This window comes from Narcine bancroftii, chromosome 2 (genome assembly GCF_036971445.1).
Source record: "Narcine bancroftii isolate sNarBan1 chromosome 2, sNarBan1.hap1, whole genome shotgun sequence".
In the NCBI taxonomy this organism is placed as follows: Eukaryota; Metazoa; Chordata; class Chondrichthyes; order Torpediniformes; family Narcinidae; genus Narcine; species Narcine bancroftii.
This window is the reverse complement of record NC_091470.1, coordinates 190,073,386-190,143,718: the sequence shown is the minus strand read 5'-3', so window position 1 is coordinate 190,143,718 and position 70,333 is coordinate 190,073,386. Positions and strand designations below refer to the sequence as shown.

Here is a 70,333-nt window from a genome sequence, read left to right as displayed (position 1 = left end):
TGGAACTGCAATGACGCTCGTGCCTGCCCATACAGATGGCAGCACTGCAGTAAATGCAACTGTCGGCGTCATAGAGCTGGAAGACAGAAAAAACCTGATAAGTTCTCTTCACCCTCAAAGGTGAGACCTATTACAGTATGATAGTACAGATCTATCACCAATGTACATAGTGTATATAGTTACTGTATCTAGACTGTGTTTACAGCGATTGGCTGAGAGCTAAGCCACGCCTATTGTCTGGGCCTTAAAGGGTTGTGTCCCTAGCCAGGTCGGATCATTCCGGACTGGTCGGTCACCTGTGAAGAGCTCCTGTCTTTTGCTAATAAAAGCCTTGGTTTGGATCAACAAGTCTTTGATTCTTTCGACGAGCTCTACACACAGTGACTTTCAAGGTGGCATATGCCAAATACTGGAAACTGTGAAAGTGCATCCCAGTGAGGCTGCAAATTGATACAGGGTCTGACATTACCCTCTAATATCAAAGAAAACATAGAAAAAGGATTGGTCAGCCAGAGGTGACTCCAACCGAAAACATGGCATGGGATGCTTCTGGGATGATCGAGGAGTTGCTAGGTTCAGTTGACTGTTCCATCAGCTTAAACAGCGCAGAGGAAATAGGTCATGTTACCTGGTAAAATGTCCTAACCTCGATCTCATGAGTCTCGATTGAATCGAAAGGTTGAATCTCCTGGACCAGGCACTCAATGCTATTTGCCACGTTGCAAGTGGCTCACACCCCAACAGCAGCAAAAACCCCTCAAGAGTTGCTGGTACTGTTAAAGCAACACCATGCAATGGTATTTTCTGAAGGCCTCGCCTGGTGCACTAAAACGAAGACAAAATTCTGTCTTCTGCCAAATGTGAAACTGACTTTCAAGCCAAAATGACATGTCCCATACGCAGCCCTACAAGATGTGGAACATGAACTGGAATGGCTGTAACACGAAGGAGTAATTGAACAAGTCAACTACTCATCATGGGCTGCATCTATCGTGGTGGTGAAGAAATTGAATGGATCCATACGCTTGTGGGTTGATTTTTCAATTGGTCTGAATGCAGCATTGGACGACCATCAAGACCCACTGCCATTGCCAGATGACCTTTTCACAAAGCTGAATGGTGACCTTTCACAAAGCTGAATGGTGGCAAATGCTTTGCGAAGATCAACTTAGCAGAGGCTTAGCTACAGGTGGAGGATGATGCTAAATCCAGAGAATTGCTGACCATCAACACGCACTGTGGACTGTTCAGATACACCCGTCTACCATTCGGAGTGAAGACTGCTCCAGATATCTTTCAACAGGTCAGAGACACAATGCCAAATGGTCTTCCGGGAGTTGCAGTGTACCTGGTCATGGGAGCACGCACTCAAGAATTGTTTGATCATCTTGATTACGTTCTGTCCCACATCAGAGACTATGGTTTTCGAATGTGTCCAGAAAAATGCATATTTTTCATGGTCAGTGAATTACCTGGGTTTCAGCATTGACGATCCACAAAACACGGATGCTATCAGGCCCATGCCTGCATCCACAGATGTGAATATGCTACATTCATTCTCAGAGCTTATTAGTCATTATAGTTCATTTCTGCTGGAGATGCTTAAACTCCATGAACCACTCAACAAGCTTCTTACACAGGGTAGCAAATGGAAATGGACTTCAAAATGTCGAGTCGTTCAATCGAGTTAAGTCGATGCTAAATTTTAACCTTCTTTTGATGCCCTACGATCCAATCTTGGAGATTGTTGTAGCTTCAGGCGCATCACAGTCTGGAGTGGGTGAAGTCATTTCACACATATTCCCAGATGGGAATCTAAAGGCCGTAACACATGCAGCATGCTCTCTAACGCTGCAGAGCGTAACTATGGACAAATTGAAAAGGAAACTCCAGAAATTGTTTTTGCAGTGAAGAAATTCCATAAAATGCTCCATGGACACCAATTCACTCTTCTGACAGATCTCAAGCTGGTCCTAGCAGTATTTGGTTGAATTCCAATTTACATGGCAAACCGACTGCAAAGATAGGCAACCATGCTACTTGGTTATGTCTTTATCATAGTACAGAATTTATCACCAATGTGTATATGTACAGATTGTAATGTAGGATGACTGTGATTGGCTGAGAGCGTAGCCATGCCTACTGGCAGGTCTTAAAGGGTTGTTCATAGCCAGACCAGGTCACTCTGGACTGGTTGACCTATTGTGATATGATCCTATTTTATTTAATAAAAGCCTTGGTTTAGATCAACAAGTCTTTGGTTCTTTCGATGCGCCCTACAATCTTCAAAATCCAAAACTTGCTGACCACAAGTCTCGGACAAGCTGGTGCACTGTCATGCCTCAGTAGCGAGCGGGAAACAGAGCCGGAAGATATTCTTGTCACGGAACTCTCGGTAGAGGCGGAGGGAGGTCAACCAGGTATTCAGAGGTGTTATTAATTCACTGCCAGTCGCAGCAGAAAGAGTCAGGCAAGCAATGAGCGAAGACGACCTCCTAGAGATCATGTGTTATCATCGTTCAAGGTGGCCAAAAACTTGTCCACAAATGGAAGTCCAGTCATTCTTTAAACACTAATGGCCGTCTTTTGTTTGCAGAAAGGTCCCAAAGCTCTGCCATCAACAATCCTCAAAGAGTTTCACGGGACATTCTGGAATGAATCAAGGAAAAACACTTGCACTGTGTATATTGACCTCTGATAGATGACCAGATAGACCAGCTGAGAAATTCCCTACTAAGATGAATCTACATTCCTGACCTCAACCAAGCGAGCCACAGAATTGTCTGCATATTGACTACGCAGGACCAGTTAATGGGGAGTACCACCTAAGTGGACACATATTTCAAATGGCTGGAGATCATCAAAGTGACCTGACCAACTGCCTCAGCTACAATCATGGAACTCAAGTCTATATTCAATCGCTTTGGTTCTCCTGTAACATTGGTTTCAGAAAATTGGACACAATTCACCGCAGCCAGCTTCGATTTTTTTTTTTGCAAGTTATATGGCACACACATGAATGTTTTGTGGATATGTTCAAACGAGCTCTGAACAAGGCCAAGGGGGAGGGTCCAACGGATGTGATCCTGCTGCCATTCTTGTTAAATCACAGGATCATTCCAATCCTACAAACTCCAGGCGGCACTTCGCCTGCTGAAGACCTCTTTAGTGGGAAAATACAAGCACCATACGGAATCTGGATGGAGAAATAACGAGTCAGAACAACAGTCCAATCACCAGCATGGATCCAAAGAAAGCACGTTTCACGATGGTCAACGTGTGTTGGTGCGGAAATACAGAGATAAGTCAGATGTATGGCAGCTGGGGAGAATCCAAAGAAAAATTGGAGATGTTCTGTACTATGTACAAGTTGGACTAGACAGATAGACCAGACATGCCAACATGTTGCCACCAAAAGAATGCAACCTCACTGAAACAACACCTGCGCAACTCAGCCTGGCTGAGAACTTCAGAAACCATTGAACCACCAATCACACCCATCACACGGAAATGAGCCTATACCCTCTACACATCTGGGAACCCAAGAGGAAGTCTCAAGGAGTTTGGGGACCAGTGAAGCCCTTCCAAGTGGATCCTAGACTCCATATGAGTAAACCAGCTCCAAGTGGTGGGGTTGTGCTGGGACACCCTAAACAGAGTGACCCACTGTCACCAAGAATGGGTGTTACTGGTTCTTGGGATGAACCATCAATCAGTAATCCAGTCACATGTGTGTGAGATGGCTTGCAAGAATTCTCTTGGGACCAAGGGCATTGTAAATACTATAAATAGTTATCTAATTGTAAATAAAATGGTTCATACTTTGGTATGAACCATTCATACAACACTGGTGTTGGTCGTTTCTCTCCAGGTCTAATGAGGTGGAAGCTTGTATTCCACAAAAGGTGGACACAGCACAAACATTCAGCACATTTACCTGGGAGAACCCTTCCTACTTTCAGCCTCCAAAGCAGGTCTCCTCGACTCTCTCTCAGGCAAAGGGATGCATCAACTTTCATACACGTGAGTAAATGGGTTGAACTAAAAGATTACATCATTATTCTACATTTAAGGTAAGTAGCACCCATTATTGCCCCCCTTCCCTATATCAAGGTTGAATAATAGATTGTTTCAGAACATTGAGTTACAATTACTCCACATTCAGCAAAAACACACATCCCTTATCCGAACTGCCTGCATTCCAAAGCCATCCTGCTGGTGCCTCCTGAAGGTTATACCAGTCTGTAACATATCCATGGTGCACCCTTAAGCTTCCAAGTCATAACAATTACAGCACAGAAACAGGTCAGTTCGGCCCTTCTAGTCCATGCCAAACACATTCTCCCACCTAGTCCCAATGACCCGCACCCAACCCATAATCTTCCATACCCCTCTTGTTCATATATTTTTCCTTAAATATTAAAATCGAGCCCGCATCTACCACTTTGGCCAGCAGCTCATTCCACACTCCCACCACCCTCTGAGTGAAGAAATTCCCCCTCATGTTTCCCCTAAACTTTTCCCCCTTCAATCTTAATCCACGTCCTCTTGTTTGAATCTCCTCCACTCTCAATGGAAAAAGCTTGTCCACATTTACTCTGTCTGTCCCCCTCATAATTTTAAATACCTCTATCAAATCACCCCTCAGTCTTCTACATTCCAGGGAGTAAAGTCCTAGCCTGCTTAACTTTTCCCAGTAGTTCCAACCCTGAAACCCAGGCAACATTCTTGTAACTCTTCTCTGCACTCTCTCTATAATTCAGCGTCCAAATTTGGCCCTATACAACTTCAACATGACATCCCAACTCCTGTACTCAATACTCTTTTTTTTTTCGAAACTTTATTTATTAATTTTAACATATGAAGAAAGTAAGTAATTCACGTACAGAAAAAATACAAAATAAAGTAATACAAGTACAAAGTAATTGTACTCAATACTCTGATTTATGAAGGTCAACATACCAAAAGCTTCCTTCACCACCCTATCTGCACGTGACTCCACTTTCAGGGAATTATGTACCAGTATTCTTAAATCCCTTTGTCCTACTGCACTCCTGAATTGTCTGCCATTTAACATATATGACCTGTGTTGATTATTCCTACCAAAATGTAGCACCTCACACTTCTCAGCATTAAACTCCATCTGCCATCTTTCAACCCACTCTTCTAACCGGCCTATATCCCACTGCAAGCTTTGAAAGCCTTCCTCACTGTCCACAACACAACACGGCTTTATCGAGCCGTTAAAAGCCTGTGCAGAGCTGATGTCAGTTCACAGGGCAGTTGGACGCCATGAGAGCGCTCTATCTCTGCTCCATTCTCCCCGTGGGACCGCACAAGTGGCAGCTCTGCCTTTACCGCGACTCCGGTAATAAATACAGTGAATAAGGATTGACAACTCTGGGTTTGGCTGGTGAATTAACCTCCACATCACTGCACCTTAGATGAAACTGAAACCACCAGGAATTGTCCTTTATTTGTTTTCGAATGGGCACGAGTTCTATCTCTATATTTCTGGAAAGGTTCTATTTGTGTGATAGTACACCCAAGAATGAAATGGAAAGAATATTTGGCAGACCCCACCGTGGGGTGGGGGCTGGGACCGTCGGCAGAATCTCCTCTCCCACAGGTAGCACCGCTTGCTTTGGGATCAACTTTGCTGGTTGCTCCTGGCACAGCAGAGTTAACAGCCCAATGTGTTCAGTCAGACCTGTGAGGTTCAGAGTCGGGTATTCGTTCTGACCATGTGTGGTGTTGACAAAGTGCGTGTTTCTACTGGGGACACCTTGTATTTTACGACTACCCAAATTGTTTCTACTGAGCGATAAATACGCGGTGATGCTGGGCGATGCGAGGTGATGCGGGGCAGTGCGAGGTGATGCGGGGCGATGCGAGGTGACCAGGAAGTCGCGTATTTTAAGGTCGCTCGCAATGCCTTATGATTTAATTGGTATACATAATTAGCAGATTTACAAACGTTTGTGTTGGATGGGCAGGACAAGATCATGATGCCCAAGTCCTGAGGAATTCCAGTCTTTTTCAACGTGGTGAAGCGAACACACTTTTCCCACCTGTAAGTCTGGTGATTTTTAAGATATCACATGTTTTCATATTTAGTCACTGTGGTAATGTCCGTAATATCAAGTCTTTAAACTTTACCCAGCTTTGTTGCTCCTGCTGGTTTCTGGTACACCGCAAATTCGTCACTCACTGTGTTTCCACTGAGAAATCGTGCCTCACATCACCGCACATCGACCACCTCAAAAGATGGACAACGGAGCACCTCGCATCACCGCGCATCGGCCACTACCAGATGTGTTTCCACTGTGGCAAAATTCGAGGTGTTACCCCGCGGATCACCGTGCATCACTGCGATTTTCACCGCTCAGTAGAAACACCCCCAAAGGTATCGGATTCGGTGGTTTCACAGAAAGATGAATCTGGATACAGAGGGCTGCGATTACACGTAGCTCTTATTAATAGGATATAATGTGATTTTTCTTGTGATTGACAGGTGATGTAATTAGTGGCTGGATCCCAACCTTGATTGACATGTGATGTAATTAGTGGCCAGAGCCCCACCTTGATTGATACATGATGTAATTAGTGGCCGGAATTCAACCTTGATTGACAGGTGATGTAATTTGTGGTCAGAGCTCCACCTTGATTGATACATGATGTAATTAGTGGACGGAATCCAACCTTGATTGACAGGTGATGTATTAGTGGCTGGAGCCCAACCTTGATTGACAGGTGATGTGACTTCCAAATAAGTTCTGGACAGACAGGGAGGCCACATTTCCTCCACACACAACATTCCACCTCTCGGAAGCCACATCCCTCTGGAATTACTATGATGTCAATCTTTATGTACATGCAAGAACTAAAAAAAAACCAAAGAACAAAAAGACATGTTCTAAAAAAAGTTTAATTGTTACTAATACCCAAGTGCCTTCCAAATGCTGGGGAAGACACATAATCAAATTGAATGACAACATCCCACCAGCCCTCATGACCAAACTGGGTCGCTGTGTTAATGATGGAGCAGGGTGCTGTGGAACCTGCTCCCCAGTGTCAGAGGGGAGGGTAGAAAAGGAATTTGTTTGGTCACCAACTCACACGGCCTGGTTTCTCTGGCTTGGCTGGCAAATGTGAGCACTCTTACTGCTAACATCTACAAGCAGGCAGTGCAAAGTCATCCATCAGGTGGCAGGGTCCTCCCTTGGTTTGCGCATCCTTCACCTTGGCCTCATGCTTGGGTGCTCCCAATACACAAGAGCCCAAGTGCCTGTCAACGTGGTATCCTGTGGTGAAGTGGGGGGATGGACTGGCAGGCATTTATCCAGGATGTGCTCAGAATGCCCCATTTTTCAGGGCTCTTGCTTGACACCAGGATGCCGTTCTTGCTTGCATTCTCTTTAAACGGCTGCCACAAATGCTGGTGTTGGATCCCTGTAACGATAGCCAGGAGGAGTCGGGACGAAAAGTTCAGATTCAGATTTCAGATTTACATACAAACCTGAGATTCCGTTCTCCTGCAGGCATGCTGTGGAGAAAGACATTTTCATTGATGTTTGGACTGGCCAGTCCAAACCGACCTGACCTTCCCTAACCCCTTCCTTGGCTCCTCCCCGGATTTCCTAATAAAGGCTGGCAGCCAACCTGCCCCCTCTTGCTCCTGTGCCTGGAACCTGGCCAAGTCATGTATCAGTAATGCTCAGGCTTTTGGTAATTAAAACCGTTTAATCCCTCCATTATGTCGATGTGATTATTGTGCACACCACAATTTAATTACCAAATCAAAAGCCATGGAAACTCGGCAAACAGGACAAGGCAGCAGCAATCGGGAAGATGCCCGGTCACCCAGCCCAAAGACGGAGGAGTCAAACCAACCAGTAGAGGACGCACCCCTGGGGCCTGCATCAACTCTGCAGCGGGTAATGGGAGAAGTTTGCCGGCCGACCACGCTCATGATTGAACCCATGGAGCCCAACGTAGTGGTTCCCTTTGAGAGGGGGCTGCACGGGACGCAGATGTTCATGCGCGACCACAACCTCAGGGATGCTGAAGAGAAGTACGATCTCCTGTTTGCATCTGTGGGCGATTGGGCACTTAGAATAATTAGAGATGGCTGAACGTATGATGAGGTGATAGCCCTGCTGCAGAAGCAGTATGGGACCCCGACGAACCCAATGTACACGAGGTACAAATTAATAACCCCACGTCAAGCCCCGGGGACCCCTTCGCACAGTTTGTGCAGGCGATGAGAGATCTAGTTAAAGCCTGCAGGTGTCCCGTGGTGAGTGCCTCTGAGTATACCGATGGGCTGATGTGGAACAGACTGCTGACAAACATGCTATCGACCCAGGTCAGAAAGACTTCTGGAATAAAGGTAACTGCACATTGCAAGAATTACTGGATTTGGGGGAGGTGATGGGGACTGCGGTGCAAAGCTGTGGGGCTTACACATCCTGCGTCCTCATGGGGAACGAGGGTGCTGCCATGTTGGGATATGGAACTGACGGCAGTGGCAGCCAGGGCCGGGAAGTACGTTTTCTGTGGGGTGGCCAGGCACCCCCGGATGTCCTGCCTGGCCAGGAACACTGTGTGCTCAAATTGCAAAAAGAAAGGGCACTATGCGAAGGTGTGCCGGGGAAGCCCACTACCAGCAGAGCCACGTGTGATCCGGGGGACCAGTCGCCATCTTGGGAGCTGTCATCAAGACGATGATCGCTAACGTCACTTCTGGCTTTGGATCAGCAATCACCAACTTCATCTCCGGTCCCAGCCATGTGCAAGTACTGGGGGCAGCCATGTTCTGAGGCACCGAGTCCAACATATTAAGGACAGGAATAGTACAATGGTGACTCTGAATTGGAACTAATCCTGGCCTCCATGACACTGGATCAGAACAGGCCTCACCAGTTGGCGCGATGGATGATGAACATTCAGGTAAACAGTCGCATCACGGATTGTTTGTTTGACACAGGGTGCACCAAAAGTTTTATCCACCCTAACTTAATAAAGCGCTGTGCACTGAAGATGTCTCCGAAAAAGTGCCGAATATCCCTGGCATCTAAAGCCCAGTCCGCAGAGACGTGTGGGGACTGTCGGGTAGAATTAAAGGTGGGGGTGTGAATGAGAGAGAGAGGGAGGGAGGGCACTACAGGCTTGTGTGTGATGGGTCTGGGTGCATCTCTTCGCTCTTCCCCTCTCTCCACACGGGTGGCACGGTTAACGTAGTGGTTAGCGCCACACCTTTAGGACCGTGTTTAAAATCCCATGCTATCTGTAAAGAGTTTGCTCGTGTGGGTTTTCCCCATGGGCTCTAGATTCCTCCCACTGTTTGAAATGTATGGGGATGTAGGTTAATTGGGTGTAAATTGGGCAGCATGGACTCGTGGGCCGAAGTGGCCTGTTACTGCGCAGTATGTCTGAATTTATTACATTTATTATTTATTCCCTCTCACCTCCCACTCTTGCATTCTCCCTCACTCGTCTCCCACTCTCCTCCTTTCATTTCCCCACATTTCCCTCCCTCCCTACAGCATGTGTGTGGGTATGTGTGAGAGTGAGAGATTGTATGTGTGTAAGAGAGAGAGAGATTGCATGTGTGTGAGAGATTGTGCATGTGTGGGTGTGAGAGAGATTGTGTGTGAGTGTGTGTGTGAGAGAGACAGATTGCATGTGTGTGAGATTGTGTGTGTGGGTGTGAGAGAGATTGGATGTGAGTGAGAGAGATTTTGTTCATGTGTGTGTCAGAGAGATTGTATGTGAGTGAGATATTGTATGTGAGTGAGAGATTTGTTTGTGTATGTGAGAGATTGGATGCGAGTGAGAGATTTTGTTTGTAAGTGAGTGAGAGATTTTGTTCGTATGTGAGTGAGAGATTTTGTTTGTATGTGAGAGAGAGATTTGTTTGTGTGTGAGAGAGAGATTGAATATGAGTGAGAGATTTTGTTTATGTGTGAGAGAGAGATTTTACATGAGAGATTTTGTTTGTGAGATAAATTTTGTGTGTGAGAGAGATTATATGTCAATGAGAGATTTTGTTTGTATGTGAGAGATTTTGTTTGTGTGTGAGAGATTCTTTTTGTGTGAGAAAGAGATTGTAAGTGAGTGAGATTTTTTTTGTGTGTGAGATTTTGTTTGTGTGAGTGAGAGATTTTGTTTGTGTGTGAGTGAGAGATTTAGTTTGTTATTGAGTGAGAGATTTTGTTTGTGCATGAGAGATATTGTTTGTGTGTGTGAGAGTTTGTTTATGTGTGAGTGAGAAATTTAGTTTGTGTGCAAGAAAGATTTTGTTTGTGTGAGTGAGCGATTGTATGTGAGTGAGATTTTGTTTGTGTGTAGAAAGAGATTGTGGCGAGGCTAGTCCACCACTCATTTTGGATCTCCCGGAGTTTGCGCTGAAGATGGCTGCATGCGCGACGGAAGGCTTGTTTCTTCTCTGGACAGGACGGCTTTGTAAGGTGAGCCTGGTGGGCAGCTCGCTTCTTTGCCAGCAGCTCCTGGATTTCCTGGCTGTTTTCGTCAAACCAGTCCTTGTTTTTCCAGGAGGAGAAGCCCAGTACCTCTTCAGTGGATTGCAGTATGGTAGTCTTCAACTGATCCCAGAGGGTTTCAGGGGACGGGTCCGTGAGGCGGGTTGCAACGTCGAGCTTTGCTTTGAGGTTTGCCTGGAAGTTTCCTCTCGCTTCATCTGACTGCAGGTTTCCAACATTGAACCTCTTTCTGGGGGCTTTTTTTGTTCCTGGGCTTTGGCTTGAAGTGAAGGTTGAGCTTGCAGCGAACCAGCCGGTGGTCAGTGTGGCATTCCGCGCTAGGCATGACCCTGGTGTGGAGCACATCTTGTTTGTCACTTTCTCGCACCAGGATGTAGTCCAGGAGGTGCCAGTGCTTGGATCGGGGATGCATCCAGGTGGTCTTAAGGCTGTCCCTCTGCTGAAAAAGGGTGTTTGTAATGACAAGTCGCTGTTCTGCGCAGAGCTCCAACAGGAGGCGCCCATTGTCGTTGCACTTGCCGACGCCATGCTTGCCCAGGATTCCTGGCCAGGTTTCTGAGTCTTTGCCGACACGAGCGTTGAAGTCGCCCAGGATGACAACCTTGTCGGCTGTAGGGGTACGTTGGATGAGGTTGCGCAGGTCGGTGTAGAACTTGTTCTTTTCTGCTGGTTCCGCCTGGAGGGTTGGAGCATAGACACTGATGAGGGTGATGTGACGAACACAGCTCAGCGCGGACATTGGCGACTTCAGGGGTTTCTATGAGGCTCTAAAGGCTGTGTACGGCCCCTCACCCCAAGTCCAAAGCCCGCTGCGCAGCTCAGACGGCAAAGTCCTCCTCAGCGACAAGATCTCCATCCTCAACCGATGGTCAGAACACTTCCAATCTCTTTTCAGTGCCAACCGCTCAGTCCAAGATTCCGCCCTGCTCCAGCTCCCTCAACAGCCCCTAAGGCTAGAGCTGGATGAGGTTCCCACCCTGGATGAGACATATAAGGCAATCGAACAACTGAAAAGTGGCAAAGCAGCAGGTATGGATGGAATCCCCCCAGAAGTCTGGAAGGCTGGCGGCAAAACTCTGCATGCCAAACTGCATGAGTTTTTCAAGCTTTGTTGGGACCAAGGTAAACTGCCTCAGGATCTTCGTGATGCCACCATCATCACCCTGTACAAAAACAAAGGCGAGAAATCAGACTGCTCAAACTACAGGGGAATCACGTTGCTCTCCATCGCAGGCAAAATCTTCGCTAGGATTCTACTAAATAGAATAATACCTAGTGTCGCCGAGAATATTCTCCCAGAATCACAGTGCGGCTTTCGCGCAAACAGAGGAACCACTGACATGGTCTTTGCCCTCAGACAGCTCCAAGAAAAGTGCAGAGAACAAAACAAAGGACTCTACATCACCTTTGTTGACCTCACCAAAGCCTTCGACACCGTGAGCAGGAAAGGGCTTTGGCAAATACTAGAGCGCATCGGATGTCCCCCAAAGTTCCTCAACATGATTATCCAACTGCACGAAAACCAACAAGGTCGGGTCAGATACAGCAATGAGCTCTCCGAACCCTTCTCCATTAACAATGGCGTGAAGCAAGGCTGTGTTCTCGCACCAGCCCTCTTTTCAATCTTCTTCAGCATGATGCTGAACCAAGCCATGAAAGACCCCAACAATGAAGACGCTGTTTACATCCGGTACCGCACGGATGGCAGTCTCTTCAATCTGAGGCACCTGCAAGCTCACACCAAGACACAAGAGAAACTTGTCCGTGAACTACTCTTTGCAGATGATGCCGCTTTAGTTGCCCATTCAGAGCCAGCTCTTCAGCGCTTGACGTCCTGCTTTGCGGAAACTGCCAAAATGTTTGGCCTGGAAGTCAGCCTGAAGAAAACTGAGGTCCTCCATCAGCCAGCTCCCCACCATGACTACCAGCCCCCCCACATCTCCATCGGGCACACAAAACTCAAAACGGTCAACCAGTTTACCTATCTCGGCTGCACCATTTCATCAGATGCAAGGATCGACAATGAGATAGACAACAGACTCGCCAAGGCAAATAGCGCCTTTGGAAGACTACACAAAAGAGTCTGGAAAAACAACCAACTGAAAAACCTCACAAAGATAAGCGTATACAGAGCCGTTGTCATACCCACACTCCTGTTCGGCTCCGAATCATGGGTCCTCTACCGGCACCACCTACGGCTCCTAGAACGCTTCCACCAGCGTTGTCTCCGCTCCATCCTCAACATCCATTGGAGCGCTTACACCCCTAACGTCGAAGTACTCGAGATGGCAGAGGTCGACAGCATCGAGTCCACGCTGCTGAAGATCCAGCTGCGCTGGATGGGTCACGTCTCCAGAATGGAGGACCATCGCCTTCCCAAGATCGTGTTATATGGCGAGCTCTCCACTGGCCACCGTGACAGAGGTGCACCAAAGAAAAGGTACAAGGACTGCCTAAAGAAATCTCTTGGTGCCTGCCACATTGACCACCGCCAGTGGGCTGATATCGCCTCAAACCGTGCATCTTGGCGCCTCACAGTTTGGCGGGCAGCAACCTCCTTTGAAGAAGACCGCAGAGCCCACCTCACTGACAAAAGGCAACGGAGGAAAAACCCAACACCCAACCCCAACCAACCAATTTTCCCTTGCAACCGCTGCAATCGTGTCTGCCTGTCCCGCATCGGACTTGTCAGCCACAAACGAGCCTGCAGCTGACGTGGACTTTTTACCCCCTCCATAAATCTTCGTCCGCGAAGCCAAGCCAAAGGAAAAAAAAAGAGATTGTAAGTGAATGAGAGTTTTTTTTGTGTGTGAGTGAGAGATATTGTTTGTGTGTGTATGAGAGATTTTGTGTGTGTGAGAGATTTTGTGAGTGAGAAATTTTGATTATACGTGTGAGTAATTTTGTTTGTGTGTTGGTGAGAGATTGTATGTGAGAGAGAGATTTTGTTTTTGTCAGAGAAATTTTGTGTGTGAGAGAGATTTTATGTGAGTGAGAGATTTTGTTTATATGAGAGAGATTTTGTTTGTGTGAGTGAGAGATTTAGTTTGTGTGCAAGAAAGATTTTGTTGGTGTGAGTGAGAAATTTTGTTTGTGTGAGTGATACATTGTATGTGAGAGATTTTATTTGTGTTGGAGATTTTACATGAGGGAGAGATTTTGTTTGTGTGCGAGTGAGATATTTTGTTTGCTGTGTGAGAGAAATTTTGTGTGTGAGAGAGATTATATGTGAGTGAGAGATTTTGTTTGTATGTGAGAGATTTTGTTGGTGTCCGTGAGAGACTGTATGTGAATGAGATTTTGTTTGTGTGTAGAAAGAGATTGTAAGTGAATGAGAGATTTTGTATGTATGTGAGTGATTTATTTTGTTTGTGTGAGTGAGAGATTGTATGTGAGTGAGAGATTTCATTTGTGTGAGTGAGAGATTTTGTTTGTGTGTGTGAGAGAATTTTATGTGAATGAAAGATTTTGTTTCTGTGTGTGAGAGATAGTATGTGAGTGAGAAATTTTGTTTGTGTGAGAAATACATTGTATGTGAGAGATTTTGTTTGTGTTGGAGATTTTACATGAGTGAGAGATTTTATTTGTGTGCGAGAGAGATATTTTGTTTGTTGTGTGAGAGAAATTTTGTGTATCGGAGATTATATGTGAGTGAGAGATTTTGTATGTGAGAGATTTTGTTGGTGTGAGTGAGAGATTTAGTTTGCGTGAAAGAGAGATTTAGTTTGTGTGAGTGAGAGATTGTATCCGAGTGAGATTTTGTTTGTGTGTAGAAAGAGATTGTAAGTGAATGAGAGATTTTGTTTGTGTGTGAGTGAGAGATTTAGTTTGTGTACAAGAAAGATTTTGTTTGTGTGAGTGAGAGATTGTATGTGAGTGAGAGATTTCATTTGTGTGTATGAGAGATTTTGTTTGTGTGTGAGATTTTGTTAGTTAGAAATTTTGTTTATGCGTGTGAGAGAATTTGTTTGAGTGTTAGTCAGAGATGGTATGTGAGTGAAAGATTTTGTTTGTGTGTGAGAGAAATTTTGTGTGTGAGAGAGATAACATGTGAGTGAGAGATTTTGCTTGTGTGTGAGAGATTTTATGTGAGTGAGAAATTTTGTTTGTGTGAGTGATACATTGTATGTGAGAGATTTTGTTTGTGTTGGAGATTTTACATGAGGGAGAGATATTGTTTGTGTGAGTGAGAGATTGTACATGAGTGAGTAATTTTGTTTGTGTGAGTGATACATTGTATGTGCGAGATTTTGTTGGTGTTGGAGATTTTACATGAGGGAGAGATTTTGTTTGTGTGTGTGAGATTGTACATGAGTGGGAAATTTTGTCTGTGTGAGTGATACATTGTATGTGAGAGATTTTGTTGGTGTTGGAGATTTTACATGAGGGAGAGATTTTGTTTGTGTGTGTGAGAGATTGTACATGAGTGAGAGATTTTGTTTGTGTGCGAGTGAGAGATTTTGTTTGTGTGCGAGAGAAATTTTATGTGTGAGAGAGATTATACATGAGTGAGAGATTTTGTTTGTATGTGAGAGATTTTGTTGGTGTCAGAGAGAGATTGTATGTGAGTGAGATTTTGTTTGTGTGTAGAAAGATATTGTAAATGAATGAGGGATTTTGTATGTGTGTGAGTGAGAGATTTAGTTTGTTATTGAGTGAGAGATTTTGTTTGTGCATGAGAGATTTTTTGTGTGTGTGAGAGATATTGTTTGGGTGTGTGAGCGATTTTGTTTATGTATGAGTAAGAGATTGTATGTGAATGAGAGATTTTATTTGTGTGTTAGTGAGAGATTTTGTTTGTGTGTGTGAGAGAGAGACTGTATGTTTTCGTTTGTGTAAGGGGGTAGAAATCGCTTGGGGATATTTATGTGAGTGAGGGAGCTAGTATTTGGGTGTGTGTGCATGTGTGGGTGTGTTCTGTTTTTTCTCCCCCCCCCCCCCCATTCTATCTTCCCTCTCTCTCCCATGCTTTTTCTTCATCTGTCACTGACCCGTCTCATGCCCCTTCCTCTGTAACTCTATCTCCTCTCCTTTCTCTCGCCGTCCTTCGGCTCCTCCCTCTCTTAAAATTTAGACCTACAGCACGGTAACAGGCTCTTCCAGCCCACCGAACGGCGCCGCCAAATTACACCGAATTAACCTCAATCCCCCGGTGCGTTTTGAAGGGTGGGACGAAACCCGGATCAACTCACGCAGAGAACGTACACACTCCTGACAGAGAGCGAGCGATCCCTCTCTCCCTCTTTCACCATCTCCCTTTCTCTCACTCCGCCGCTCTCTCCCTATAACTTCTCTCCCCCCCCTGCTACCTCTTTTTTTTAAATCTCTCCCTCCCTCCCTCTCTAACCCCGCCTCCTTTCGCCTCTCCCCTCTCATCGTCTCTCGTTATTTCTCGTCGGAGATCCAGACTGGTAATTTACCGTTAACACCTCAGCACACCCGAGTTCCCAGTTCACACTTTTTACTCAGCTCAAGTTTGGTCCTTCTTCGAGCTGGCGGTGAGTATTTGTATCGTCGTCCCCCTTTATCTACAGATGGACCATTAATCTCCAAGTGAGTGAAAAATGGACTGCCTAATTGCTGAGTGTGTTTTTTTTCTGTCCATATTAATTGCACTTTTTAAAAATCTCTCTCTCCCTGTCTCTCAGCCCTCTCTGCTGCCTTCCCTGTTCCCCTCTCTCACACTTTCCCCTCCTTTCACTCTGCGTTCATCCAACTCCCTCATCTCTCTCTCTCTCCACTGCTCCAGTTTGAGACGGGTTCCAAAATGAACCAAAGACGGATCATGACTGATTCCTATGTGTGGTGACTAAACCCCAACATCTTATGAAACAGGTACCACATTGAATGGCCCTTTACTTGGACAGGAGGAGATGGCAGAAGCTCCTGACAGACGGAGCCGGATTCGAACTCCACCTTTCAAGTTTCTCGCAAAAAGCACTCACCAAAAAATAGTTTTGAAGTAATAATGAATGCGCCACCTCCAAACTTTCATCCAGTGCAAAATATCGAACCCCCATCCTTGGATCAGTTGCACATTTTAATTCCCTGCGCAAAATATTAACGGCTCAGTTCCAATCGCTTTTCGCCTTTCCTCGCTGAGCAAAGTTTGCCGTCCTCCCTGCCCCTTTACGGGTCTTTTTCAAGCTGATTTAATTTAGTGACCAGGTCAGGGAGAGTGATTCGGTGCCGCTGCAGCGGGAGCAATGGCAGCAGAGCAATCCCACAATGCTCGGGGCCAGAGAATGCGCCCGATCCGACCCATCTGCCGGGCCGGGCTCAGTGCGCATGTGCGTGTGCCGGCGGATGTGGAGCCGACGGAGCCGCCGCTGGGAAGCCGAGGTCGTGGCGTTTCCCGGTGTTCGGACGCGGGGGGCTGGAGGGAGAGGGAGGGGATGGGAGGGGGAGGCGGGAGATTTGAGAAGTGCCGAATGGTGGGTGTCCCGCAGTTTAGAGCGCCGCTCCCCACCCCCAACCTCCCACCCGGCAGCCGGCAATACAGGCCCGGGCCCGGGCCCGGAACGAAGCGCCGGAGCCGCAGTTCCGCGCCCCCGGCCGAACCTTTCGCGCCGGTTCCCCTCCCAGACCTCCAGCCTCAGGCCTGCAAAGGCCCTCAGTCTCCGAGGAGGTCTCCCCCCTACCCCACCGCTGACCCAAATTATCATCCCGCTGAGCAAACCTTCATTGGGAAACGTCTCCCACTGTACTACTTACTGTTCCCCAACTCACCCCTCCCCATGTCCCCCTTCCTCTGGGAAAGGTGGTCCCTCACAAGAGAACTATCACCAACTCACCCCTCCCCATGTCCCCCTTCCTCTGGGAAAGGTGGTCCCTCACTATAGAACTGTCCCCAAATCACCCCTCCCCATGTCCCCCTTCATCTAGGAAACGTGGTCCTTCACTATAGTACTGTTCCCAACTCGCCCATCCCCATGTCCCCCGTCCTCTGGGAAAGGTGGTCCCTCACTATAGAACTGTCCCCAACTCACCCCTCCCCATGTCCCCGTCCTCTGGGAAAGGTGGTTCCTCACTATAGAACTGTCCCCAACTCACCCCTCCCCATGTCCCCCTTCCTCTGGGAAAGGTGGTCCCTCACTATAGAACTGTCCCCAACTCACCCCTCCCCATGTCCCCCATCCTCTAGGAAACATGGTCCTTCACTATAGTACTGTTCCCAACTCGCCCCTCCCCATGTCCCCTTTCCTCTGGGAAAGGTGGTCCCTCACTATAGAACTGTCCCCAACTCACCCCTCCCCATGTCCCCCTTCCTCTGGGAAAGGTGGTCCCTCACTATAGAACTGTCCCCAACTCACCCCTCCCCATGTCCCCCTTCCTCTAGGAAACGTGGTCCTTCACTATAGAACTGTCCCCAACTCACCCCTCCCCATGTCCCCCTTCCTCTAGGAAACGTGGTCCTTCACTATAGAACTGTCCCCAACTCACCCCTACCCATGTCCCCCTTCCTCTAGGAAACGTTGTCCTTCACTATAGAACTGTCCCCAACTCACCCCTCCCCATGTCCCCCTTCCTCTGGGAAAGGTGGTCCCTCACTATAGAACTATCACCAACTCACCCCTCCCCATGTCCCCGTCCTCTGGGAAAGGTGGTTCCTCACTATAGAACTGTCCCCAACTCACCCCAACTCACCCCTCCCCATGTCCCCCTTCCTCTGGGAAAGGTGGTCCCTCACTATAGAACTATCACCAACTCACCCCTCCCCATGTCCCCGTCCTCTGGGAAAGGTGGTTCCTCACTATAGAACTGTCCCCAACTCACCCCTCCCCATGTCCCCCTTCCTCTGGGAAAGGTGGTCCCTCACTATAGAACTGTCCCCAACTCACCCCTCCCCATGTCCCCCATCCTCTAGGAAACGTGGTCCTTCACTATAGTACTGTTCCCAACTCGCCCCTCCCCATGTCCCCTTTCCTCTGGGAAAGGTGGTCCCTCACTATAGAACTGTCCCCAACTCACCCCTCCCCATGTCCCCCTTCCTCTGGGAAAGGTGGTCCCTCACTATAGAACTGTCCCCAACTCACCCCTCCCCATGTCCCCCTTCCTCTAGGAAACGTGGTCCTTCACTATAGAACTGTCCCCAACTCACCCCTCCCCATGTCCCCCTTCCTCTAGGAAACGTGGTCCTTCACTATAGAACTGTCCCCAACTCACCCCTACCCATGTCCCCCTTCCTCTAGGAAACGTTGTCCTTCACTATAGAACTGTCCCCAACTCACCCCTCCCCATGTCCCCCTTCCTCTGGGAAAGGTGGTCCCCCACTATAGAACTGTCACCAACTCACCCTTCCCCATGTACCCCTTCCTCTGGGAAAGGTGGTCCTCCACTATAGAACTGTCCCCAACTCACCCCTTTCCATGTCCCCCTTTCTCTAGGAAACGTGGTCCTTCACTATAGTACTGTTCCCAACTTGCCCCTCCCCATGTCACCTTCCTCTGGGAAAGGTGGTCCCCCACTATAGAACTGTCCCCAACTCACCCCTCCCCATGTCCCCCTTCTCGGAAACGTGGTCCTTCACTATTGTACTGTTCCCAACTTGCTCCTCCCCATGTCCCCTTCCTCTGGGAAACGTGGTCCTTCACTATACTACTGTCCCCAACTCACCCCTCCCCATGTCCCCCTTCCTCTGGGAAAGGTGGTCCCCCACTATAGTACTGTCCCCAACTCACTCCTCCACATGTCCCCCTTCCTCTGGGAAAGGTGGTCCCCCACTATAGTACTGTCCCCAACTCATCCCTCCCCACATCCCCCTTTCTCTGGGAAACGTGATTCCCCACTATAGTACCTCCCCCAACTTACCCCTCCCCATGTCCCCTTTCCTCTGGGAAACGTGGTCCCCCCCACTATAGTACTTCCCCAACTCACTCTTCCTCTTGTTCCTCTTCCTCTCGGAAAGTGGTCCCCCCACTATGGTGGTCCCCCCACTATGGTATTCCCCCAACTCACCCTCCCCAAGTCCCCCTTCCTCTGGGAACGTGGTCCCTCGCTAGAGTACTGTCCCCAAATCACCCCTTCCCACGACCCGCTTCCTCTGGGAAACATGGCTCCCCACTATAATACTTCCCCCAACTCACTCCTCCCCATGTACCCCTTTCTCCATGAAATGTGCACCTCCCCTACTGTCCTCAACTCAGACCTACCCATGTCTCCCTTCCAACGTTCACAAAGACATACAGCACAATAACAGGCCATTTCAGTTCATGAGTCTGTGCTGCCCAATTAACCTACACCCCTGGTGTATTTCAAACAGTGGGAGAAAACTGGAGTCCCTGGGGGAAATCCATGTAGCCCCTTACAGACAGCGCGGCCGTTGGGCCCTGGTCTCAACTGCTGGCACTGTAAAGGTGTTGCGCTAACCGTTATACCAACTGTACCGCCTCTAGAATGATACTAGGGATTGAATCATGGTCTGATCAGGGATAGTCAGCATGGCTTTGTCAAACGCAGATCATGGTTCACAAGCCTGATAGAGTTCTTTGAGGAGGTGACCTTTCATAGTGATACGTGTCGTTCGGTGGATGGGGGCTATATGGATTTTAGTAAGACAAGGTTCTAAATGATAGGCTTATTCAGAAAATTAGAAGGCATGGGATCTTGGCAATTTTCCCTCAAAATTTTTTTAGTTGTCAGTGTGCGCAAAAATCGTACGCTGCACAAATTTTTTTTTCCTGTGACCAAAGCAAGTGTGCACTGAATGCTTGGGCAAATATAAACTTGAAATTGTTTCAAGATCATTTTGGCCCAGCTTCTCTCTCATGGCTAATCAAACTGTATTGACATGTTTTAATATAATACAAGTGTGATTGCATTCTACAAAATAATGTATTTGGTTAAGATTTAATTCTATCCTTTGAACTACTTTGATCGGTTTGTTGCTCTCCTCCCCATTTGTGCGCACATTAAGTTCGGTTGCACAACTTGTGCACGCGCACATGGGCTCAGGTTAGAGGGAGCAGTGAACCCAGGGAAGCTTGGCCATGTGGATTCAGAATTGGCTTGCCTGTAGAAAGCAGAGGGTTTTGGTGGAGGGAGTACATTGAAATTGGAGGGTTGTGTCGAATGAAGTCCCTCAAGGATAAGTTCTGGGACCTCTGCTTTTTGTGATTTTTATCAACGACTTGGATGACAGGACATGGTTTTAAGCTGAAAGGGGAAAGGTTTAGAGGGAACATTAGGGGAACGTTCTTCACTCAGAGAGTGGTGGGAGTGTGGAATGAGCTGCCATCTGATCTGGTGAATGTGGGCCCGATCTTGAGTTTTAAGAATAAATTGGATTGGGAGAGGTCTGGAGGGTTATGGAATGGGAGCAGGTCAATGGGATGAGTGGATATAATGGTCAGCACAGACTAGAAGGATCGAATGGCCTGTTTTCTGTGCTGTAGCATTCTATGGTTTGTTCCCCTTTCCTCTGGGGAAATGTGCTTCCACTCCACTGCCCCAAACTCAGTCCTTCCCATCTCCTTTCCTATACGAAATGTTTGCATCCCCTCTACTGCCCCTAACTCAGCCCATCCCATCTCCTTTCCCCAAGGAAACGTCCACCTCCACAACTCAATCCTCACCAGGTTGTTCTCCTTCAGAAATTGCCACCTTACCCCAAGTGTCGTCCACTCAGCCCTTCACATTCTCCTTCCTCTAGAAAATGTGACCTCCCCTCCACTGCCATCAACTCAATCCTTCTCATGTCCCCTAGGTGGTCTCCCCTCCACTGCTGTCAATTCAACCCTTGCCATGTCCCTCTTCCAGTAATCGTGGCCTCCCCACTTCTGCCATCAATTCCATCAAAATTCCTTTTATTGTCACATAATAATGCATTAAAAAATGTAACATACATGATATATCAAACCTTTTGCCTCCCGTAAAGAATCACCATTAGTATTACTCAGCACCCCTCACAGTACAAGAGACAGAGAAGCAAAGCAGAGTCCCTTCAGAGACACCAAGTGTCCGTGGATTCGTCTCCAGCGTTCCCGCAGCCTCTGTAGCCACTCAGACTTCTGCTCGATTCATCGGCATCCTGAGCTCCAGATCCAAACCTCCGATGTGATCCTGCTCCTCCCCCTGCCCCACCATATTGTTTGGGTGCCTGCCTCCATTGTGCTCGTACCTTGATGAAGGGTTCAGGCCTGAAGCACTGGTTATGTATCTTTTTTTGCTATCTGGTGCAGGCTGTGTGACCTGCTGAGTTTCTCCGGCATTGTGTTTCTACAGTCCCTGTGGAGGCCTGTTCCTGCCTCCGCCTGCAGGGAGAGAAGACGGAAGCATCAATCAGGTTGGACAGCTGCCTTGGAGAGAGAAACCTTTCAGTTGAAGGACTCTCTCTCTTTCCAGACTTGACTTTGGCTATATCAAAGTCCATTGTAAGAGTGCACACTCAACCTCACAAGCCTGAGATTCTGTTTCCTGTGGGTCAGGCAGAATTTCTAATTACCGGTAACTGCAAATTGTACTGAAGAAGAAAGAAATGTAAACCAACTGCAAATATAGAAACACAAATATTCAGTTAAAAAATAATGAGCAAAGTCCTTGAGTCTCTGAATGAGTTGGTTGTCTTGGAGTCTGTAGGTGGAGGGGTAGCACCTGAACCTTCAGGTGTGAGTCCTGTGATACCTGCTTCTTGACAGCAAGAACAGAGCGTGTCCTGGGTGATGCGGATCCTTGGGTTTCTCCCTCATTTTGTTTCTCCAGTCCCTGGGGAGCCTGATTCTGTCTGACAGCAAAGTGTTTGCAGGCATATTTCATGCATAGTGTATGGAAATTAAATGATTTTTATAATCTCGACTTTTGACTGGTAACGACTCTCTTAATTACCCTAGGTGTTGCTAGCTCCTGAGACATCCTCGTGAATGCCTGATCAGGACGGATTCAACTGCAAAGTAGATATCTGCTCATCGCTGATGCTGTCGTAAGGTAACCTGAATTCTAGTATTTCCTGAGTAGCTTGAAAGAAAGTAGGAATGTCGAAAATCCCAGATGAAAAGCACAAATTTCAGGAAACGGTCAGTATGTGAGACAGGATCATGAGATGAACGGACTCTCTCATTCTGAATGAGCCAAGTTCAGTTTTATTGTCAGAGCCCATTCCTGTACATGGCATCACATACAACCCTGAGATTCTTTTTCCCGCACCCAGGCAGAATTTCTACTTATCAGCAGTGTAAAAATAAATTGCACAATATACGTAAACAAAAGAGAGGCAGGTAAAGAAGAAGGAAATGCAGACAAACTGTGCAATGTACAAAATACATATTCAATAATAAATAACGTGTAAAGTACGAGTCCTTGTCTGAGTCCCTGATTGAGCGTGTTGTTGAGGAATCTGAAGGTGGAGGGGGAGCAGCTGTTCCTGAACCTGCTGGGGTGAGTCTTGTGGCACCTACACCTCTTTCCTGATGGCAGCAGCGAGAACATAATTCTCTGAACGTGGCATCACAGGTGGATAGGGTTGTAAAGAGAGCTTTTGGCATATTGGCCTTCAGAAATCTAGGAGTTGGGATGTTATGGAAAAGTTGTGTAAGACCTTGGTGAGGCCAAATTTTGGAATATTGTGTGCAGTTTTGGTCATCTAATTACAGGAAAAAGAGCAGAGAAGATTTACTAGGATGTAGGCTCGACTTCTGGAACTGAGTACAGGGAAATGTTAAACAGGTTAGGACTTTATTCTCTGGATTTGATTGAGGTATTTCAAATTATGAGGGGGATTGGCATAGTAAATGTAGGTAGGCTTTTTACCACTGATTTTGGTGCAATACAAGTCAGGGGGCATGGGTTAAGGATGTATGGGGAAAAGTTTAGGGGGAACATGAGAGGAAACTTCACACAGAGAGTGGTGGGAGTATGGAATGAGCTGCCAGCTGAGGTGATGAATGCGGGTTCAATTTTAACATTTGGAGTTTGGATGGGAGAAATACAGAGGGCTATGGACTGGGTGTAGCACAGTGGGACCAGACAAAAAAAAAATGGATGGGCACAGACTAGAAGGGTTGAAGGGACCTGTTTTTCTGTGCTGTAATGTTCTATGGTGCTAACAGAGAGTGTGATGGGTGGTGTGGATCATTGATGATTGTTGCTGCTCTCTGATGGCAGCGTTCCCTGCAGTTGTTCTCAATGGTGGGTAGGGTTTTGCCGGTGTGATAAGTAGAGATGTGAGGAGGAAAATCTAATTTCTGGCACTTCCAGCAGTCAGCAAGGATCAGGATGAGGTAGGGTGAGATGGCGGAGGGGTATGGAGATTCATTGGGATTGAGAGTCCAGAAGATGTTTAATTGTTCAACGTGCTGAGATTCCCGTTAGTAAGGTGCTGCATCCCCTACCTGTCAACCGCCACATTCCCCACCTGCAATGGGCCGACTCCCAGCCTACAATGGGCTGACTCTCGACATGCAACGCCGCAGCCCCCCAGTATGCACTGACGCTTGTATTTGAGCTGCTTGCATTGTCCCGTTCTCCCTTGACCCATTGCTCTCTATGGTTTGTTCACAGCTCCCCCTCTCCCAGAGCCAGTGGCCATGTCTCAGGTGACAGGCTTTCGAGTGGGCGCTGAGTTCTCTAGCTACAGCGAGCTACACCGGGAGTACCGGCGCTACCAGAAAGATTGTGCCGTGCAGATGTGGACCAGGCACTCGCGCACCATTGAGGCGCAGAGGCGGAGAGCCCCGAAACGGCCTATGAACGACGCGCTAAAGTTTGCTGAGATCGACTATGCCTGCATTCATGGCGGCAAGTTGTTCAAAACCAAGGGTTCTGGCAAACGACCAAACCAGAAGTGAGGAAACATTTGCAGTGGGTAAAATTGTACTAGAGCATAAGAAACAGGAGCAGGAGTCACCCATCCGCCTGTTGAATGATCAATGATCCGGCCGGGAACTCCGCTCCACCTTGTTCCCCATCACCCTCAATGCCCTGACTATGAAAAAATCTGTTCAACTCTGCCTTAAGTATACTTAATGAACCAGCCTCTCCTTCCTTGGGTAGAGAATTTCAGAGATTCACGACTCTTTGGGAAAAGCAGTTCCTCCTCCTCTCCGTCTAAATCTATTCCTCTAAACCTTGAGGCTATATCCCCTAGTTCTAGTCTCCCCACCAATGGAAGCAACTTACCTACCTATAAGATCCCCTCTCATTCTTCTAAATTCCAGCGAGTACCCTCCGAGATGACTCAATCTCTCCTCACAGACTCACCCCCTCATGTTCGGAGTCAACCTGGAGAACCTCCTCTGCTTCGCCTCCAAAGCCAGTCTAGTCTTCCTCAAATGAGGAGACCAGAACTGCGCACTGTTCTCCAGGTGTGTGGCTTCACCTGTACAGTTTCAGCTGAATCTCCCTGCTCTTAAATTCAGTTTTTACAGTGGCGAAGGACAACATCCCATTCGTCTTCTTGATTGCCTGTGGCATCTGCAAGCTGACCTTTTACTCCTGTTTCCTCGCACGTTCCAAAGATGCGCGGTTTCCGTTCCACACTCCCACCACTTTCTGAATGAAGAACCTCCCCCTAATGTTCCCCCTAAACCTTTCCCCTTCAGCTTAAGACTATGACCTCTCGTATTTATCTCCCCCAATTTAAATGGAAAAAGCCAACTCACGTCCACTGTGTCTGTACCTCTTACAATGTTGTAAACATCTATCAAATCTCCCCTCATTCATCTTCGCTCCCAGGAATAAAGTCCTAACCTGTTTAAATATTCCCAGTAACTCAACTCCTGAAGACCTGGCAGCATTCTAGTAAATCTTCTGTAGTAAGTCAACCAGAACTGCACATAATATTCCAAATTTGGTCTCACCAATGTCTTAAACAATTATAACATAACATCCCAACTCCTATATTCAACACTTTGATTTATAAAGGCTAAGATGCCAAAATCTTTCTTTATAGCCCTGTCCACCTGCAACACCACCTTCAAAAAATTATGTATCTGTATTCCCAGATCCCTTTGTTACTTTGCTCTCCTCAGGGCCCAATCATTTACGGTCTCTGTCCAACCTTGGTTTGTCCTTCCAAAATGCATCGCCTTACACTTGTCTGCATTAAACTCCATCTGCCACTTTCTGGCCCATTTTTCCAGTTGAAAATCTTCCTCGCTGTCAGCAACGCCTCCTATCTTTGTGTCATCAGCAAACGTCCTGATCCAATTTACCACATTATCATCCAGATCATTTATGTAGACAACAAACAACAATGGTCCCAACACCGATCCCTGGGGCACAACACTAGTCACAGGCATCCAGTCTGAGAAGCAACCATCTGCTACCACTCCCACACACCCCATTTCAAATCCAGTTTACAACCTCTCCTTGGATATCTAGTGTCTTAACCTGAACTAACCGCCCCTGTGGGACCTTGTCAAAGGCTTTACTAGTCCATGTAGATAACATCCACAGCCTTTCCTTCATTTACCTTCTTGGTAATCATCTTGAAAACTTCTACAAGATTTGTTAAACGACCTACCACACACAAGGCCATGCTGACTGATTATGGCTGTCCAAATGGATTAATTAGTTACACGGGTGTATCTGGGCAGCACAGGCTCATGGGGCAGAAGGGCCTATGACTCTGTCTGTATCTCTAAATTGAAAAAAGAATTAAATTAAAAGATGTTTGAGGTGGTCATGAAATGGGCAAATGGCATTTAATTTAGAGAAGTATGTGGTGATGTATTTGGAGAGGGAAAGGAATGAAGGGCAAGTTAGAGAGTAGAGGAAGGGGGGACTTTGAAAGGGATACACTGGGACAGGTCATTTAGGAAGAACTAGGGTATAAGTGACCAGGGAATAGAAGGCAGGAGGATGGAGGTCTTGCTGGGACTGTATAAAACATGCAGCGAGATACTGTGTACAGTTCTGGCAACAACACCATGGGAAAGAGGGAGGGAGAGAAGGAGGCAGAGGGAAAAAGGGATGTGTTACTGTGATTTTGGAAATGGTTAGAGGGAAGACAGACTGGACAGAGATTTGTACCAGGATGCTGCCTGGATTGGAGAACATGTCTTGAGAGGAAAGGTTGAGTGAGCTCTTTAATCAACACTCCCAGAGAGATGTAGAGTGAGTGGGCATGGGTCTGGCAGATGTGGTCAGTAGAGGAAAGGGAGACCCCAGTGATCATCTCAGCCATTTTGATGACCCTCTGATTTGACTTCCGTTCTGATGTTTTGCAGCTACTGTCCCACACAGTGATGCAGCCAGACAGGACACCCTCAGTTGTACTCCTGTAAAATGTGGTCATGATGAGGGCCTTGCCCTCCTCAACCTCCTTAGGAAGTGTAGACGCTGCTTTATCAAGACTAAGATGAAAAAGGTAAAATTAGATGTATGACGGGGGAAGAGGGGCCCAGAGATCATCGTCAAGTCAAGGTATTGCCATCTGATTCTACAAGTACAACCTGATGAAGCAGCGTTCTCCAGGCCTCGGCGCCAAACATGCAGACATACAACCAGACATAACACACATATACAGGACAAGTATTCATATATACAAATAAATACATAGATATAGTTTGTAAGTATGCGAGTCTCAGATGGTTAATGTGAGCAGTTCCTCTGGTTGTTCAGCTTTCTCGCTGCCCGTGTGAAGAAGCTCTTTCTCAGCCTCGAGGTGCTGGCTCTGATACTCTTGTATCTCTTTCCCGACGGGAGCATCTGGGAGGTGGAAGGGGTCCGCAATGATTTTATGTGCCTTCTTCAATCTACGATTGGAGTAGATATCATCAATCAAGGGTGGGGATGAGGGAGACTCCAGGCATCCTCTTTGCCACTCTTATGGTCCTGTATATAGACCTCCGATCCATTTCTCTGCAGCAACCGTACCACACTGTGATGCATTCGGCCAGGATACTCTTGTAGAACGTCGACATGATGGTGGCTGGTAGCCTTGCCAGCTTCAGTCTTCTCAGGAAGTGCGGTCACGGGGCGCCTTCCTGACAAGTGAGGAGATGTGTGCGCAACGCCGAGGAACTTGGTGCACTCTATTCTCTCCACTACCGAGTTATTGATGTGTAGTGGAGGATGGTCGTTCCTGGTCCGACCTGGTCTTATACAGGACACAAGGTGTGAGGGATGGAGAAACAGGTAGAGGGAGAAATAATTGGCAGGGAGGAGGGAATGTTAAAGAGCGAGGAAAGAATTGAGTGCAGGTAAAGAAGGGAATGGAAACAATGGAATCGGATGAGATTGCGGGTTACCTCGTTAGAAAACTCAATATTCACGCTGTTAGTCACAGGCACTGTGATGTTCAAGTTGCTAGTTCAAATTTTCCAGAAGGAATATGATCTGTCGATCCTCAAGTTCCTGACAATTTTTTTAAATGTAAAAAAAATTTATTTACCACACAGTAGAAGACTATTCTGGCCATTTAAACTTGTGCTGCCCAATTACACCCAAATTAACCTGTTTTGAAGGGAGGAGGGAAACCGGAGCCTCCAGGGAAAACCCATGCAGACGCGGGGAGAACGTACAAACAGCACCTGATTCGAAACTGAGTTTCCGGTGCTGTTACAGTGTCGTGCTAACCCTGCCGCCCCAGGCTATGCAAGAGGAATAGAAGTGTCTCTGTGAAAGGAATAGTTGGGGGAGCTGAAATGGTTTGGCAAAGCAGTCACCCAATCTTTCTCCTGTTGCCTTAAGTTCTGCTGCCCATTGTTTGTTTAAGGACCAACAAGATGAAGTGCCCCTGCGTTATTAAAGTCCGCCTCTCTGCAAACGGAAACAAGTTTGTAGTTAAAGAGATGAATGAATCACATAACCACACCACGAAGCAGGTAAAAGCAGGGAACAGATCCATGCCAGGTGGAAACTTCAAACCTGCTGTTGCTTCCAAGTGCCAGGTCAGTCTCTCATCGTGTGTGTCTTCTCACCTTTCTTTTGCAGTGAGCGTCAATTCTATTCCGTACCCACAAAATTCTACTCCCAGCACCTGGAGTGTTGAAGGTGTCCAAGCTCTTGTTTTGAAACTGCAGTGGGCGGGCAGTCAGGGCTGAAAATGGTGGGGGGAGGTGGGGGTGGGGGGGGTGGTTGACTTTTACAGGGGTTATACACAAACACTAGATTTTTGGGTCAAAAAGGTTTGGGGGGGATGGGGTTGACTATTACAAGGTACTGATGATTTCACGGAGAAATACAGTCATTTCAATTACAATTTCGTAAACGCAAGATTTTTAAAAAGGTACAAAAATAGACCAAAGGTGAGGTTGCGCCTATAGATTCATTGTCTGTTCAGAAATCTGATGGCGGAGGGGAAGAAGCTGTTTTTGGATGTTTGTCTTCAGACTCCTATACCTCCTTCCTAGTGGTGTCAGTGAGAAGAAGGCATGACCTGGGTGGTGAGGGTCCTTGAGGATAAAGGTTGTTTTCTTGAGACTCCGCCTCTTAAAGATGTCATTAATAGAGTGAAGACTGATTCCCACAATGGTGCTGGCCAAGTTTGTAGCTTGTCCCTGTCCTATGCATTGGCACATCCACACCAGTGAGAATACTCTCCACGGAACAGCAGTAGAAATTTCCAAGAGTTTTTGGTGACAAACCCAGCGAAGTTTTGCCACTGGTGAGCCTTCTTCATGATTGCAGGCCATGTAACATCCAGGGGAAGTAACAGGTAACCAACGTTTCTAGGTTGGGCCCTTCTGTCTGTTTTATTCTTCCTGATGAAGGGCCCAGGCCTGAAACATTAGTTATCTTTAACTTCCGCTGGATGCTGCGTGATCTGCTGAGTTTCTCCAGAATGTTTGTGTGTTGCACTCGATCCAAAACCATGAATTTTTCCATCCAAGCCCGCTAGTTTTAGAGCCCCCTTCCCCTGGGAATAATTTCAAGATAATGGTATCAGGCCCTTCTGACCCACGGGCCCACGCTGCCCAAATATACCTATGATTAACTTACTAACCCTGCACGTCTTTGGAATGTGGGAGAAAACCAGAGGACCCTGAGCAAACCCACGCAGACAGGGGGAGAATGTAGAAACTCCTTACAGACAGTGCCGAATTCGAACGCTGTAATTGCATTGAGCTAAGCTCTGCACTAATTGTGCCTCCCTATCTATGCCTGTCATTTATATAAACCATGAAGGTCCCATGAGGAGCTGGAGAAGGTAAATATTCACTGTCTAATTCTTGTGGTAGGGAATAAGAGCTGCATTTTAATTTTGATACATTGGTTGATATAAAGTTGTTGGTGAAATGTCAAAGGACCTTCTTTCTCCCCCACAGGCAGCACAGACGAAGATACCACGACAAAGGCGCTCTGTCAAAGTGCTGTGTGGGGACGTTGCTTCAGATGCCTTGAAGCAGAGTAATGGAGGGTGTGTGAAGGAGGAGTTGCAGAAGGTTACTGTCAAAGTTCCCATCCAGGAGGATGTCCAGAACCAGGAGGACGCAGACAAATGTGGCGACGTCAAGGTCGAGAAGACTGACCTGGAGATGATGGTCCCCACATTGGCCGCTGTCAAGGGTAGGTGTGTGGCTTCTTTCTCCTTGAGGGTCAATGATTTGGCTTCGGACCCTGTCCCCTCCTTCTCCTATCCCTAGATGGTGTGGACCAGTCTTTCTCACTCGCGGGGCTGAATGGGTTACCCCTCCCCCTTTCTGGTTTGGATCACTTTTTCCCCACACTGGGATAATATAACATTCTAGATCAAGATAATTTTCATCCACTCCAGGAGGAGCATGCTTCTGTTTCATTAGACCACTCCTCCACCCACCCCGGAGATCATGTTCTAGTCTTATTGGATCACTCTTCCCCCGTCTTCATGTAGTGTGCTGGTCTCACTTTAGATCACTATTTCCCAACTTTTAGATCACGTTCTGGTCTCACATTGGATCACGCTTCCCCCACCTTCACATAGTGCCCCTATCAATGCTTAGTTTGGAGGCGCCATCTCTCAAGACAAGAATAAACTCCAGAGGGTTGTTAACTTGGTCTATAACATCACAGGGACCAGACTTCACTCCATCAAGGACATCTCATGAGACGGGTCTTAAAAAAGCAGCCTCTATCTTTGCCTACCATGTAGAGTGCTAGTCTCTCTTTATCTCATTCTTTACCCCCCACTTTTAGATAGTGTTCTGGTCTCACATTGGATCACTATTACCCCACCTTCATGAAGTGTGCTGATTTCTCTTCAGATCACTCTTCCCCCACTTTTAGATAGTGTTCTGTTCTCATGTTGGATCACTCTTTGCACACCTTCATGTAGTGTGCTAGTCTTGCTTTAACTCATTCTGTTCCCCCCCCCCCCCCCCCACTTTTAGATAGTGTTCTCATCTCACATTGGATCACTCTTCCCCCACTCTGAGATAGTGTACTGCCTTGTCACTGGAACACTCCCTCCCCCCACTATAGGAATTTACCCTGCCTGGCCATAAGATTGCTGCCTCCAATGCTGCAGGGATTGTGTGCCACCTGTTCCCAGATAACATTCTCCTCTGACCCTGCACCCGTCATCACACCCCCCCCTCACCACCATCCATTTTCCCTCCCCATGGCAGGAAGAGCACACCTTTTACCACTGCCTCCCCTCACCTGCAAGAATGAGCCATTCAAGGTTCAGATTTATTGTCAGAGTAAATACAGTACATCAGGTTTTTTCAGATTTATTTTCAGTTCATACATGACATCACATACACCCCTGAGATTCTTTTTAATGCGGATATGGCAGAAGTACCACTTACTGGTAAACAAACTGTACGATACAGAGAAAAAAAATCAAAGTGCAAAAGAGCCCTTAAATGATTGTTGTTGTTGAGGAGTCTGATGTTGGAGGGGTATCATTTCATGACATCACATACAACCCTGAGATTCCTTTCTCCAGTCATCACATCACTACCCCATCACTTTGACACTGGATCAATTCCACCACTGTCTCCCTACCAATGCCCACCATCCCAGAGACAGCGGCAGCCACTGGCAACGGATCACTTCCCCCACCAACCACCCAGAGCATGCAATCGGTCACCGCACCCCTCACCCCTCGATCACTCCATTGCCTGACCTCCTTGGCACCCCTACCCCACCCCCATTGCCATGGCCCTGTCTGGTGTTGTCCACGTGTCACCAGTCTGGGTACAGACCCTACTGATCTTTCGACTGTAACTCAAGTGCAGTGGTTTCATGTCTTTGCAGCTTTACTCTGAGTCTTATCCTGACTCCCTGTTTTGGGGCAGGGCAGAGGGAGTTTTACTGTCTCGACCCTGGGCGCATGTGACAGGCAGCACAGGGGGAGGTACACTCAGTGCGTAACCTGTGCTGGCTGTGTCCTAGACAGGTAGTAGGGGCAAACCCATTTTGCCTCTAGCCTAGGAATGTGTGACAGGCAATGCAGAGGGATCTCTACTCTGATTTGACCTATGTTATGTCTAATCTGGGAGAGTGTGACAGTGTCGAGGGAGCTTCACTCTGTATCTAACCCATGCTGTCCCTGCCCTGGGAGTGTGTGATGGGACGGTGTAGAGGGAGCCACACTATGTATCTACCCCCGCCCCCCCCACCTTTGTCACTGCCCTGGGACTTGGTGATGGATGCAGGCAGAGCCACACCTTGTTTCTAATCCGTATCGTCCCTGCCCTGAGAGAGTGGCGCTGTCAAGAGAGCCACACTCTGTAACCAACCCATACCATTCCTTCCCTGGGCTGTGGGTGACGAGACAGAACCGAGAGACCAGCCTGTTGCGTCTCCTCTCCAGAAAAGGGAGGGGGTGAGGGAACGCACTATCTTTCCCGTGCTAATCTTCTGGGTTCCCTGGATGCTGTGCGATTCCCTCTGAGACCGAAGGGGTCTCCTGCTGCTTGAGGAAGTGGCACAGGAGAGTCTTGACTTTGTTCCCATGTTTGTTTGCAGACGGCACAGTAGTGGTGGTGGTCAGCAAGGCCAACGTGCTGCAGGCCATCTACTACCAGGACTGCGGCATGAAGCAGGCCTTCGAGAGTTTCCCCGAGGTGTTGCTGCTGGACGCTGCCTGCAGTTGGGAGGACTTGCAGCTGCCCAGCTACCTGCTGCTGGCGATCAATGGCAACGGGGAGAGCGAGCTGGTGTGCCTGTGGTTCCTGCAGAAGCTGGAGCGTGAGACCTTCCGCCAGCTGCTGCGCATCTTTGCACGGAAGAACCCAGCCTCCGAGCGAACACGGGTGGTGGTGAGCAGCAATGAGGCATGTGGCGGGGAGCTGGTGTCTGATGCCTTGCCCGGTGCCAAGCTTCTCAGCTGCCTCGCCCACACCCTGCTCACCTTCCAAAGGGACGTGACCACCGAAAAACTACAAGTCAGTGACAGGCAACGGTCAGTTCAGCCACTGCTCTTGTCCTGGGTCTGGGAGGGGGGCTGGAGATGGGTGGGGCTTATGGGCGGAGAAGGAACAGGGGGTGGGAGGATTGGGGTAAGGGGAGCAGGTGTATGGGGGAAGGGGGTTCAGGGGATGGAGGATTGGGGTGAGGGGACAGGAAGGAGGGTCATGGAGAGGAGATATGGAGGAGTGGGATGGGAGGGAGCTGAGGAGGAGATGGTGTTTGGGGAGGGTACAGGGTATGGGGAAGCAGGATGAGGGGGTGTGAGGACGGGGTGAAGGGATGTGGTTATGGGTGGAGGGAGGAATGGGGAGGTGTGGGTGGTGGTGTGTGGGGACGGAGATAGGAGGGAGGGGGTCGTGGGTGGGAGAGGGTGGGATAGAGGAGAGAGTACAGGGTGGGTGGGGAAAATGGGGGTGGGATAGTGTGGGGAGATTTTGGTGGGTGGGGATATATGGGCAGAGATGAGGGAGAGGGAATAGTGAGTGATGATATGGAGAGGAGATGTGTTTGGAAGGGTGACAGTGGGATGGGAGGGGATTGGGATGGATGGGGGTTTTAGGGGTGGGTGGGTGGAGGAGGTGGCGGTGTGGGGAGTGGGTGAGGAACACATAATCTACTCTCCCCATTGAAGACCCCTTTTCCACCCCTCACATGTCACCTCCTCCCACCCACTGGAAACTCTCTCCCCCCATCCTCTCCTCCGCCCCACTGAAGATCCCTTTATGCCCCACTGAAGACCACGCCTCACTGAAGACCCCTTCATGCCCCACTGAAGACACCACTAGACCTCCTCTTCACCCAGCCACTGAAGACCCCTCCATCTACCTACTAATGACCTCTTCACCCCCACCCACCACTGGATTCTTTCAACTCCCACCCACTGGTCTCCTTCACCCCACACTGAAAACCTTCACCCCCCTCCCCCGCACAACTCCCCACAGAAGACCAACACTCACTGAAGATCACTCCTGCACTGAAGACACCTTAACTCCTCCCCTCGCTGAAGAACCCCTCTCCGCCCCCTCGCTGAAGACCCCCTCTCCGCCCCCTCGCTGAAGACCCCCTCGCTGAAGATCCCTTTGTCGTTACATTTCACTGAACCCCCACTCATCACCACTGAAAACCTTTTCTCCCACGTTAAGCCTTGTTTCTCCGCTCAGACATCTTGTTCTGGCCCCGTTTGTCCGTGTCCTTGTTCCGAGCCCTGTTTCCTCTTTCCCCTCCATAGGGACCAGATCCTACAGACCCTCCACAGCATGTGCTATGCGAGCTCAGCTGAGGAGTATGACCTTCTGTACCGCCAGCTGCTGGACACCAAGGTGCAGGGAGCTGTCGATTACTTCAACACGACCTGGCACGGCTCCCGTCACCAGTGGGTGGAGGGCCTGAAGCACGAGAACGAGAGCTACCTGACCAGTACTGTCCACCGGGTTCAGGCCCTGAGTCGGAGGCTGAGGGATGGGATCGGCGAATTCTCTGACTCCACCTCCTTCACCCGGGGTCTCCTGAAAGCCCTCGACTCTCTGCGGGCCGAGCGCGACGACCTGCTCCGGAAGGTGCCACCCGACGATCTGGAACCTGACCCCGTCTCCGCAGCCTACCGCCGGCTGCTCACTCACTTTGCCTTCTGCCAGGTGCAGAGGGAGCTGGAGGCGGCAGAGGGAGTGTGCCTCCTCGGCCAGGAGGCCGAGAGAGCGTGGCCTGTCGCCAGGAGGCGGGCGATCGTCACAGGCCTGGCCGACTGCCAGTGTGCCTTCCGCACCTCCATGAAGCTGCCATGCCGCCACATCTTGGCCTTCCGCCGGCTGAAGGGGTCCGACCTTTTCCAGCCCTCGCTCTGCGCCGGCCGCTGGACCCAGTTGTACCTCCTCCTCCACCGCCCGGCCCCCTCGAGCAGTTGCCTGCCCGCCGCTGGCTCCCTTCAGCAGCCCGCTGCGTCGCCCAAGCAACAGGTGAGGCAGCAGCAGGAACGATACCGACAAGCCTACAAGGTGGCTCACCGACTCTCCTCTCTCGCTGCCCGGTGCCCGGATGAGGAGTTTGACAGGTGCTTGACGGTCATGACAGCGGTCACCAACATCTGGGCCAGAGGTGGCCAGGTAGAAGTCACCGAAACTAATGGTTGGTAGACATACAACCTCAGAGAATCAGTCAAAATATAAATTAGTAATGGGAGAGGGAGGAGGGCAGACATGGCAGAACTAAAGCAGTGAGCAAGGAGATTTATTATAATTACAAGGGACAAAGAAAGGGTTGATGGTCTTTGTCATAGGATGCTGGAGTCTTACTTGAGTGGGTTTAGGGGAGTACAGAAAATGAGGTATGAGGGGTGTTTTTCTCCCTCACAGGGTCGTGGGTATGAGGAACAAGTTGCCAGAAAAAATGACCAGAAGCATTTGGGAAAATATTTAGAGGGGGATCATAAAATAGACTGAGGACCTGCTAATTTAGATATTCAGCTCTGTAACAGTCCCTTTGGCCTGCACAAACCAAACACACCCCATTTAACCGTCTGAGCCCCATGCATCTTTGGAGGCTGGGAAGACACCAGAGCACCCTGGGGAAACCCATGCGGTTCATGGGGCAGATCTTACCACCACCTTACAGGCAGCCCCAATTTTGAACCCTGCGTCGCTGGCCTCTGCTATAGCGTTGGGCTGTTGTGGGTGGTCGGCGCAGGTAGGCATCAAGGGTCAGCATGGAGCAGTCGGGCCAAGGGGCTACCTCTGTGCTGCACTATCTTCTGGTAGTGGGAGGGTTGACTCCAGGGCCCAATAGGTTGATCACAGTGTGAAGGGCTATTTAAGTGAGCTTGGCTTGTGTAGGTGATGTTAAAGTAGAATGTTATAACCCTGAGGCTATCAATGAAACTTAATCACCAGGCTCAATGTGACTGGATCACTTGGACTTGTAGATAATTGGCATAATGGAGAATAGAACACACAATTAAAATGTAGGAGAATTTGACATTTTCCATTTCTCAATCCTAATGTAATATTAGAAAAGCCTGCAGATGCTGTGATTGTAGTAAAAACTCAGAAATGCTGGAGGAACTCAGCAGGCCTCGCAGCATCCACAGGAGGTAATTATATAACCGACGTTTCGGTATGAGTAAAAATCAGGCAGGCGTCTGAATTACAGTAAAAGGCTGAGTAGGGCAGGGGAATAGTAGAAATCAACAATAGTAGAAATCAAAAGGAACGCAGGAGAGGGGAAAGGTGAGGATTGACTGGGGGTAGGGTTGTTTGGAGACTGCAGAAGCAGAGCTGGGGGAAAGGGAAAAGGAAAAAAGAGGGGGAGAGAGCAAGAGGAAAGGAGGCATTGAGAAAGAAGGGCGGTGGGGCTAACAGAAACCGGAGAGGTCGACGTTCATGCCATCCAGTTGTAGGGTGCCCTGATGAAAGATGAGGTGTCCTTACCATTTGCATGTGGTCTCAGTCTGGCAGTGCATGAGGCCAAGGAGAGACATCATATTATAGATACTATTAACCATTGTTGCTTCATAGTAACCACTAAATCTGGGATGACCCATTCCCATGATTTAACAGCACAATTTGCGAAGAGTTTATGAGAAGAATTTTCACATGAACAGGGCGGAAAAGTGTTTGATTCCTTGTGTGTTGGATACGTGCATGCTCAGTCAGGTTTATGAAGATGATTTGGGTTGTTAAGGATGCCGTCAACCTGGAGAGGGTGCAGAGAACATTGATTGAGAAACTAATGGGACTAAAGCCAGACAAATCACTTGGTCCTGATGATATGCATCCAAGGGTTCTGAAGGAAATGGCAGAAGTTATAGTTGATGCATTGGTGGTCGTATACCAAAATTCCTTGGATTCTGGGCAGGTCCCAGCAGACTGGAAGACAGCAAATGTCATGGCACTTTTTAAGAAGGGATGTAGGCAGAAGACTGAAAATTATCGGCCAATTAGCATGACGTATGTAGTTGGAAAAATGCTTGAAGCCGTCATTAAAGATGAAATAGTGAAACTTTTGGAACGTAAGGGTTCAATCAGGCAGACGCAGCATGGTTTTAGAAAGGGAAGATCTTGTTTGACAAACTTGTTAGGATTCTTTGAGGATATAATGGGTGCGGTGGATAGAGGGGAACAGGTTGATGTTGTATATTTGGATTTCCAGAAAGCGTTTGATAAGGTGCCGCACAAGAGACTTATCAGTAAGTTACAGCAAAGTGGAGTCCGGGGAAGTATATTGGCCTGGATTGAAAATTGGTTGTCTGACAGGAGGCAGAGAGTTGGGATAAATGGGAGTTTTTCAAGTTGGCAGTGAGTGGTAAGTGGGGTGCCGCAGGGGTCGGTGTTAGGCCCACAACTGTTCATCATTTACATTGATGACTTGGAGGAGGGGACAAAATGTGGTGTAGCCAAATTTACGGATGACACCAAATTGAGTGGAAGAGCAAATTGTAATGAGGATGTGGAGAGTCTGCAGAGAGGATATAGTTAAGCTGGATGAGTGGGCAAAGGTCTGGCAGATGGAGTACAATGTTAGTAAGTGTGAGGTTATCCACTTTGGCAAGAAAAATAAAAGAGCTGAATATTATTTAAAGGGTGAAAAACTACAGCATGCTGTTGTGCAGAGGGACTTGGGAGGGCTTGTGCATGAATCGCCAAAAGTTAGGTTGCAGGTGCAGCAGGTTATTAAGAAGGCAAATGGAATGTTGGCCTTCATCGCTAGAGGAATTGAATTCAGGAGTAGGGAGGTAATGTTGCAACTGTATAAGGTACTGGTGAGACCGCACCTGGAGTACTGTGTCCAGTTCTGGTCTCCATATTTGAGGAAGGATATACTAGCTTTGGAGACGGTCCAGAGGAGGTTTACTAGGTTGATCCCTGGGATGAAGGGGTTGACTTATGATGAAAGATTAAATCATCTAGGATTGTATTCGCTCGAGTTCAGGAGAATGAGAGGAGATCTTATAGAAACATATAGAATTATGAAGGGTATGGATAGGATAGATGTAGGAAGGCTTTTTGAGTTGGCTGGGGAAACTAAAACGAGAGGACACAGTCTCAAGATTCGGGGGAGTAGATTTAGGACAGAGATGAGGAAAAATAGTTTTTTCCAGAGAGTAGTGAATGTTTGGAATTCTCTAACCAGGGAAGTGGTTGAGGCTGCCTCATTAAACATATTTAAAATTCGGTTAGATAAATTTTTACATGATAGAGGAATTAGGGGATATGGGGAGAAGGCAGGTAGGTGGAGTTAGGTCATAAATTAGATCAGCCATGATCGTATTGAATGGCGGAGCAGGCTCGATGGGCCATTTTTTGCCTACTTCTGTTCCTACTTCCTAATTTCCTATGTTGCTGCAACTCGAGAAGGTGGGGTGGGGGCGGGATGTGGGCCTGAGCTACAGGGAGAGGTTGGGCAGGCGAGATTATTCCTTGGAGTGCAGGAGGATGAGGGACGATCTCATAGAGGAGCACAAAATGAGAGAACTAGATCAGGTGAACACAGAGCGTCTTTTTCCTAGAGTAGGGGAATCAGGTTTAAGGTGACGGGGGGAGAGATTTAACGGGAACCTGAGGGGTAATTTTTTTTTACACAGAGGGTAATGGGTGTATGGAGGAGGTGGTTGAGGAAGATACTGTTGCTATATTTAAGAACAAAGTGGACAGATAGATGGATAGGATGGGTTTGGAGGGCCATGGGGCCAAGTGCAGGCAGGTGGGACTACTGTGGGTGGGGCATTTTGGGTCAGTATGGGCATGTTGGGCTGAAGGGCCTGGCCCTAAGAACATCGTAGGTTTTGTGAAAGATACTGGCATGTTGAGCATGCATTAAGGAGCGACTCAGTGGGTCAGGCAGCATTTTGGGTTGGGACCTTTTATTCGGACAAGTAGAAAATGGTGATTTTGTTTGTCAAGGTGGGGGAGGATGGTGAGGAGGTGATATTGGGGGTGGAGGTGGGGGAAGAAGTTGGGGTGAGGTTAAGAGGTGATAAAGGTATTGACAGAAGGTGGGAGAAGTGGAAGCACATATAGAGAGAGACAGAGAGATGTCGAGGTGTCTCCGACATCTCCTGAGGAGGGATGCAAAGACAACTGTGAAGTTACTTCCTCTGGTGGGACTTTACGCAAAGTGGCATGAACCTACCATTAAAACCTACCCTACAACATTTAAATTTTTTCCACCTTAGACCCATAACCCTCCATTTTTCTTGCATCCATGTGCCAAACTCAGAGTCTTTTGAATGTCTCAACTGTATCCGGCCTCCAACACCTTCCCCCCCCCCCCTGCAATGCTTTCCAGTCACCCACCATTCTGTGTATAAAAGTAAACTTACCTCTAACATCTTTCCTCCACTCACCTTAAACAGAGGAACTCTGGTATTTGCTATTATTGTCCCTGAGAAACTGTGCTGGCTGTCCAGTCCCTCATAATCCTATACACCTCTATACCCCGTCGCTGTAGAGAAAAGCCCGAGCTCTGTCAACCTTGGGTCATGTGTCATGTTCTCCAATCTGGGCAACATCCTGGAAAATCTCCTTCACGTTCTCTCCAAAGCATCTACATCCTTCCTGTAATGACCAGAACTGAATGCAATTCACCAGTATAACACCACAACTCCTCTATCAGGTGTTAGGTCTCAATTTTACACCACAACTCCCATAGTCAGAAGTACTTGTCTGTTCTCTGACAGATTATTGAGAGTCTTTTCTAATGCCTTAGACCACACATGTCAAACTCTGGCCCGCGGGCCAAATTTGGCCCGCGATATAATTATATTTGGCCCGCAAGATCATTTCAAAAATGTATTAGAGGTGGTCCGCTGGCCGCCGCGCCAGTATAGCGCATGCACAGTAATACAACAAATCCCAGAATGCATTGGCATCAGCCTGCTAATCGCCCCCACCTCCTCTGTTTACGTTGCAGGGTCTCACCGTGGACTCTGGTTTTGGGGCCTGGCCGGTGTTAGGGGAAGCCAAGGCCACTTCCCAGCGCCCGGAACCGGAGGCCTCGGGCCTGACCTCGCCAGGACCGTTGCCCACTCCCCCTCCCTGCCGCAGGCCGACCCGCGACTCACGGTGACGGGGCCGCTGATCCGCCGAGATGTCGCCCTGCAGCGAGAGCTGATGCCCCCGCACTGTCGTTGTCCAACCCAATCGCCTGCAAACCCCCGCCCTCCTGCACACAGGCCTGAGTAAGGATTATGATCTTTAATCTCAGGATAAAACGATCTTCCAATAGTTTCATGTCACAGTGATAAATATATTCCTGGTTAAAAATGATCCTGCACCTGGATACAAGCTCATTAGGCATAAAACTTGAAAAGTGTGTAAATCAAAGGATATCTGTACCAATGGAAAAAGGGCATAGCAAATAACCTTGCTAGAGTTCATGCCCACAATCAGTCACCCATTTGATTGTTTCAGGAATCATGTTATTCTCTCATATTTTCAATAGCCCTCAGATTTTACTATTCGACAGCACACTAGCAACATTTGACAAATCCTCTATAGAGAAATATTATTTATTGAATATTTTATTTCTCATTTGTTAATGCTTCTGGAAAGAGTTTATCCAAAACTATTATCAAACATTTATTTTAATAAGAAAAAGTTTAACATTACATATGTTGAAAGAAGAGAAAACATGCAGATGTTGTTGAAAATTTTCAATAAATATTTAGTTCGGCCCTCGACTTAGTCCAAGTTTTTAATTTTGGCCCTCCGTGAATTTGAGTTTGACACCCCTGCCTTAGACCAACCATTCACAAAGGGGGACCTATGACCCCTCCTGAGGGCCACCGGACATTCAAGGTAAAGTCTTGTTTTCTTTTCACTTCCCGTTACACAAATTTGTTAATGGTTATTTTTTTGAGTCATCTGTACGAGAGAAGTACAGAAGAAACCACTGCGAAGGGGCCCATAAACTTTAAGCAGAGTCCTATGTGTGTGCCTTAGACCAGAAGTCATTGGAGCAGACTGAAGCCATTCAGCTCATCGAGTCCTCCCCACCATTCCATTTTGATTGCTTTACTCTCTTTTTCAACCCCACTCTCCTGCCTTCTCTCCGAAACCTTTGATTCCCTTACTGATCAGGAAGATGTCTACTTCTGCCTTAAATATCCCCAATTGACAGACTCCACAGATTTCTGCGGTGGAGAATTCCAGATTCACCACCCTCTTGGTGAAGAAATCCCCTTCATTTCTGCTCTAAAGGGACCTTTTTGTATTCTGAGCATGTGCCCTCTGGTCCCAGACTCCCCCACCACAGGAAACATCCTCTCACACATCCACTTTATCCAGGCCTTTCAGTATTCAATAAGTTTCAGTGAGATCCCTCCCTTATTGTCCCTCTCAGTTTATATTGCTTTGCTCCCCCACCCCTCCAATGCCACTCAGTTTTGCCTTTTTAACCCTTTCAGTGACTTGTGCCAGAGAGCTGAAACCTGAGCTTCACCCGCCGAGACAAGCTGAAGATGCGTGCAAGAACTGATTCCTGATCTGACCGACTGACAGAGAGACAACTGGTACGTCATGATCTGATGACCCCAGGACTCAGGATGCCTCCCCCTCACATGCCTGAGCGAGTGTGCAAGCTCGTTTCCAGTTGCACTTCAAGCATCGGATCTCCACTGATGGAGAACAATCAGGTGGCCTTTGATTAAAGTGAATTGCATGGGGACTGTGGAGTTTCGACATTTTGACTTGGAAATGATCTTTCATGGTGGAGAAATTCTGGCATTCCATGGGGGTACTGTCAGTCCAGCAGGAATTTTTTGAATCATGAACGAGCTCCTTCCTCCCACTCTCAAGCCAGCAAGAAAAATCTGAGCACCGCTCTTAAACTCCTGGAACACTGACTTAGATGACCAACCCTGCAGGTTGGAGCTAGATCCCAGGACTTTCCTGGTCAGTCTTGATTCCTGACGACATCCTGTCTTCCCTCGCCAGGAACATGAGAGTCTGAAACATGTGGGAAACGATTGGAAAGTGGTGGAAATACAAAGCCATGATGAAAGGAAAGAGGTTGTGGTGTTTAACCTGGGCTTTAAACATACATTAACTTCTGGTGGATTTTTTTTACATAGGGATTCTAAAGTTGTTCAATAAAAAAAATGAGGCCAGTTTGGCTGAGATGGAGGTGGAATAATTTCTGTCATTTCTTTTGTGTGTGCAACCACACCCCCTCCTCCAGAACGTGAGATAAAGTTCTGAATCACCCCACGATCCAGTAACAAGAGAACATGCACGGTGAATTGAGAGGACATGATTTCAGCTCAACTTCCCTCCTGAATCCACGAAGAAGCAAATCCCTTGGACAGCTGCCATTTCTTATTGGGATGTTTGGTATGTCTGTGCCCTCATTGGGAACTTTATCTCATTTTGTGAAATGTTTCGGCTGTGTTTGACCACCAGGTCATCATTTGACTACACAAGAATTTGGGTTAGAGTTTGAGATTTGATTGGAGTTTATACCGAGATTTAATTTTTTTGTAGCCCATTCAGGTTAAGTGCTTCACTGCTGGCCAGGGCACTGAACCAACACACAAATGTTGCTGGAGAGACTCAGCAGGTCACACAGCATCCACAGGAAGTAAAGGGTAACCAACGTTTTGGGCCTGCGGCCCCCCTATTTGGTAAAAGCAAAAACAGGTAGGCACGTGAACATAAAGGGGAGGAGAGGAGGGAGGAAGGGGCGGGGTTAGGAGCACAGGATTAACAAGTCAGAGGTGTTGACTGTTTGAAAGGGAGGGGGTAGGACCACAGAGGTGTTGGCTGTTTTAAAGCAAATAAGGGTGAACAAAAATTGAACACCATATTCCAAATGGGGTGTCACCAACATCTTGTACAACTGCAACATGATCTCACAACTGAGATGTGCTGAGTTCCTGTGCCATATCTTGTGTTTTTCCTACAATCACAGTGTTGGCAGACTTTTGTGTTTAGATTTAGACATACAGCATAGTAACAGACCCTTTCGGCCCATGAGACCATGTCGCCCAATTTACACCCAATTAACCTACAACCCCCAGTACGTTTCAAATGGGGGGAGGAAACTGGAGCCCACAAAGAGAATGAACAAACTCCTTACAGACTGCATGGGATTCAAACCCCGGAACCAATCGCTGGTGCTGTAAAGACATTGCGCTAACTGTTCCCAACTTCTACACCCGATACTCTGACTGGTGAAGGCCAAAGTGCCAAAAGCCTTTTCTCCATCCCTGCACGTCTGTCTCCTTCCACTCCCTCCCCCCACTGTGAATGCCAACAATGAGGGATTTCTGGGCGAGCCAAGAAACTTGCTCTATGTCTTTCTGAACCTTTGGTCCATATCCTTCCAAACCCTTCCTGTCTTCAAGATTGAAGATCGTTTTATTGTCACAGAAATTTTCCTTTAGTCCTAAGGCAAAGATTCAGTATCAGCAAGAATTGACCAGCTTCCCCTTGCAGCCAGAGAGAGAAGGAAAAGAGAGCCGTCATCCCCCTACCCCCCAGAGTCACTGAATGTCCATGGCATCACCCCCAGCGCTCCCGCAGTCTCCGCAGCTACACCTCCTTAAGTCCAAACCATCAGCAACCTGAACTCCAGATGCACACCTCTGACACGATCAGTGCCCTCTAGCATGCCAGAACCGATACTTGGTACCCCTTCACCCAGTCTCCAGTAGTCCGTTCGTAGCCTGGTGTGAGACCTTTGACCACAGTCACCAGCAGCAATGGGTACCTCGCCTCCTGTGTATTCTTCGGACCAAGAGCCCCTCACTGGCCCATCGCCATGGTCACCGACCCTCTGCTCATACTTCTCAGACAGGGAGGGGCCTTCCCATTTTCTGGTGCCTTGCATCCCCGGAGTCTGCAACCCCTCGTACCTATCTATATATCTCAATCAGTTTTCTGTCCTCTTCTCTCCAACTCACTCATCCTTTCTCTGCAACTTAAAGCATGGCTGATTTCGGATAGGTCCAAGGTTTGATCAAACTCCGTGGACCTGAAATGTCATTTTCACTCTCCACACATGATGTTGATGGTTAAGTTCAAAATCATTAACACATGTATTAAGATTCAGTAATAGAAGTCGTTTTGCAAGGAGACCAGTACTTACCTTAGACCTAGTACAGATTCCGATGAAATTGCAGAGTTCCAGACAGATCAGCTGATACAGAGCAAAGTTCATACAATTTGAGGATCTGTAAGGCAGTGGCGAGCCCTCAGAGAGTATTGTTAGTGGTTGGGCTTCTCATTTAAGAAAGAATGTGCTGGCGTTGGAGAGGGTTTGAAGGAAGTTCGCTGGGATAATTTCAGGGATAAAAGGGTTACCGTGCAAGGAGCGTATGACAGCTCTTGGCTTGTATTTTGAATTTAGTAGAATCAGGGGGAATGTCGTTGAAACATTTTGAATGTTGAAAGGCATGGACAGAGTAGATGTCGAAAGGTTGTTTTCCATGGTGGAAGAGTCTAGGACCAGAGGGCACAACTGCAGGATTGAAGGGCGTTCGCTTAGAACAGAGATGTGCAGGAATTTACTGAGCCAGAGGGTGGTAAATCTGTGGAATTTGCTGTGGTTGTGGAGGATGGGCCATTGGGTGCATTTAAGGCTGAGATTGGTAGTTTCTTGTTTAGTGAGGGGAGAAGGGGACTGAGTGAGAAAGTGAATCAGCTGATATTTGAATGGCGGTGCAGACTCGATGGGCTGAATAGCCTAATTCTGCTCCTGTGTCTTATGGTCTAATTTTTACTATTGTGAGGTTGATTCAGGGGGAAAGAAACTCTCCCTGATTAGGTTGTGATCTTGTGCTGGCCAATCTTCTTCCTGATTTGGGGGTGGTGGGAGGTGTTGATTGGAGTAATACCTGGCCCAGCTAGGAATCTCCAGCAATATTTTAACATATTTTTAATTTAGTTCTTCAAATTGATTCGCTAGGTATTGGGAGCCAAACAATGAAGAGAATAAGAATTTTATTTGCAAAATGCTGCAGATTTTGTCATTATAAATTTTTTAAAAGTTGTGAACCCTCGCTAGGCCGGTGAGCATCCGTAGTCAGAGGTCTATCTACAGAGCTTCAGGTCGATGGCCTTCCATGTCCAAATTCACGAATGGTAAAGATAGGGTGGCTGCAGTGTCTTTCCCCCAGGGTAGGGAATCGGTCACCAGAGGGTACAGGTTTGGGGGGGTGGGGGGGTGGAAATAGATTTAACAGGAACCTGGGGCATAAATTTTTTTTTTAACCCACATGGTGATAAATGTCTGGAATGTGTAGCTGGACAAAGTGGTTGTTGCAATGTTTCAGAAAATATTGGACAGATACATGGATAGGATGCATTCAGAGGGATTTTTAAAAACAATTTAGACATGCTGCCATATTACACCCAATTAACCTACAACCCTCCAGGTACATTTTGAACGGTGGGAGGAAACCGGAGCCCTTGGGTAAAACCCATGCAGACATGGGGAGAATGTACCAATTCCTTCTCGACCACGTGGGATTTGAACCCCAGTCCCAATCACTGGCCCTGTAATGGTATTGCGCTAACCGCTACGCTAACCGTGCTGCCCTAACACAGACAGGTGGGACTAGTGTGGGAGGTATATTTTGGTCGGTATGGGCAAGTTAGGCGGAAAGGTCTGTTTCCAAGCTCTGTGTGTCCATCAGAAGCAAAAGAGCATTTTTGGAATGTCCACCCATTTGGAAAGGGACAAGCAAAGACCAGGGATGAACTTCCCATGTAACATCTCTCCCTGTGAAGATTATACGGCCAATAGGAAGGAACTTAAAAAGGAAATTAGGAGAACCAGAAGGGGCCATGAGAAGACCATGGTGGGCAGAATTAAGGAAAAGCCCAAGGCATTCCACAAGTCTGTGAAGAGCAAAAGGATAGGATGTGAAAGGATAGGACCCATCAAGTGTGACAGTGGGGAAAGTGTGTATGGAACCGGAGGAAATAGCAGAGGGACTTGCGGAAAACTTCAGTATTCACTGTGTTGATTGTACTGATGACATAACAGACTGTAAAGCTTGAGCATGTAGAGAACAGAGAAATGCTGGAGGTTTTGGAAACCATCAAGTTGGATAAAGTCATTGGGACTGGATGAGATGTCCTCCAGGCTACTGTGGGAGGCGAGGGAGGAGATTGCTGAACCTCTAGTAATGATCTTTGAACCATCAATGAGGACGGGAGAGGTTCCGGAGGTTTGCAGGGTTGCAGATGTTGTTCCTTTATCCCAGAAAGGAAGTAAGGGAGAGCCCAGGAAATTATGGACCAGTGAATCTTACCTCAGTGGTTGCTAAGTTAGTGGAGAAGAGCCTGAGAGGCAGGATTTATGAACATTTAGAGAGGTAGAATATGATTAGTAATAGTCAACATGGCTTTGTCAAGGACAGGTCGTGCCTTACAAGCCCAAATTGTTTGAGGATAGAACTAAATGCAGGGAGAGGAGAGGAGAGGAGAGGAGAGGAGAGGAGAGAAAAGGAGAGAGGAGAAGGACAGAAAAGAAAAGAGTCCGGGGCAGGTAAGAAAACTTTTTTAAAAGTCTCTTACCAGGGTCTGCGGGGAGGAGTCGGCGTCGGAGGCGGCCATTTGTCGAGCGAGCGTACAGGAGAGTGTGATGGGAAGGTAAGGTCTTTTTAAAGACTCTTACTGGGGACAGAGCCTAGCAGTAGGGAGAGGAGAGGAGAGGAGAGGAGAGAAAAGGAGAGAGGAGAAGGACAGAAAAGAAAAGAGTCCGGGGCAGGTAAGAAAACTTTTTTAAAAGTCTCTTACCAGGGTCTGCGGGGAGGAGTCGGCGTCGGAGGCGGCCATTGGTCGAGCGAGCGTACAGGAGAGTGTGACGGGAAGGTAAGGTCTTTTTAAAGACTCTTACTGGGGACAGAGCCTAGCAGTGAGGAGAGGAGAGGAGAGGAGAGGAGAGGAGAGGAGAGGAGAGGAGAGGAGAGGAGAGGAGAGGAGAGGAGAGAAAAGGAGAGAGGAGAAGGACAGAAAAGAAAAGAGTCCGGGGCAGGTAAGAAAACTTTTTTAAAAGTCTCTTACCAGGGTCTGCGGGGAGGAGTCGGCGTCGGAGGCGGCCATTGGTCGAGCAAGCGTACAGGAGAGTGTGACGGGAAGGTAAGGTCTTTTTAAAGACTCTTACTGGGGACAGAGCCTAGCAGTGAGGAGAGGAGAGGAGAGGAGAGAAAAGGAGAGAGGAGAAGGACAGAAAAGAAAAGAGTCCGGGGCAGGTAAGAAAACTTTTTTAAAAGTCTCTTACCAGGGTCTGCGGGGAGGAATCGGCGTCGGAGGCGGCCATTGGTCGAGCGAGCGTACAGGAGAGTGTGTAGGGGTTAATTGGTAAAAGACCAATAAATAAGAGGGACAGCGAGCGGCCCAGCGAGTGAGTGGCCCAGTGAAGGAGTGGGACCTCCAGGCTTTGGCTCATCAGGCTTCGGCGAAAGCAGGTGGAGAGAAAGCTAAGATAGTCTTTATTACTACTTCATTGGGGTAAGGGATGAGTGTTAAGGCTGTGTGTTGTCGGGAGTGCCGGATGTGGGAGGTCCTGGAGTCTTCCAGACTCCCGGATGTCCATATCTGCACTAGGTGTGTCGAGCTGCAGATTCTCAGGGACCGTGTTAGGGAACTAGAGCTGCAGCTCGATGACCTCAGGCTGGTTAGGGAAACAGAGGAAGTCATAGACAGGAGTTACAGCCAGGTGGTCACGCCAGGGCCACGGGAGGATGAAAGGTGGGTAACTGTCAAGAGAGGGACAAAAAATAGTAAGGTACCAGAGAGGAGCCCTGTGAATGTAACCCTCAGCAATAAGTACGCCTCTTTGAGCACTGTTGAGGGGGACATCAAGGTTGGGGGGAGCGACAGTGGCTGTGCCTCTGGCACAAGGTCGGCCCCTGTAGCTCAGAAAGGGAGGGAAGGGAAGAGGAGGGCAATTGTGGTAGGAGACTCCATAGTTAAGAGGACGGATAGGGGATTCTGCGGACGCAGCAAGGAGAACCGGATGGTGGTTTGCCTCCCTGGTGCCAGGGTCTGGGATGTTGCTGCTCGTGTCCCGGATATCCTAAAGTGGGAGGGACAGGAGCCGGAGGTCGTGGTACATGTAGGTACCAATGACATAGGGAGAATTAGAGAAGAGGTCCTAAAAAGTGAGTACAGACAGTTAGGTAGGGAGTTAAAAAGAAGGACCGCAAAGGGGGTAATCTCTGGATTACTCCCTGTGCCACGTGACAGTGTGAATAGAAATAGAATGAGGTGGAGGATTAACACGTGGCTGAAGGGGTGGAGTAAGGGGCAGGGTTTTAAGTTTCTGGATAACTGGGACCTTTTTTGGGGGAGATGTGACCTGTACAGTAAGGACGGGTTACACTTAAATCCAAGGGGGACCAGAATCCTGGCAGAGGTATTTGCAAGGGCTACTCAGGATTCTTTAAACTAGAATGGTTGGGGGGAGGGAACAAAATAGTACAGAGCAGTAAAGAGAAGGTTAGAATGCAAACAAAGAAAGTTTGTAGTAAGTATTTGAATATGGATGGGCAGGTGATAGAGAAGGGAAATGCTCTGGAAGAAGATGAAGGGCAATTGGCAGGAAAAGTAAATAATGTTGTTATTAAAGATGAGGGAAAACAGGGATTAAAAATTGGGAAATCTCTGAAATTCATATATTTTAATGCCAGGAGTATTGTAAAAAAGGTGGATGAGCTGAAGGTGTGGATTGATACTTGGAAGTATGATGTGGTAGCGATTAGTGAGACATGGTTGCAGGAGGGATGTGATTGGCAACTGAATATCCCTGGGTTTCGTTGTTTTAGGTGTGATAGAGTCGGAGGGGCAAGAGGAGGTGGGGTTGCATTGCTTGTCAGGGAGAATATTACAGCGGTGCCTAGGAAGGATAGATTAGAGGGCACATCCACGGAGGCTATTTGGGTGGAACTGAGGAGTAAGAAAGGAGAGGTTACACTTGTAGGGGTGTATTATAGACCACCCGGAGGGGACCGAGACCTAGAGGAGCAAATCTGTAGGGAGGTAGTAGATATTTGTGATAAGCACAGGGTTGTAATTATGGGAGATTTTAATTTTCCACATATAGATTGGGAAACACATTCTGTGAAAGGACTGGATGGGTTAGAGTTTGTGAAATGTGTGGAAGATAGTTTTTTACAACAATATGTAGAGGTGCCGACCAGAGAAGGAGCAGTGTTAGATCTACTGTTGGCAAATGGGATGGGTCAAGTGACGGAGGTTAGTGTTGGCGAGCACTTCGGGTCCAGTGATCATAATGCCATCAGCTTCAATGTCATTATGGAAAGAGAGAAATCAGGGCCAAGGATTGAGGTTTTTGATTGGGGAAAAGCTAGATTTGAGGAGATGCGAAAGGACTTGCAGGGTGTGCATTGGGACAATTTGTTTTATGGGCAGGATGTAGTAGAGAGATGGAAGTCTTTTAAAGATCAGATTTTGAGAGTGCAAAAGCTTTATGTTCCTGTTAGGTTAAAAGGAGGGGCAAAAGGTTTGAGAGAGCCGTGGTTTTCAAGGAATATTGGAAACTTGGTTCGAAGAAAAAGGGAGGCGTACATTAGATATAAGAAGCATGGAGTTAAGGAGATGTTTGAAAGATACATTGAATGTAAGAGGAATCTTAAGAGAGGAATTAGGAAAGCTAAAAGAAGGTACGAGAAAACTATGGCAAGCATGGTGAAAACTAATCCAAAAGAGTTCTACAAATATGTTAATGGTAAGAGGAAAGCTAGAGACAAAATTGGTCCCTTAGAAAATCAGAGCGGAAAACTGTGTGTGGAGCCTAGAGAAATGGGGGAGATATTGAACAGTTTCTTTTCTTCGGTATTCACTAAGGAGAAGGATATTGGGAGATGTGAGATTAAAAAAGCAAATTGGGTAAATATGGGGAATATAGAGATTACAAAAGGTGTAGTTTTAAGGCTTTTGAAGAATATAAAGGTGGATAAGTCTCCGGGACCAGACGGGATCTTCCCCAGGACATTGAGAGAAGTGAAGGAGGAAATAGCAGAGGCTCTGGCGGTAATTTTCCAAATGTCATTAGATATGGGGATAGTGCCGGAGGATTGGCGCATTGCGTATGTGGTTCCGTTATTTAAAAAGGGTTCAAGGAGGAAGCCTGGCAACTATCGGCCTGTAAGTTTGACGTCTGTGGTAGGTAAATTAATGGAGAAAATTCTTAGAGATAGTACTTATAAACATCTGGATAGACAGGGTCTGATCAGGAGCACTCAACATGGATTTGTGGGAGGAAGGTCATTTTTGACCAATCTGATTGAATTTTTTGAAGAGGTGACTAGGAATGTGGATGAGGGTAGCGCAGTGGATGTTGTCTATATGGACTTCAGTAAGGCCTTTGATAAGGTACCACATGGAAGGTTAGTTAGGAAGGTGCAGTCTTTAGGTATAAATTTTAAGATAGTCAAATGGGTTGAACATTGGCTGAAAGGGAGAGGCCAGAGGGTGGTAGTGGATAATTGTCTGTCAGGTTGGAGGCCGGTGACCAGTGGTGTGCCTCAAGGATCTGTATTGGGCCCATTGTTGTTCGTTATATACATTAATGATCTAGATGATGGGGTGGTGAATTGGATTAGTAAATATGCAGACGATACTAAGATAGGTGGAATAGTGGATAATGAAGAAGGTTTTCAAGGATTGCAGAGGGATTTGGGCTGCTTAGAAAAGTGGGCTGAAAAATGGCAGATGGAATTTAATGCTGATAAGTGTGAGGTGCTTCATTTTGGTAAGAAGAATTAGAATAGGACATACATGGTAAATGGGAGAGCATTGATGAATACAGAAGAGCAGAAAGATTTAGGAGTAACGGTACATCGTTCCCTGAAGGTAGAAACTCACGTGAATAGGGTGGTGAAGAAGGCTTTTAGTATGCTGGCCTTTATCAATCATTGCATGGAATATAGGAGTTGGGAGGTAATGTTGAGATTGTATAAGACGTTGGTGCGGCCTAATTTGGAGTTCTGTGTGCAGTTCTGGTTGCCTAATTATAGGAAGGATATAAACAGAGTGGAGAGAGTGCAGAGAAGGTTTACCAGAATGTTACCTGGGTTTAAGCATCTAGAGTATAGGGAGAGATTGGACAGATTAGGTCTTTATTCTTTGGAGCGTAGAAGGTTGAGAGGGGATTTGATAGAAGTATTTAAGATTATGAAAGGGATAGACAGAGTGGATGTGGATAGACTATTTCCATTAAGAGGAGGAAAGATTAAAACAAGAGGACATGAGTTAAGAATTAAGGGGCAGAGGTTTAGAGGTAACATGAGGGGGAACTTCTTTACTCAGAGAGTGGTAGCCGTGTGGAATGAGCTTCCGGGAGAAATAGTGGCGGCGGAGTCAATTGTATTATTTAAGAAAAGGTTGGACAGGTATATGGATGAGAAGAAGATGGAGGGTTATGGGCATTGTGCAGGGAGGTGGGACTAGAAAGGGGTGTTTGGTTCGGTGCGGACTAGAAGGGCCTAATGGCCTGTTTCCCTGCTGTAATTGTTATGTTATGATGAAGGAAGAGCAGTAGATGTCATGTATATGGATTTCAGCAAGGCATTTGATAACGTTCCCCATGAAAGGCTTATTGAGAAGGTAAGGAGGCAGGGGATCCAGGGGGATGTTGCTTTGTGGATCCGGAACTGGTTTGTCCACAGAAGGCAAAGAGTGGTTGTGGACGGGTGGAGGCCGGTGACCAAGGGTGTTCCTCAGGAATCTGTTCTGGAACCCTTGCTCTCCGTGATTTTTTTAATATAAATGACCCGGATGAGGAAGTGGGGGGATGGGTTAATAAGTTTGTTGATGACACAAAGGTTGGAGGTGTTGTGGCTAGTGTGAGGGGCTGTCAGAGGTTACAGCGGGACATTGATAAGATGCAAAATTGGGCTGAGTTCAACCCAGATAAGTGTGAAGTGGTTCATTTTGGTAGGTCAAATATGATGGCAGGATATAGTATTAATGGTAAGACACAGCACTGTGGAGGATCAGAGGGATCTAGGCATCCGAGTCCATAGGACACTCAGAGCAGCTACACATGTTAATTCTGTGGTTAAGAAGGTAAACGGTGTATTGGCCTTCATTAATCGTGGAATTAAATTTAGGAACGGGAGGTAATGTTGCAGCTATGTCAGACCCTGGTAAGACCCCACGGAATACTGTGCTCCGTTCTGGTCAGCTCACTACCTGAAGGACGTGGAAGCCATAGAAAGGGTGCAGCAGAGATTTACAAGGATGTTGCCTGGTTTAGGGAGCAGGCCTTATGAAAACAGGTTGAGTGAACTCGGTCTTTTCTCCTTGGAGTGGTGGAGGGTGAGAGGTGACCTGATAGAGGTGTTTACGATGATGAGAGGCACTGATCGTATGGATAGTCAGAGGCTGAAATGGTGGCCACAAGAGGACACAAGTTTAAGGGTGCTGGGGAGTAGCTACAGAGGAGATGGCAGGGGTACTTTTTTTAATGCAGAAGGTGGTGGAAGTGTGGAATGGGCTGCCGGTAATGGTAGTGGAGGCGGATACGTTAAGGTCCTTTAAGAAACTTCTGGAGAGGTACATGGAGGACTGTGGGAAAGCCTAGTAATTTCTAAGGTAGGAGCATGTTCCGCACAACTTTGTGGGCCTGTATTGTGCTGTAAGTTTTCGATGTTCTATGAGGACTGGTTCGTGTTCTCCTGATCTTCCCCTTCCTGAAGTCCATAATCCGTTCCTTGGTTTGCTAATGTTCAGTGGAAGGTGGTTGTTGTGGCATGTGCCTATTACAAACATCCCTATGATCCCAGCCTCCATCAGCAATCCCATCAGTGTATTCCAGGCACCCACCACTCTCTGTGTAAAAAAAACCTATCCTCTGCTCATTGTCCCACCAGGTGATGGATGTGGAGAATCAATGAACAGTGATTAGATAAAAACAAACCAGATATTGGTCAATGCTGGCAGAAATATCTCTTCCAAAATTAAAATTAAAAAAACAGGCCTGTAAATTATTATTAAATTAGCTTAAAACCTGTAGACTTTCTCTCATTTACAGACCTTCTGCACGGTGGAGATGAAGATTTGCTGATCATAATTACTATTTTAAATTAGCACAAAAAGGTAACAACAAATTGGTTCACTGTGTATATTGCTGTGTCTGAGTGGCTGGCCCGCCCCCGATGACTTGCTTCCCAGTGGCTCCTCCCCTTGTGGCCTGGCCATAAAGGTCGACCTCCCTCCCCCCACTCCCCCCCCATCCATTCATTCGAGCATGTGGAATTGGGGCCAGTTCCAGTCTAAAGTGCATTAAAGCCTATCGTCTCCCTCTCAGTCTTTGGAGTTATTGATCAAGCGAATCATGGAAGGTATCAATTGATTTAAGCGAAAGAAAATAGAAGCATAAATTTTAAATGGTGTGGACATGTAAACATTTGCAAAATATAAGGTAACAAATCCAGCAAATATTAATGCTAGTTTTCGATAAATGTGGTCATCATTTTGTGTCCTCCATTTGTTTTTTTTAATGATACAGCATGGTAGAAAGCCCTTCTGGCCCACGAACCCTATGCCACCCAATTAACCTACTGACCCCGTACATTTCTGGTTGTGAGTTCGCGTGTTTTGCCCCGAACACCGGAGAACGCTGTGTCCTTGGGTTGTACCTGTACAATCAGGTGACAATGAACTTGAACTTGAAGCCCCTACAGAAAATCCACGCAGATCACAGGGAGAACGTACAAATTCTTTACAAATAGTGCTGGGATTGAACATTAAAGTCTCCTTTTTCAGTGCTGAATGTCGAAAATGCAGATTTTTCTGACTGAGAGAATTAGTGCCTGGACAAGGTTCTTACCATATGTACTCATATACACTTGACCCCACCCCACCCCCCCAACTTTTTCTTGGCCCAAAATTTGTATATTTTTCCATCTATCCTTGGTCATGGTCGACGCTGCCCCCTTCCTTTTTTTTTGGTGCACATTTAACTTGAGTAGAAGAGAATAGAAGATGCACAAATTGGTGTTAATCAAAAATCTGGGTGAGAAGGCTGATTTTAAAGTAGAAAAACACAGGAATTTCTAAGGTTAGAACCTTACCATCAAAAAAACATTGCATATCCCTGTGAGGGGATGGTTTCCCCAGCTCGCAGGTACAGATGACATGGGAGTCTGATCACTGCAGAAATTCTTCTTGGAAAAGCAGTGGTTTCTCATTATGTCATGGGTTGGGGGGGGCGGGTGCTCAGAGAAAAAGGCCACAATACAATTTCCAATAATACTGAGACACATCACCTGCACAGGCACAAGGAAACACAAAGTGGAAAAAAAACTGTTGGTTTATTTACCTTCCCCACCCCCAAACTCAGGGGGAATGAATTTTATTCTGCATCTCACATTTTTGGGTAGTCGTTTATAATCCTGTTAGGGCGAATTGCTATAATTCGGATACCTGTAATGACAGGGTTAGAAAATAGAACAGCACAATGCAGTAGGGACCATTCGGCCCACAATGACGTGCTGAACTCCATACCATGATCAACCCTTCCCAGCCTCACAGTGCTTCAACTATTTTTCTCATGACAGCCCCATGTAACCAGCTACCAACTACCATATATACAAGTATAATGATACTGTGTAAAGTCAACCACCAATTCTCACCTAAGCCACCACAGACCCTCGCCTCAGCTGCCCCCCTTTTCACCAGAGCTCCTGACAGCCCGACCGTGGATCCTCGCCTCAGCTGCCCACTCACTGGAGCTCCTGTCGGCCCGACCGCAGATCCTCGCCTCGGCTGCCCGTCCACTGGAGCTCCTGTCAGCCCGACTGCGGACCCTCGCCTCAGCTGCTCCCCCAACCAAACTACTGATGCCCCAACCACGAATCCTACCCCCCCAGCCACCAGAGCTCCCTATGCCTTGACCGCACACCCTCGTCTCGGCTGCCCGCTCACCCATCTGAGGACTCCCACCGCTCAGACTGCAGATCATTTTCCTGGGCACCCACTCATCCAAGCTCGCAATGCCTAGAACAACACAGGTACTTACTGTGGTCAAAAATGCATGTAATGGTCGACCCCCTAAATTTTGCCATTACCATATATAAAACGTGCACACGCATACAACATGGAGAAAAATCATAAATTATGTAAAAATATACTCAAATAGTGTCACATGCATATACCACGTGGGTGTAATACTTTACATTCTGACCCATAAGAGCAATTTGCATTTGCTTAGGACATGAGACACTATCTGCCACAGTTAATCTTCCACGATTTACACCCATTCAGAGGTGTCAATTGCCCATTATATGGATGATATCCTCCAGCAACACATTAACACACGTTGGAAAGGATTCAGTTAAATTGATCAAAGACAAGCTTCAGAGTTGAGCAGGATTTTAATTCCATCGTGATTTAAAAAGCCTTTCTTGAAAAGAAACATAGCTTGTTAAAAATAGCGTGTAATTGAGAGATGAATGGATTGATTTGATGCAATGAAGTTGATTCAACTGATGCCATCGGGCAGAATCATCCTATTGTAGTCTCAGATCAGAGGGACTTGATATGTTAATCTCTTCCCTCAGGGCACAGGCCTGGGCAATGAACATTTATATACAACCTCTGTGATAATTTCCCATCCACAGTTTTCACACAGGAAGGACGTTCCCACTAAATACCCGAGTTGCAGTAATTTCGTAGGCTGGACATGGGTCGATGTTGACCATGACGTAGACTCTGCGTGCGAAATACAGCGTCGACCTATTAATTTAGCCCATTCCTGTGGATTGCTTGCAGTTCCCAGTTTAGACAGCAGGCAGTCTGCAATCATGCCTAGGCTACCTCAGGAAAACATTTTGGAATGGGAATGAGTCACTCATTCCGTTCTGAACTTTTTACACAGCCTGCGTTGTGGGAACTTTGCTATGATTTCCCGTTACGCAGCGACTATTTAAAAACCATAATTGTGCAGTGCCTTAGCCAGAATATCTTGTTTCTCGGAATACCATGGCACTCAGGGCAGAGACCAATATCAAAACTTTAATATTTTCTTTTTATATGTACCCAATTCCCACGCCCGCTATAAATTTTGTGTGTTCTTTCATTCCCGTTATTACTGTCCTACACCCACTACAAGTGGAGGAAAAATGTGACCGGATAGAATTTAATATTCAAAACACAGAGAAGCTGGAGGAACTCAGCCGGTCTCGCACCCCCGTCTATGGCGAGTAAAGATATGTTACCGATATTTCGGACCTAAGCCCTTCTTCAAGGTAAAAGCAAAAAGAAAAGGGTAACCCGTGTTGCGGGGACTGAGCCTTTTTGTCGAGGTGTGAGCACAAAGCAGACAGACGGCCGAATAAAAAAAGGTTGAAGACCAGGTCACAGGAGAGAGGGAGGAAGAGAAGAATAAAAAAGCTGAGGAGTGATGGGGAGGAGGTAGCTCTGAACGGAGAGGGAGGGGAGTGATGAACTGGAGGAATGGAGATAGAGGGGACAGGGAAGGAGAGGCTCAGGAGGAGGGTTTCATGGAAACTGAAGTCAAAGTTATTGCAATACACAAAAGTGCTGGAGAAACTCGGCAGGTCACACAACATCAGGGAAGCAAAGTCCTCAAACCAATGTTTCAAGCCTGAGCCCGTCATCAAGGAATGAGCAAAATACAAATACGGGCGGCTGTGTTGAAGGCTGAGGGGGGAAAGGGGAAGAATGTGAGGGGGAGGAGTGCAGACCAACAGACAAAGGGAGTTAATTGGATCTGGTCAGTGGACAAGGGAGGAAAGGTGAGAATTAATTTTGGCTCTGTGAAAGACAGAAAGAGGGAGAGAGAGAGAGAGCTAGCTAGAGGAAAGAAGACATGGGGGAAATTGAAGGTGGGTTTCTAACAGAAATCGGAGAAGTCGACATTAATGCCATCCGGTTGGAAGGGGCCCAGATGGAAGATGAGGTGCTGTCCCTCCAATTTGCAGGTGGTCTCAGTCTGGCAGAGCATGAGGCCACAGACAGACATGTCAACAAGGGAATGGGATGGGGAATTGAAATGGGTGGCCACAGGGACTACTCCACTATTGCAGTGGACAGAGCAGAGGTGCTCAATGAAGCCTTCTCCCAGTCTGCGTCCAGTGACTGACATAGTGGAGACCACATTGGGATGCAGGAGGTGACTCCTGTAGATTCACATGATGATGAAGGAGGAGGTGTGGGCGCATCTCCTGCACTCACAGGGGTAGGTGCCAAGGGGGAGATAGGCAGGAAGTGAGGAGTGGACGAGAAAGTCACGGAGGGCGCAGTCGCAGTGGAAGGTGGAGAGGGAAATGTGTGTCTGGTGATGGGATCTGGTAGTGTAGGTGCCAGAGGAGGATATGTTGGACCCAGGGGCTGATGGGGTGGAAGGTGAGGACAGATTTGAAATTCAAACAGTTTGATAGATTCAGTGGTTGCTCAGGATCGGGGTAGAATAGATTCTCTTGGACGATTAGTAATGAAAAATATGACAGGACTTGGAGGGATCTCACAGACATAAAACGTTATGGAAGGAGTAGACAAGATAGAAGCAGGGCGGTTGTTTAAGTGAGACTAGAATTAGGGGACATGGCCTCAATCAGTAGATTTTGGATGGAGCTGAGGAGGAACTGCTTCTCCCACAGTGTAGTGAATCTTTGGAACTCTCTACCTGAGGAATCAGTAGAGGCTGGCTCAATGAATGTATTTAAGACACAGTTGGAGAGATTTTTGTCGGAGAAACTGAAGGTTATGGGGAGGTGGAACACTGTCCACGGCCAGATCTGCGTTGGAAAGTGTACAATCGTGCGTTTTGGTCAGGAAAAAAAATAATCGGCCAGACTATTTTCTCATTGTGGAGAAAATTGACAATATCCAGATGCAAAGGGAACTGGGAATCCTTTTACAGGATAGTCAGAAGGTGAAGAAGGCAAATGCAAAGCTGGCGTCCATTTCAAGAGGAACACAAGAGCAGGGATGTGATGGTGAGGCTTCATCAGGTACTGGTGAGACTTCACGTGGAGGATTGTGAGCAGTTCTGGGCTCCTCATTTATATGTGCTGAAGCTGGAGAGGGGTCAGAGATTCCAGGAGTGAAAAGGTTATCTATCGTACAAGGTGACTCCTTCATCATCATGTGAATCTACAGGAGTCACCTCCTGCATCCCAATGTGGTCTCCACTATGTCAGTCACTGGACGCAGACTGGGAGAAGGCTTCATTGAGCACCTCTGCTCTGTCCACTGCAATAGTGGAGTAGTCCCTGTGGCCTGTATTCGGTAGAATTTAGGAAAATGAGGATCTCCTTGAAGCATTTCAAATGTTGAAAGGCAGGGAGAGAGTAGATGCAACACTTCACTTGTGAATCTGTGGGTGTCACCTATTGCATCTGGTGCTCCCATTGTGGTCTCCTCGACATCGGGGAGACTGGACGCAGACTGGGAGACCGCTTCACTAAGCACCTTCGCTGCGTCTACTGCAATACCCCAGGTATCTGGCACCTGTGGGAATTGGTAGATGCCTGATCAGTGAATTTTCCAGTTGTTCGTGATTGTGTGGATTGGCGAATTCACAGTGAGTCTCGCCAATTTAAAATCTGTATATTTTATCAGTGTATTTTCCGTGATTTTTTTTTGTCGGCTGCTTGAATTCCAGATAATAGGGGTTATTACTCTATTCTCCAACCAGACAGCATTAACATCAACCTCCAATTTCCGTTAACCCCTCCCTCCCCATGCCTATCTTTCGCAATCCCTCTGTCTCCCCCTCCCATTGGAGAGCTACCCTTCCCCATCACTTCTCACCTTTTCTCGCTTCTACCTCCCACCTTCATTCTCTGCCTTCAGACGTAACAACATGGCTTCCCCTTCGCCACTATCAACTCAGCTCTTAGCCGTATCTCCTCCATTTCCCGCTCATCTTCTCTGGCCCCCTCTGCCCTAAGATGGAATAAATACAGGATTCCCCTTGTCCTCACCTACCACCCTACCAGCTTCCTCATCCTACACATTATCCTCTGTAATTTCTGCCACATACAACCTGTTATGTATGGAGGAAACGTGGCCTTCCTGCACACCTGGAATGTGTGTATTGCAGGTGGTCACATGTAACTTCCAAATAAGTTCCAAACATCACCTGTCAATCAAGGTAAAGGTAAAAGGTAAAGTTCCATTATTGTCATGTAACACTACATTTTTTTTAAAGAATGTAACATACATGAAATTCTTTAACTTTTGTCTACCATCAGGCAGACAGTGTCACCACTTTGTCCAAGTGCCCCTCACAGAAACCTACAGCACCTGGTAGTCTCCCCTCCAAGTACTGACCAGTCCTGCTTCCGAGTTCAGACAATCCCAGGTGTATTCAGGCTGTTAGGTGCTGAGGGTTGGACTTGGCCACCCGTTAGTGCACACCTTGCCATTGGCCAATTTAAATAACCTAGGGTCATTATTGGCTTGCAGCATAGATTAGCACTCTATATAGTCCCAGTACACAGCACATTCTCTCTTTCTCTCTCTCTCTCTGCCTCATGTCCAAGCCCCAGACGCTGCTCCATGCCAGATCGCTACCGTGGACGTCGTGGGTAAGGCGTGCGCTACACTGAAGCTGAGTATTGTGCTAGATCAATACTTGCAGTACAGCTGCATCCCTGTGGATCAGGGAACTGAGACTGTATGTAGGACTCCCTGTTTCTAGTGGATGAGCGGGGTCAAATATAGGTTTACCGTTGTCAGAGTCCAACTGATGTCTGAGGTGAGTGTCTGTATCGTCGCTGACATGAATTAGTAGTTGTGTACCGGTTGATGTTCTCCCCTGTTTGTTTCTCGTGTAAATAAAAGTTACATGTGAATCTCCCAACCCTGATATTCTCAATACAACACTCCCTTGTCCACCATCCCCTCCCATTAATTGCCCCCTCGGCACCTTCCCCTCCGGCACAGAGATGCACCTACACCTCCTCCCTCACCACCATTTAAGCCCCAAACAGGCCTTTCAAGTGAAGCAACACTTCACTGGTGTATCCACAGGAGACGTCTACTGCTCCCTGGGCTCCCGTTGTGGCCTCCTCTACATCGGAGAGACTGGGCACCAACTGGGAGGTACTTCGCTGAGCACCTTTGCTCTGTCCGCATCAGTGACAGGGATCTCCCGGTGGCCAACCATTTCAATTCTGAACTCCGTTCCCATACTGACATGTCTGTCCATGGCCTCATGGACAACCAAGACCACCTGTAAAGTGGAGGAGCAACACTTAATTTCCATCTGGAATCCAACCAGACACCATTAATTGTCTTCTCCGGTTTCTGCTGGACCATTCTTCGTTCTCCCTCCCTACCCTTTCCCTTTGTCTTCTTCCCTCAGGTCTCCCCACCCCCTTTCCCTTTCCATTCACAGAAGCCATTCCCCCTCCCCGTTGGCTGTTGTGCCCTCCTTCCCTTTTCCACCTATTACCTCCTGCCCTCGAGACTGTGCTCCTCCCCCTGCCCTTCCCCCTACCATTTTGTTCAGGCACCTGCCTACATTTTGACAAAGGGTTCAAGCCCGAATAGTTGGTTCTGTATCTTTACCTTTGCTACATAAAGCACACTGTGTGACCTGCTGAGTTTCTCTGGGTTGTGTTTTTGCTTCAACTGCGGAGTCTGCAGACTCATGTTTTACTCCATCCTCTTCCCTGTTCTTGTCCCTATGATTAACATTCATCTTTGTCAGCTTTCTTTATACTGGATGCTGGTTTTAAAGAATGGGTTGGACTGGGTTTTAAGAGTTTTAGGGATTTGTATATCAGAGGTAATTTTGCATCATTTGAACAGTTAACAGTTAAATTTAGTCTTCCTAATAGGCATTTTTTTTAGATATTTACAAATAAGGCACTTTGCCCAATCTAAACTTTCTAATTTTCCCTGAGTTCCCAAAACCAATGTTCTGGATTTACTTTTTATAAAATTTCCTCAAGGCGGCTACCATTTCTAAACATCTGTTGGATCTAAAAATTGGTTCTGGCAATGCAATTAAAAGGGAATGGGAAAGAGATTTGAATCTCTTTATTTTAGCTACGCTTGACTTGATTAAGAATATCTCATTTTGTGCATGACATTGTCTATTGTAATTGCAAGTGGCTTATAGAATACACTGGTCTAAGGTTTTTATTCTGACATGGATCCAATATATGACAAATGTAGAATTCATGAGACATCACTGGTTCATAGGTTTAGGAGTGTCCAAAACTGAGAAGAGTTTTGGAGATGAATTTTTCAGCCCATTTCAGAGATCCTTAGGATCGTGATAGATCCTTAACCCTGTATTGGTTATTCTCATCAGAAAAATATTTCCTTGAACCCAACTCAGAGAGGAGTTGTGCCCTTTACCTCGTTGAAAACCAGATGAACAATTTTGATTAAATGGAAGGATGGTCTACCACTGACACATATGTCGGATACAGATATCATGTCTTGTTTGAGCTTGGAGAAAATCAGATAAACTATGAAAGAAATGATGATTGAATTCAACAACGTATGTGCCCCATTCATGGATTACTAACACAATATGATTACATAGGCTTGAGTGCTCGATGTGCAGAGGCAAAACTCAATCCCTGGCTTATCTCCCCATTAAAAAAAAATTTGCTGTTGACCGTGTTCAGTGGGAGGGGTAGAATTAGTACCGGGGAGGGGAGCTCAACGAAATGCCGGAAGAGCTCAACTAGTCTTAATACTCGGCAATATCTCTGTCTCCTTATAGACAGCTCCAGACTTTCGTGTTTCACTCTCTGAACCCTTTCCAGCACTTTGTGACTTTTATTAACTATCCTAGGTTTTTTTTGTTTCTTGGATATTCAGACTCTGCACAGAACTAACAGAATGTAAACAGTCTTAAAAGTGGAAAATATTTTTAAAATCGGACTTTGTTAGTTAGAATTAAAAATGCTTGGGAACAGGATTTAAAATTGACTATATTGGATGTGGATTGGGACACAATTCTTAAGATGGTCAATTGCTCTTCACTATGTGCTTCTCATTGTTTATTACAATTTAAAGTGGTTCACACATGTCTCAAGCTAAATTATCTCATTCCTATTCTGATACGACTTCTTATTGCGACAGGTGTAAGAGTGGAGAAACATCATTAATTCATATGTTCTGGACTTGACCTAGTCTTGAAAAATTCTGGAGAGAGGTTTTCCATACTTTAACATAGATTTAATACCGAATCCTCTGGTGGCCCTCTTTGGCACAATGGGAGGGAATGATTCTTCTCTATCTCTGGCTCAGAGACGTGCAATCTCTTTTCCACGCGTGTTACATTCTAAATGTAGCATTAGGTGGCAATAATGGAACCCTTACCTTTGCCTCTCTTTTGGCAAGGCGTGCGATTTTACTTAAATGGCAGGATCCTGTCCCGCTTACTCCTGGTCAGTGGTAGCAAGACATCGTGTCCTGTTTGAATATGGAAAACATTCATTATTCAAATGATACAAGATTTTAGACTTTACGGGGGACATCATGACTCATTTCCTTGTTTTATAATTTCATCTTAATGTCAATAAATTGTCTGACATGTATCTTTTCCAATTTTTTTCACATTTTTTAAACCTTCATTTTTCTTTCACATTAATCCTACTCAACACCTGGCAACACTGTTAGGTGGGGGATTGGAGTTTTTCTCCATTTTACTATTTTCTTTCTTTTGTTTTTTTCTTTTCCCTCTCAATTTTGTTTGTCATTACTTCCTTTTTAATAAATACAGAGAAACCCCGATTTCACGTGCCCCAAGTTAATACAAATTCGGATATAATGCGATGAATCATTAGACTCGGGTATCAGACTCCCAGGCAGATGCGGGGACCTGGGGCTCCTGGGCGATGAGATTTTTCTGGACCCCAAGATGGGGCCACATTTGGAATACATTTCATTGATATGATTTACAGCCTGTGTATGTTTTTGTTATACTGAATGTTTCATTAATGCTATATAATAACCCATAGCATTTTATTGAATTATATTATCTGTATGTTCTGTATTAAAATCAATAAAAAATATTTTAAAAAGAAAGAAAAGTGGGAAATACTTACATTGAGCAGATTTTGTGCAAAAGCGACATAAAATAATCCAAACGTTCATCAATAAATAATAAATTGCAGCCGAGGTTAAAAAGCAGCGGATGATTTTGAGAGAAAAAAAATCTGGAAATGTCCAGCAGCCCCGGTTTCATGTTTGGGGAGAAATTTTAATCCTTTTGTCCAATAAATAGTTAGAGTACACCCATTATGCTGACGAGACATTCCCCTGTTTATTTAACTGCTGTATTTTGCTTCCACGTTGAAGTACTAACTTGCACCTCAAGGTTCGAGAACAGTTTCTGTCCAACAGCTCTCAGGTTCTTGAACGTCCCCTTGTTACACTGATCCTGACACCACAAGATAACTGTCTGCATTACTGCAAGTCACTTTATTTTTGCTGCATCAGGTAGCCGGCAATATTTAATGTATGACCAAAGGACATAGGTCTCCGTAACCCTCGATTCCCTTCCTAATCAAGAACCTCTCTCTTAAATATAGCCAGTGACTTGGCCTCCACAGCCGTCCACGGCAACAAATTCCACAGATTCGACTCCCTCTCGGTAAAAAAAATTTCTCCTCATCACTGTCCGAAAGGGAAATTATTGTGTTCTGAGGCTGTGCTTTCTGGACCCAGACTTCCCCACCGTAGGAAACCTCCTCTCCATATTTCAATGTTCAGTAGGTTTTCATGAGATTTCCCACCCCACCGTCTCCCCCCCCCCCCCCACCCACCCATTCTTCTAAATAGTGGAGAGTATGGAGAATAGCTCCAGATCCATCAAACACTCCTCTTGTGATCATCCTCTCATTCCAGGGATCATTCTGGTGAACCTCCTCTGGACCTTCTCCAATGTTAACACATCTTTCCTGAGATGAGAAGCTCAAATCTGCACTATCTACTTCTGTCAGAATTGTCTCCATTTAATACATATTGTGTACACGATTGTTATCTTTTTACATATAAACTATGCGTTTGGCTGCAGCCAGTAAATATTTTGGTGCATAGGGTCATTGTATGATGTATATGGCAATAAATGAATCACAGGCAGCATGGTTTACGTAGCTGTTAGTACAGCGCTGTGACATTGCCAACGACCGGGGTTCACATCCTGTAAGGAGTTTGTACGTTTGTCTGTGAGGAGTTTGCACATTCTCTCCATGTCTGTGTGGGTTTCCTCTGGGCGCTCCGGTTCCTTCCCACCCTCCAAAGCATACGGGGCTGTAGGTGACTTGGAGTATTTGAGCAGCACGAGCTTGTGGGACAGAAGGGCCTGTTACTGTGCTGTGTGTCTAAATTTAAAATCAATACTTCTTCCAGGCCCGGCTGTTCGACTGTAGAAGATGATGGTGAGACTGCACTTGGAGTACCGTGCACAGTTCTGTTCACCCTGCTGACGGAAAGATGTCATTCAACGGAAAGGGGTAGAAATGATTCACGGAGGGAGCAGTCCCTACGGAAGGCAGAGAGGGGAGTAGAGAGAAATATGTGCCTGGTGGTGGGATGGTGTTGAAGTTGGTGGAAATTACAGTGCGTTGGAGGCCGATGGGGTAGTAGGTGAGGATGAGGGGAATCCTGTGATTGTTGCGTGGGGGGGGGCGGGGGGCAGAGGGGGCCAGGGCAGACGAACGGGAAATGGAGGAGATGTGGGTGAGGGCTGAGTCAGTGGTGGTGGAGGGGAAGCCACGTTTGTGGAAGAAGGTGGACATTTCAGATGTGCTGGACTGGAAAACCTCATCTTGGGACCAGATGCTGTGGAGACAGAAATTGAAAGAGCAGAATGGAATCCTTGAAGGAGTAAAGTCTGCAGACCTGAGTTAAAGTAAACACGCAACGCTGGAGAGAGTCAGCAGGTCAGTGCCCTTTCTGTCACAAAGATAAAGATATATGCGTTGTACAGGACGATGTGAAATGTTACCTTTTAAAAAATATCAGGGTCGTCCTCAACCTCTCACCTGGATGGTCTCACGGGGCTGGTGGAGGGTCCCCGTGGTCACGCACATTCCACAGATCGATGCCCTGTCGTCGCTGCAGAAGACCTTCAGCCCCTCGATGAGCACCGGGCAGCGGAGCTCCGGCTCCGGCGCGTCCAGCGACAGTTTCCAGATGTTCTCCACCACGAAGCGGTTGGGTCTGGCCGAGTTGCAGGGCAGACGCGTTCGGCACTGAGGGCAAGTGGCCGCGCCTCTCTCCGACCTACAGTGCTGCTCGATTCGGACATTGCGACCGCTGTCTCTGGTCACCAGCAGTGGTTCATTGACCAGAAGGCGGAAGTCTGGGGGGCCCGAAGGAGAAGGGTGCCCGAGCCCTTAAGCTTCAGCCTTCTCGAACCCCACCCCCAGGAACCCGCGCTGCCTGCCCCGGTCTGTGTCAGTTTTCCCCGGGGGCTCGTAAACTTGCCAAACTGCGAGAGACCCGAGTGAGCGGCAGGGCTGTCACTGGCCCGTCTTCCTCTGCTGGGGCTGGGTGTCATGATAATGAATATGCATGATATGTACTAACCTGACCGGAAGTTAAATGGTATGCACTGGAGGTAAAAGGTGCAGGATGATGAAATAAGGGAAGCAGGAAAATAAAGACTCTGGGATGTTCAACTGGTAAAGCATGTGGTGATGGTGTTTAAATGTGATAAACATTTTGAATTTTGAATCGGTGGCTTTGAGCTGGAAGGTTTTCTTCATGGCAGTCACAGGAGCTGAATTTCTAGCACTTCGAGGTGTTCCTCATTTTGGCCCGACGGGTGATGCAAGCACTGTGAGTGTGAAGTGGAAGGCATGGCTGGAAGAATTTGAAGCCTACGCCGACAGTCGTGGCCTATTTCTCGATAGCAGTACGGCAGAACAGAAAGCGCAGTGGAGGGCGTTACTTCTCTTCACTGCAGGACCCGCAGTTTGGGAAACTTTTAAGATGCTTTCAAATACTGGAAGGAAGGAGGAATACCAGAAAGCCGTAGATGCATTGAATGCACACTATGTGGTGACACCGAATGCTACATTTCAACGCCATTTGTTTTGCAAAACAAAACAAGAAGATGGAGAAACGGTTGCCCAGTATGTGACTAGATTGCGACAACTGGCTGTGGGATGCAATTACATGGTAGCTGATTTGGACAACCAGTTATTGGATCAAGTTGTGCAGCACTGCAGATCAGACAAACTCAGAAGGTGATTGCTGGAAAAAGGGGGTGAGTTGGAACTTACCAATGCTTTAACAATAGCTGCTGCATTAGAGGCTGTTGAGGGGCAATTTCATACCATGAAACTGAAAGACAACTCAAGCCAGCCCAGTAAAGACAAAGTTGGTCAACAAGTAAATAGGCTCTCGCATAGCCATAGCCAGCCAAGAAATATGCCGACACGTGACTTGGAGTGTTACAGATGTGGAAACAGAGGTCATTTTGGAAAAGACCCATGCTGCCCAGCAAAAGGCAAAGCTTGTAGAAAGTGTGGAGGTAAAGACCACTTTGCAAAGAAGTGCAAAAGCAAGTCAAATGCAAACCAGAATGGGAAGAGTACAGCTTCTAAGGGCAAAGCTTGGGGGAAAGGAAAGTATCCTGGAAAGAAAGGCACTATTCGCCATATAGAAGGTGACCCAGAAAGTGACGATGATGATGACAACTAGGATGGGCAGAAATACTATCAGTTTACATTGAATGATGTACATCATGAGAAGGTCCCAGTGATAATTGGTGGTGTGACAGTTCCGGTCATTGTAGACTCAGACAGTGACAGTAATGTAACTGACCGACACTTATGGGATAAATTGAAAAGAAAAAAGATCATTTGTACATCAAAGAAGTGTTCAAAGAAACTGTATCCATACACAGCAACCAAGCCATTGCAGACCATTGGATGTTTCACTGCGACTGGTGACAAGTACACTGAAGCAGAGTTTGTTGTCATAGACGAGAGGGGAGAACCATTGCTGAGTAGACACACGGCGTAAGACCTGGCAATACTTCATATTGGAGCTCGTGTCAATTCAGTTCAGTCATACGAGGGTATGAAGCAAGAATTCCCCGCAGTTTTCCAGGGAGTAGGAAAGCTGAAAGGTTGACAACTAAAGCTAACAGTGGATAAAACATTCAAACCCAAGGCACAACTAGTGCGCAGAACTCCATTTGGACTTCATGGGAAAGTCGAGGCCAAAATCAAAGATTTGATCGAGCAAGACATTATTGAACCTGTAGAACATTCAACACAATGGGTCAGCCCAGTAGTGATCGTGCCCAAACCAAATGGTGACATAAGACTGTGTGTTGATATGAGGATGGCCAATGAAGCTATAATTTGAGAACTCCAGGAGTTAACTACTAGTCAGGTGTTCTCAACAATTGATTTAAAATGGGGCTATCATCAATTAGAGCTGGACCCAGAATCCAGGGACGTGACAACATTTGTGACTCACTGTGGATTGTACCGGTACAAGAGACTATCGTTCGGCATCAATGCAGCTCCTGAGATTTACCAGTACGAAATCCATCGAGTGATTCAAGGCATTCCTGGAGTTGCCAACATTTCTGATGACATCTTAGTCCATGCGGCTACAAAGGAAGAGCATGACAGACGGTTGAGGCATGTGGTATCCAGACTACAGGGGGCAGGCCTTACCGTGAATGGAGACAAGCGCCAGTTTTGTGTCTCAGAGATGGACTTCATGGGACACAGGCTTACACGGGAAGGACTGAACCCAGCTGATGCCAAGGTGAAAGCTGTTGCAGATGCACGTGAACCCCAGAATGCAACGGAGATGAGGAGTTTCTTGGGATTGGTTAATTATTCCGCAAAATTCATCCCTAACTTTCCTACATTGGCAGAACCACTGAGGAAACTAACCAGGAAAAGTGTACCATTCCATTTTGGCTCTGAGCAGAAGGAAGCATTCACAGCTCTGAAACAAAGTCTGACGAATGCCGATACTCTTGGGTATTATGATCCGGCTACACCAACCAAAGTCATAGCGGATGCTAGTCCTGTTGGTTTAGGAGCCGTGTTGGTCCAGATGCGTGATGTGGGATCAAGAATCATTGCCTATGCCAGCAGATCTTTGACAGATGTGGAAAGGAGATATTCTCAGACAGAGAAAGAAGCACTGGGACTTGTATGGGCCTGCGAGAGATTCCATGCATATTTGTATGGCATTGAATTTGAACTCATCACGGATCATAAACCATTGGAGGTGATCTATGCCGCCAGGTCCAAACTGTGTGCCAGGATAGAACGATGGGTGCTCAGACTCCAACTGTACAAGTACAGAGTAGTTCACATTGCCGGGAAAGCAAACATTGCTGATCTGCTGTCCAGATTGTTGAAAGATGGATGCCCACAATCCAAGTCAGAATTGGGGACAGAAGCAGAGAACTTTGTACGCTTCGTAGCCATTCAGTCGACACCGGAAGCTGCGACAACGAGGGAAGTCGAGAGTCCGAACATGACCCAGAACTCATGGAAGTTAGAGAATGTATCCAAAGTGGACGATGGGACAAGTGCATTCACAAGGCATATATTCCCATTAGAGATGAACTTTGTTGCATCGGGCAGTGTGTATTGAGGGGGCTGTAGATTGGTGATACCACAGAGGTTGAGACCGAAGATCATATCATTAGCTCATGAAGGACACCTAGGTATTGTTGGTACCAAGCAAAACCTCAGGAGTAAAGTATTGTGGCCAGGTTGTGATAAAGACGCAGAGAAATTCGTCAAAACCTGCCATGGGTGTCAACTCACAAGTAGGAGTAATCCTCCAGAGCCGATCCAGAGTATGCAACTCCCGACAGGACCGTGGATCGATGTAGCTGTCTATCGGGCAACGCCTCATGCAACCACAGGAAAAAGTCCAGCAGAAGTACTTTTTGGGAGGAAAATCCACACAAAAATGCCCGAAATAAAGGAAATCAGGGACAACCAGGAGATGAGGGACCACGATGCTGAAAAGAAGGGAGCAGCAAAGTTGTATGCAGACTCGAGGCATGGGGCCAGGTACACAGACATCATGCCTGGAGATAATGTTCTGGTGAGGCAAGAGAGTGGTGGTAAGCTAGACACACCTTATTACCATCTGTTGTATCCAGAAGCGGCAGTATGGTGACAGTCAAGTCTCCAGCTGGAGTCCTGTACAAAAGAATCGTGTCTGGTGTAAAAAAGTACCAAAAGTGAAGTGGTTGGAAGTCCAATACGAGATGATCAACCTGAGGGACCAGATGATGTTCCAGAGGTAGTTACCAGCATTCCCGATGAAGTGGCCAGAGTACCAGAAACACCAGAGGCCACAGCGAGCAGTGTTTCCGGTGCTGAGGGTGAACAACCAAGTTGCGACAGTAGCATTGCAGGAAGGCCGAGACGGGACAGGAAACCACCTAAGCGATATGACGATTTTGTGCCATATTTCTAATCGTGCCCGCATTATCACGAACGTGAAAGTTTGTGATAGTTGGAATGAGTTTCAATGAAGTGCAGTAATGTTACTCACCAAGGAAGAGAAATGATAATGGGAATATTTGGACAGTGATTTGATCAATACATCATAAAGTACATGCATGAGTGCTGTATGAATTGCATTTTTGTTTAGTCGACTATTTGGTATTAAATGAAAAAAAAACAAAAGTATCGGAATTTAAACATGGGAGGTGTATAAATTTAAATGTTTACATTTTGCATGTGAGGTGAGCATTGTATTAGTATAATTACAGAAGAACAGTCGAGCTATTATATTACATTTGGTTATAACATGTTTATGTTACATTTTGTGAAGAGGGAATTTGAAGTTGATTTTGTTTTGAATTTGAAATTGTTTTGTTGGTTCAGAAGGCAGAAGAATGCTATTGATAGTGTTAAAGTGTTTACATTTAAACATAAAGATATAAAGTTTATTTCTGGTGAAAGGAGGGATGTCATGATAATGAATATGCATGAGATGGATTAACCTGACCGGAAGTCAGATGGTATGCACTGGAGGTGGAAGGTGCAGGATGATGAAATAAGGGAAGCAGGAAAATAAAGACACTGGGATGTCTGGTGATGGTGTTATTAATTTCACATTTCGGGCCACAAATGTGACACTGGGTGCTCCGAAACCCATGTGCGGTGCATCAGACCGCCAGTGGGGCGGTCACTGGCTCCGTCGCCCGCATCTGCTTGCCGGCACCAGGCAAAATCCACAGTCCCGGACTCAGCCAGATTCCCTTTGTCCTGCGGATGCCAGCCAGGCAGGGGCGGAACTCGGGGATGGACTGCCCTCCCCGTTCAAAACCAGGCGCCTCTGATGTGCCCGGCTCCCCGCTGATCGGGCGCTGAGCTGGGTTGGGGCGTTTGAACAGAGTTTGGTGAATTCGTGGGGGTGGGAGATAGATGCGTTATCAGTTCCACACCGCCTTCCGCTCACCCCACCTGTTCCCCCACGGTCAGGTCACCCCCACCCACTCCCCGGTCAGCTACACCCTCCCTCAAGCCAGCCCCACCACCCCCTCCTCCCCCCAGCTCCACATCCCTCCCAGTCGCCTCCACACAAACCCCATCACCTACACCCATCCCTGGTTAGCTCCCCCACCTGGTCACCTCCACC

The 70,333-nt window shown here is 47.1% G+C and overlaps 1 protein-coding gene across 4 annotated transcripts; it reads left to right on the top strand.

Annotated features, from left to right (window-relative positions):
- Positions 1–16,793: 16,793 nt before the first annotated feature.
- On the top strand, positions 16,794–41,893 carry LOC138754827 (zinc finger SWIM domain-containing protein 1-like). 4 transcript variants are annotated; one of them, XM_069919710.1, is made up of 8 exons: positions 16,794–16,847; positions 22,334–22,427; positions 24,000–24,282; positions 28,159–28,333; positions 29,711–29,951; positions 32,337–32,772; positions 34,009–34,901; positions 41,176–41,893. In XM_069919710.1, exons 3-8 carry the CDS (start codon positions 24,026–24,028, stop codon positions 41,244–41,246), a joined length of 2,073 nt encoding a protein of 690 aa, XP_069775811.1. In that variant the 5' UTR covers positions 16,794–16,847; positions 22,334–22,427; positions 24,000–24,025; the 3' UTR covers positions 41,247–41,893. The 4 variants fall into 4 exon arrangements, with proteins under 4 accessions (XP_069775811.1, XP_069775812.1, XP_069775810.1 ...); XM_069919711.1 differs by lacking the exon at positions 16,794–16,847 and adding an exon at positions 16,969–21,789; XM_069919709.1 differs by lacking the exon at positions 16,794–16,847 and having other exon boundaries at positions 16,969–22,427.
- Positions 41,894–70,333: the final 28,440 nt, after the last annotated feature.

Coding starts and splice junctions, on each gene's coding strand:
- LOC138754827 (XM_069919710.1), top strand. CDS start 24,026: ATGTCTCAGGTGACAGGCTTTCGAGTGGGCGCTGAGTTCTCTAGCTAC. Junction 24,283..28,158: donor GGCAAACGACCAAACCAGAA/GTGAGGAAACAT, acceptor TGTTTGTTTAAG/GACCAACAAGATGAAGTGCC. Junction 34,902..41,175: donor AGAAGTCACCGAAACTAATG/GTTGGTAGACAT, acceptor TAACCCTTTCAG/TGACTTGTGCCAGAGAGCTG.